The 72,089-nt window shown below is 43.4% G+C and overlaps 1 protein-coding gene across 3 annotated transcripts; it reads right to left on the bottom strand.

The window, feature by feature from the left end:
* Nucleotides 1-18,855: 18,855 nt before the first annotated feature.
* sf3b3 (splicing factor 3b, subunit 3) lies at nucleotides 18,856-71,829 on the bottom strand. 3 transcript variants are annotated; one of them, XM_078543929.1, is made up of 27 exons: nucleotides 71,719-71,829; nucleotides 68,302-68,439; nucleotides 64,984-65,139; nucleotides 61,902-62,072; nucleotides 61,195-61,367; nucleotides 57,289-57,430; nucleotides 55,497-55,609; nucleotides 54,204-54,341; nucleotides 49,423-49,526; nucleotides 48,165-48,330; nucleotides 47,765-47,860; nucleotides 47,021-47,093; nucleotides 41,991-42,142; nucleotides 39,029-39,184; nucleotides 38,321-38,476; nucleotides 36,124-36,267; nucleotides 34,767-34,889; nucleotides 33,797-33,951; nucleotides 31,731-31,905; nucleotides 31,166-31,371; nucleotides 28,792-28,948; nucleotides 26,939-27,064; nucleotides 26,153-26,365; nucleotides 24,478-24,576; nucleotides 22,712-22,855; nucleotides 21,738-21,842; nucleotides 18,856-19,365 (listed from the first exon to the last, which is right to left on the bottom strand). In XM_078543929.1, exons 2-27 carry the CDS (start codon nucleotides 68,369-68,371, stop codon nucleotides 19,225-19,227), a joined length of 3,654 nt encoding a protein of 1,217 aa, XP_078400055.1. In that variant the 5' UTR covers nucleotides 68,372-68,439; nucleotides 71,719-71,829; the 3' UTR covers nucleotides 18,856-19,224. The 3 variants fall into 3 exon arrangements, with proteins under 3 accessions (XP_078400055.1, XP_078400054.1, XP_078400056.1); XM_078543928.1 differs by having other exon boundaries at nucleotides 71,617-71,736; XM_078543930.1 differs by lacking the exon at nucleotides 71,719-71,829 and adding an exon at nucleotides 71,511-71,633.
* Between the last annotated feature and the right edge of the window lie 260 nt (nucleotides 71,830-72,089).

Below are 72,089 nucleotides of genomic sequence, written 5' to 3'. Positions count from 1 at the left end.
GCTTATTTCAAACAGGGATTTTTAATCCACTGGCTGGAAATTTGGGCTTGAACTTTTAAGAACAGACAATTTAAAACAACAGGTAAAAGAGGATGACTCGAAATCACATCCAAAAAAATGGCTGCCCCAATTTGCACCACTATGCATTCCACATTCCGCTTCATTGGAATGGAAGCGCTGGGTCTGCAAAGACCCCATCAGAGACAATAAACCCCTGAGGAATGTGAAAGACCCTATCTCCTATGCCATTAACAAGGCATTAAGCCAAGCACCTGAGATTCAACTGTTGGAGATGGGACATTAAATCTAGTCACTTGGGCCATGAGACTATGGCTAAGGTAACTTTACAGACATGAACTAATCAAACTACCTTTTGGAATACACAAACAACAGCCTTATTTGGATTCACCCCTCCGACAGAGTAGAGAGCAAATCACATGACCAGCATGTGGACCACACATTGTGTGGTTAAAAAAGACACAATTGGCGGAGTTGATGCTGAGATAAGAACATAAAAACATAAGAAATAGGAGCAGGAGTAGGCCATTTGGCCCCTCAAGCCTGCCCCGCTATTCAATAAGATCATGGCTGATCTGCCCCAGACCTCAACTCCTCTTTCATGCCAGCTCCTCATAGCCCTCAACTTAACGATTTATCAAAAATCTGTCTACCTCCTCTATAAATACTTTCAATGATCTAGCCTCCACAACTCTCTAGAGAATTCCAGACACTCATTACCCTCTGAGAGAAGAAATTCCTTTGCATCTCAGTTTTAAATGAACATCCCCTTATTCTGTAACTATGTCCCATGGTTCGAGATTCCCCCACTAGTGGAAACACATCATCTACCCTGTCAAGCCCCCTCAGCATCTTGTACGTTTCAATAAGATCACCCCTCATTCTTCTAAACTCTGATGAATAAAGGCCTAACCTGTTTAGCCGTTCTTGATAAGTCAACCCCTTCATCCCAGGAATGAGCCTAATGAATCTCTTTTGAACTGCCTCCAATGCCAGTATATCCTTTCTTAAATACGGGGACAAAACTGCACACAGTACTCCAGGTGCGGCCTCACCAACACCCTGTACAGCTGTAACAAGACTTCCCTATTTTTTAACTCCAACCCCCTAGCAATACAGGCCAAAATTCCATTTGCCTTCCTAATTACTTGCTGCACCTGCATGTTAACTTATTGTGTTTCATGCACAAGAACACCCAGATCCCTCTGTGCTGCATCTTTTTGTAATCTCTCTCCATTTAAATAATAGTCTGCCTTTTGATTTTTCCTACCAAAGTGCATGACTTCACACTTTCCTACATTAAACTCCATCTGCCAAGTTTTTGCCCACTCACTCAACCTGTCTATATCCCCTTGTAGATTCCCTATATCCTCATCACAACTTGTCCTCCCACCTATTTTTGTATTGTCAGCAAATCTGGATACATTATACTTTGCCCCCTCCTCCAAGTCATTAATATAGATTGTAAATAATGGAGGCCCTAGGATTGATCCTTGTGGCACTCCACTAGTTACGTCTTTCCAACCTAAAAAAGACCCATTAATCCCGACTCTCTGTCTTCTGTGTGTTAACCAATCCTCAATCCATGCTAATACATTACTCCCAATAGCGTGAGCTCCTATCTTGTGCAATAACCTTTTATGTGGCATCTTATTGAATGCCTTCTGGAAATCCAAATACACTATATCTACCAGTTCCCCTCTATCAACTCTGCTTGTTATATTCTCAAAGAACTCTAGCAAATTTGTCAAACATGATTTCCCTTTCACAAAACCCTGTTGACTCTGTTTGATTGCGTTAAACTTTTCTAAATGTCCTGCTATTTCTTCCTTAATAATGGACTCCAGCATTTTCCCAATGACAGATGTTAAGCTGACTGGCCTATAGTTTCCTGCTTTTTATCTCCCTCCCTTCTTGAACAGGGGTGTCACATTAGCAGTTTTCCAATCCGCTGGGACCATCCCAGAATCCAGTGAGTTCTGGAATATTTTGACCAATCCCTCCACTATCTCTGCAGCCGCTTCCTTTAAAACCCTTGGATGCAGGCCATCAGGTCCTGGCAATCTGTCTGCCTTTAGTCCCATTAGTTTGTCAAATACTTTGTCCTTCGTGATAGAGGATGTTACAAGATCTTTCCTCCCATTAGCTCCTTGCTTATCTGATATCTTTGGGATGTTTATAGCTTCCTCCACCATGAAGACTGATGCAAAATACCAGTTTAAATTATCTGCCATTTCCCTGTTCCCCATTATCAATTCTCCAGTCGCATCCTCCAAGGGTCCCACGCTCACTTTAGACACTCTCTTTCTTTTTAAATACCCGTAGAACCTCTTGCTGTTCGTTTTTATATTTCTTGCCAATTTACTTTCATAATCATAATCTTTCTATCAGCTTTTTAGTCATCCGCTGCTGGTTCCTAAAAAATTCCCAATCCCCTGGCCTACCACTAGTTTTCACCGCTTTGTATGCCTTAGATTTTGATTGGATACTCTACTGACCAGCTTTGTTAACCACGGGTGGTTCATCCTTCTCATCGAGTCCTTCTTTTTCACCGGGATAAATTTTTGCTGAGCATTATAAAATAACTGCTTAAATGTCTGCCACTTCTCATCCACCGACCTTCCACTTCGTCTATTTTCCCAGCCCACTTTAGACAACTCTTTTTACATACCTCTGTAATTGCACTTATTTAAGTTGAAGACACTGATTTGAGACCCGAGTTGCTCACCCTCAAACTGAATTTGAAACTCTACCATGTTGTGATCGCTACCCCCTAGAGGATCCTTAACTACGATATGTCGCATTAATCTCACCTCATTACACATTAATAGATCTAAAATAACCTGTTCCTGGGTAGGTTCTGCAATGTATTGCTCTAAGAAATAATCCCTGATGCACCCTGCAAATTCATTTTCCATATTACCCCTGCCAATCTGATTTGTCCAGTCAATGTGCAGATTAAAATCACCCATGACAATTGTAGCACCCTTCCTACATGCCTCCATTATTTCCTGATTTATACTTTGTCCTACAGGGACACAACCCTTCGGGGGCCTATAGAGGACTCCCACCTGTGACTTCTTCCCCTTGCTATTCCTTATTTTCACCCAAACTGATTCCACATCATGATCTATTGCACCTATATCACTACTCACCACTGCACTGATACCTTCCTTCATTAACAAAGCTACCCCACCTCCTTTTCCTTTTTGCCTATTTTTCCGGAACGTCGAATACCCTTGAACATTGAGTTCCCAGTCTTGGTCACCCTGCAACCACGTCTCTGCAATAGCTATCAAGTCATATTCATTTATTTATATTTGTGCTGTCAACTCATCTTTCTTGTTACAAATGCTGTGTGCATTCAGATAAAGAGCCTTAAACTTTGACTTTTTACCATTATTACTCATTCTGGTTCTGATTTCTGTTGCATTCTTTTGCTTATATTTTCTGCCCCTTCCTGACACACTTTGATTATCATTCGCCTCTTCACTACGCTGCACCTTTGCTCTGTAGTTTCTTTTTGATTTTTTAAACTTCCATTCAATTGAACCCTCCCCCCACTAATTAGTTTAAAGTCCTATCTACAATCCTCGTTATACAATTCGCCAGGACACTGGTCCCAGCATGGTTCAAATGAACCCTGTCCCAACGGAACAGCTCTCTCTTTCCCCAGTACTGGTGCTAGTGCCCCATGAATCAGAACCCATTTCTCTACACCAATCTTTGAGCCACACATTTACCTCTCTAACCTTATTCACCCTACGCCAGTATACACGTGGCTCAGGTAGTAATCCAGAGATCATTACCTTTGTGGTTCTGCTTTGTAATTTAGCCCTGAGCTGTTCATAGTCCCTCAGCAGAATCTCTTTCCTAGTCCTAGTTAAGTTGTCGGTACCTATGTGGACCACAACAACTGGATCTTCCCCTCCTATTCCAAGTTCTTCTCCAGTCCAGAAGAGATGTCAGCCTATGGGGCTCTCTGTCTTTGCTGCAGAGAACAGTATCTATACCCGTAACTATGCTATCCCCTATTACTACTACATTTGTCTTTTCTCCCACCACTTGAATGGCACTCTGTGCCATGATGCTGTGGCCAGTTCACTCATCCTCCCTGCAGTCTGTGCCTTTGTCCACACCAGGGGCAAGAACCTCGTGCCGATTGGGCAAGGTCTCTGGCTGAGGATCCTCAAAAGCTAAATTTTGGATCCCCATACCTGCCTCATTCGCAGTCACGTCCTCCTGTCCCTGACCACGGTTCAAATTTGATGTAATTAATCTAAGGGGTGTGACTGTCTCCTGAAACACAGCGTCCAGGTAACTCTCCCCCTCCCCAATGTGTCACAGTGGCCGCAGATCAGACTCCAGCTCATCAATTCTGAGCCAAAGTTCCTCGAGCAGCCAACACTTGCTTCAGATGTGTTCACCGTGAATCGCATAGGCATCCACCAGATCCCACATACTACAGCTGCAACACATTGCCTGTCCAGTCATCTCTATTCCATTTAATTAATTAATTTGGATGTTAAATATTTTAAAAGTGAATTTCTTAACTGTACTCTTCAGCTGTCATAACGTCTCCTGATTTAAACCACTTGGCCAATCAAAAGAGACAAGGAAGAGATACCCACCAATCACCTACCTGCTTTCCTTTGTCGTCACACTTCAGCTCTGACACATAGAAACATCTATGTTTCAGCTCCTCTCGCACTCTCGTCTTGGTGCTGGTGATTGCCTGTCCCAGGGTCCTCCTCTCGCACTCTCCTCTAGGTGCTGGTGATTTTTTTTTTTTTATTGTAAAAATATACTTTATTCATAAAAATTCTTCAATCACATTCAAAACCATTTCAAAAACAACATTACAAGGGTACAATCCAGGTTAAACTTTTACAAAATGTATCACCAGGTGCATCAGTACAAACAATATTACAATCATTTACAGCCTTTCATTTTGATCTGTACAGCCCGAGGGGCTCTAAACAGTTCCCAGTCTCTCGGTGCGCTGTGGTAGAAAGGTCTTAGACAGCGACCCTTCCCCATTGCGCCTTTGCGGCAGCTGCCCCAAGCTTTAGTGCGTCCCTCAGCACGTAGTCCTGGACTTTGGATTGTGCCAGTCCGCAACAATCGGTCGGGGACAACTCTTTGTGCTGGAAGACCAACAAGTTTCGGGCAGACCAAAGCGCGTCTTTCACCGAGTTGATGATCCTCCAGCTGCAGTCGATGTTTGTCTCGGTGTGTGTCCCTGGGAACAGCCCGTAGAGCACAGAGTCCTGTGTCACAGAACTGCTCGGGATGAACCTCGACAGCAACCACTGCATCTCTCTCCAGACTTTCTTTGCAAAGGCACAATTCACAAGGAGGTGAACAACGGTCTCTTCCCCACCACAGCCACCTCGAGGGCATCGTGCAGAGGGGGTGAGACTCCTGGCGTGTAGGAAGGATCTGACGGGGAGGGCCTTTCTCACCACCAGCCAAGCTACGTCTTGGTGCTTGTTGGAAAGTTCTGGCGATGAGGCATTCTGCCAAATGACTTTGACAGTCTGCTCGGGGAACCATCCCACAGGGTCCACCCTCTCCTTATCCCTCAGGGCCTCTAGGACGTTACGTGCTGACCACTGCCTGATGGACTTGTGGTCAAAGGTGTTTTTCTGCATAAATTTTTCCACCAGGGACAGGTGGTACGGCACGGTCCAACTACTTGGAGCGTTCCGCGGCAGCGTGGCCAGACCCATCCTTCGCAACACCGGGGACAGGTAGAACCTCAGCACGTAGTGACACTTGGTGTTTGCGTACTGAGGGTCTACGCACCGCTTGATGCAGCCGCACACAAAGGTGGCCATCAGTATGAGGGCGATGTTGGGCACGTTTTTTCCCCCTTTATCTAGAGGCTTGTACATCGCGTCCCTGCAGACACGATCCATTTTCGACCTCCAGATAAAGCGGAAGATGGCTCGAGTGATCGCCATCGCGCAGGAGTGTGGAATGGGCCAGACCTGCGCCACGTACAGCAACAGCGAGAGTACCTCACACCTGATGACCAGGTTCTTACCCGCAATGGAGAGGGAGCGTCGCTCCCACATGCCCAGTTTCCTTTTCACCATAGCCACTCGCTCCTTCCAGTTTCTAACGCATGCCCCGGTCCCTCCGAACCATATCCCCAGCACCTTCAGGCCGTCAGCCCTGACAGTGAAGGGGACAAAGGATCGGTCAGCCCAGTTCCCAAAGAACATGGCCTCGCTCTTCCCACGATTTACCTTGGCTCCCGAGGCCAGTTCGAAATGGTCGCAGACGTGCATCAGTCTGCGCACCGACAGCGGATCCGAGCAGAAGACGGCGACGTCGTCCATGTACAGGGAGGCTTTTACCTGAGTGCCTCCACTGCCTGGGATCGTCACTCCTCTTATGCCCGGATCCTTCCTGATGGACTCCGCAAAGGGTTCTATGCAACACACGAAAAGGACAGGCGAGAGAGGACAGCCCTGCCTGACTCCAGATTTAATCGGAAAGCTATCTGTTTCCCACCCGTTGATTGAGACTGCGCTACTGATGTTAGTGTAGAGCAGTTGGATCCAATTTCGAATTCCCTCCCCAAAGCCCATTTTGGAGAGCACATCCCCCATGTAGGTGTGCGATATTCTGTCAAAGGCCTTCTCCTGATCCAAGCTGATGAGGCAGGTATCCACACCCCTGTCCTGTACATAGGCAATCGTATCCCTGAGCAGCGCCAGGCTGTCAGAGATCTTCCTGCCTGGCACAGAGCAGGTCTGGTCAGGGTGAATCACCAATTCCAGAGCGGATTTGACCCGATTGGCGATGACCTTGGACAGAATCTTATAGTCCATATTCAACAGTGAAATGGGTCGCCAATTTCTAATTTCCTCCCTTTCCCCCTTGTGCTTATAGATGAGGGTGATGATGCCTTTCCTCATGGATTCTGACATACTACCGGCCAGGAGCATACTCTCGTACACCCCTAGCAGGTCTGGGCCGATCAAGTCCCACAGAGCCGAATACAACTCCGCCGGCAAGCCGTCGCTTCCGGGAGTTTTACTCTTCTCGAAGGACTCGAGGGCCTTAGTCAGTTCGTCAGGAGTTAGCGGTTTGTCTAGGCTCTCCCGCGTACTGTGGTCTAAGACCTCCGTGATAGAGGACAGGAAGGACTGGGAGGCCGTGCTGTCCGTGGGCTTCACGTCATACAGTCCGGCATAAAAGGATTTGCTGATCCTCAGAATGTCGGACCGTGATGACTTTACTGAGCCGTCTTCTTCCTTCAGGCTGCTGATCACAGAGCGCTCTCTGTGTACCTTTTGGAAGAAGAAACGTGAGCACGTCTCATCCTGCTCCACGGAGCGGACTCTGGAACGGAAGATGATCTTGGAGGCCTCCGAGGCAAAGTGCGAGGCTTGCTGGCCCTTCACGTCTTGGAGCTCCTCCTTGACATCGACCCCCATCGACTGCAGCCGGAGCAGATTCTGCATCTTTTCCTGGAGTCGGGACATTTCCCTCTGTTCCTTTCTAGCTTTCTGGGTGCCTTTGCGGATGAAAAACCTCTTGATGCTTCCCTTGATCACTTCCCACCAGTGTGTCAGGGACTCAAAGAGGGGTTTCACGGTTCTCCAACCTTTGTAATCCCTCTTGAGCTCCTCAATGTTCTCTGGGGTCAGCAGTTGCACATTTAGCTTCCATGCCCCCCTGCCCACCCTCAGGTCTTCCTCCAAGTGGCAGTCCGCCAGTAGGAGGCAGTGGTCAGAGAAGAACACCGGCTTGACGTCGGTGGATCTGACTGTGAATGCACGGGACACAAACAGGAAGTCTATCCTGGAACGAATGGACCCGTCTGGCCGCGACCAGGTGTATCTACGCTGCGCTCCGTCTGCAGGGTTGCTGAAGACGTCGTGCAGCTTGGCATCCTTAACTGTTTCCATCAGGGATCTGGACGTAGCGTCCAATCTGCTTCCGGCCCTGCCGGATCGTCCAGCCGCATCGATGATGCAGTTGAAGTCCCCGCCCAGAATGACCGGCCTGGAGGTCGCCAGCAGCAGTGGGAGCTGCTGAAAAACCTCCAGCCGCTCAGCCCCTTGTGCCGGGCCATACACGTTAATTAGCCGGAGTGGAGCGTTCTTGTACATTACGTCTGCTACGAGGAGTCGCCCGCCCACCACCTCCTTGACCTCGGAGACGGTGAAGTTGCCTCCCCGCAGCAGAATACCCAGGCCGGAGGAACGAGAGTCGTTTCCGCCCGACCAGATCGATGGCCCGTGGGACCACCATCGTGACCATTGCCTGTAGGAGCTGAGGTGCGGTATCGCACACTCCTGCAGAAACAACAGGTCAGCTTTGACCTTGGCTAGGTAGTCCAAGGTCGCAACACATCGCGTAGTAGATTTAATGCTACGCACATTTATGGATACAATCTTTAAACCCATTTTAAAGCATTTATTCTCCTACCAAACCCACTGTCTCTGAGAGTCCCAGACCTTTAGTCTGCTCCTTCATACCCGTAGTGAGCTCAAATTCCTTCACTTTGGATGGGCTGAGGTAGATCTCCTTGGCCGTGTTCTGCTCCAGTGGCATCTGGAGGTTCACGTAGCGAGTGGGTTTTGAGATGACCTTTGCTGGAGAAGCTTCTCCAAAACTCACCCCCTCTGGGGGGTTGCTGTTCCCGGCTTCCTGGGGCTGGGGTGCGATGATTGCCTCACTGCTCCCAGATTCCAGGGGCTGTGGTGCACTGGCCTCCTCAGGTTGCAGGCAAAGTTGGGGTGTGCTGGGCTCCTTGTAGGTGCTGGTGATTTTTTTTTTTTTTTTTTGTAAAAATATACTTTATTTATAAAAATCTTCAATCACATTCAAAACCATTTCAAAAACAACATTACAAGGGTACAATCCAGGTTAAACTTTTACAAAATGTATCACCAGGTGCATCAGTACAAACAATATTACAGTCATTTACAGCCTTTCATTTTGATCTGTACAGCCCGAGGGGCTCTAAACAGTTCCCAGTCTCTCGGTGCGCTGTGGTAGAAAGGTCTTAGACAGCGACCCTTCCCCATTGCGCCTTTGCGGCAGCTGCCCCAAGCTTTAGTGCGTCCCTCAGCACGTAGTCCTGGACTTTGGATTGTGCCAGTCCGCAACAATCGGTCGGGGACAAATCTTTGTGCTGGAAGACCAACAAGTTTCGGGCAGACCAAAGCGCGTCTTTCACCGAGTTGATGATCCTCCAGCTGCAGTTGATGTTTGTCTCGGTGTGTGTCCCTGGGAACAGCCCGTAGAGCACAGAGTCCTGTGTCACAGAACTGCTCGGGATGAACCTCGACAGCAACCACTGCATCTCTCTCCAGACTTTCTTTGCAAAGGCACAATCCACAAGGAGGTGAACAACGGTCTCTTCCCCACCACAGCCACCTCGAGGGCATCGTGCAGAGGGGGTGAGACTCCTGGCGTGTAGGAAGGATCTGACGGGGAGGGCCTTTCTCACCACCAGCCAAGCTACGTCTTGGTGCTTGTTGGAAAGTTCTGGCGATGAGGCATTCTGCCAAATGACTTTGACAGTCTGCTCGGGGAACCATCCCACAGGGTCCACCCTCTCCTTATCCCTCAGGGCCTCTAGGACGTTACGTGCTGACCACTGCCTGATGGACTTGTGGTCAAAGGTGTTTTTCTGCATAAATTTTTCCACCAGGGACAGGTGGTACGGCACGGTCCAACTACTTGGAGCGTTCCGCGGCAGCGTGGCCAGACCCATCCTTCGCAACACCGGGGACAGGTAGAACCTCAGCACGTAGTGACACTTGGTGTTTGCGTACTGAGGGTCTACGCACCGCTTGATGCAGCCGCACACAAAGGTGGCCATCAGTATGAGGGCGATGTTGGGCACGTTTTTTCCCCCTTTATCTAGAGGCTTGTACATCGCGTCCCTGCAGACACGATCCATTTTCGACCTCCAGATAAAGCGGAAGATGGCTCGAGTGATCGCCATCGCGCAGGAGTGTGGAATGGGCCAGACCTGCGCCACGTACAGCAACAGCGAGAGTACCTCACACCTGATGACCAGGTTCTTACCCGCAATGGAGAGGGAGCGTCGCTCCCACATGCCCAGTTTCCTTTTCACCATAGCCACTCGCTCCTTCCAGTTTCTAACGCATGCCCCGGTCCCTCCGAACCATATCCCCAGCACCTTCAGGCCGTCAGCCCTGACAGTGAAGGGGACAAAGGATCGGTCAGCCCAGTTCCCAAAGAACATGGCCTCGCTCTTCCCACGATTTACCTTGGCTCCCGAGGCCAGTTCGAACTGGTCGCAGACGTGCATCAGTCTGCGCACCGACAGCGGATCCGAGCAGAAGACGGCGACGTCGTCCATGTACAGGGAGGCTTTTACCTGAGTGCCTCCACTGCCTGGGATCGTCACTCCTCTTATGCCCGGATCCTTCCTGATGGACTCGGCAAAGGGTTCTATGCAGCACACAAAAAGGACAGGCGAGAGAGGGCAGCCCTGCCTGACTCCAGATTTAATCGGAAAGCTATCTGTTTCCCACCCATTGATTGAGACTGCGCTACTGATGTTAGTGTAGAGCAGTTGGATCCAATTTCGAATTCCCTCCCCAAAGCCCATTTTGGAGAGCACATCCCCCATGTAGGTGTGCGATATTCTGTCAAAGGCCTTCTCCTGATCCAAGCTGATGAGGCAGGTATCCACACCCCTGTCCTGTACATAGGCAATCGTATCCCTGAGCAGCGCCAGGCTGTCAGAGATCTTCCTGCCTGGCACAGAGCAGGTCTGGTCAGGGTGAATCACCAATTCCAGAGCGGATTTGACCCGGTTGGCGATGACCTTGGACAGAATCTTATAGTCCATATTCAACAGTGAAATGGGTCGCCAATTTCTAATTTCCTCCCTTTCCCCCTAGTGCTTGTAGATGAGGGTGATGATGCCTTTCCTCATGGATTCTGACATGCTCCTTGTAGGTGCTGGTGATTGCCTGTCCCAAGGTCCTCCTCTCACACACTCCTCAAGGTGCTGCTGACTGCCTGTCCCAGGGTCCTCCTCTCGCACTCTCCTCTAGGTGCTGCTGACTGCCTGTCCCAGGGTTCTCCTCTCGCACTCTCCCCTAGGTGCTGCTGACTGCTTGTCGCAGGGTCCTCCTCTCACACTCTCCTCTGCTGATGAACCGAGAACAAGCAGCTGAAGCTCTTAATCCTTGCTCTCTCTCCATCCCTCTTGGTAAACTGTGAGCCCTGTTTGCTGATCGAGACCAACCAGAGGTTTACCTACTGCGTAGAGACCTTTTTAAATAGAAACTCTGCTCAACATCACTGTCTCCAGAGGACCAACCAAATTCAATTGCCTCAATCGAAACATCAGGGCCACCAAAGGAGTATATGACCAACAAGGGTCACCAAGCCACCAGTCCTCTTACTTATGGACTCTGATCAACCTATCCTTCCTCACGCTGTAATCTGTATGTGTGGATGGGCCCTCTGAGAGAGTGAGTGACTGAGTGAGTTTGTGTGTCAGAGAGAGAAAGTTGGTGCGTATTGTATTATTTTACCCAGATCAGTGTAAGTACAGTAAAACAAACCTCTTTCTTTGTCAAACCCAAGAAAACTTATCTGATTGGTTATGATCACAGTGCATAAGCAAGGAAACAATTACAGGATTACCAAGTCCATTCTTTTAAATTAAAAAAACTCTTGTTACGATCAAACAAGGAGTGGATAAAGAGGGGAGCCATTCAACCCCTCCTCATCTGGTCGTATCAAAGTGGTGACCAGAACTGGACACAATACTCAATTTGGGGCCTAGCCAGAGCTTTATAAAGGTTAGAGTAACTTCCATGCTTTTGTACTCAATGCCTCTACTTTTTAAATCCAAGATCCTATATGCTTTCCTAACCACTCTCAATATATCCTGCCACCTTCAAAGATTGATGCACATGCACCCTAGGTCCCTCTGTCCCTGCACATGCTTTAGAATTGTGCATTAAGTCTAGATTCCTCGTGACCCTTCAACATGATGGACTCATCATGAGTCCTCATGAGCCTTCAACAGAACTGAGTAATATTAGGAGAGGGGTGAAATATAAGCTGGTTTAAGGTGGTGGGGGAGGGGGGGGGGGGCCTGGGGGGAGAGAAGTTGTGGGGGGATTATAGGGACATGCAAGCAGTGATAGGAGCAGATAATCAAAAGATGTCACAGACAAAGGAACAAAGAGGTGTTGAAGGTGGTGATATTATCTAAGAGAATGTGCTAATTAAGAATGGATGGCAGGATACTCAAGGTACAGCTCTAGTGGGGGTGGGGTGGAAAGACTGACAGGGCATTACAGGTATAGATTTAAAAATACTGGAAATAGGTGGGAAAAGAAAAATCTATATAAATTATTGGAAAAAACAAAAGGGAAGGGGAAGAAACGGAAAGGGGGTGGGGATGGAGGAGGGAGTTCAAGATCTAAAGTTGTTGAATTCAATATTCAGTCCGGAAGGCTGTAAAGTGCCTAGTCGGAAGATGAGGTGCTGTTCCTCCAGTTTGCGTTGGGCTTCACTGGAACAATGCAGCAAGCCAAGGACAGACATGTGGGCAAGAGAGCAGGGTGGAGTGTTAAAATGGCAAGCGACAGGGAGGTTTGGGTCTTTCTTGCGGACAGACCGCAGGTGTTCTGCAAAGTGGTCGCCCAGTTTACGTTTGGTCTCTCCAATGTAGAGGAGACCGCATTGGGAGCAACGAATGCAGTAGATTAAGTTAGGGGAAATGCAAGTGAAATGCTGCTTCACTTGAAAGGAGTGTTTGGGCCCTTGGAACGGTGAGGAGAGAGGAAGTGAAGGGGCAGGTGTTGCATCTTCTGCGTGGGCATGGGGAGGTGCCATAGGTGGGGGTTGAGGAGTAGGGAGTGATGGAGGAGTGGACCAGGGTGTCCCGGAGGGAACGATCCCTATGGAATGCCGCCAGGGGGGTGAAGGGAAGATGTGTTTGGTGGTGGCATCATGCTGGAGTTGGCGGAAATGGCGGAGGATGATCCTTTGAATGCGGAGGCTGGTGGGGTGATAATTGAGGACAAGGGGGTCCCTATCATGTTTCTGGGAGGGAGGAGAAGGCGTGAGGGCGGATGCGCAGGAGATGGGCAGAACACGGTTGAGGGCCCTGTCAACGACCGCGGGTGGAAAACCTCGGTTAAGGAAGAAGGAGGACATGTCAGAGGAACTGTTTTTGAAGGTAGCATCATCAGAACAGATGGGACGGAGGCGAAGGAACTGAGAGAATGGGATGGAGTCCTTACAGGAAGCGGGGTGTGAGGAGCTGTAGTTGAGGTAGCTGTGGGAGTCGGTAGGCTTGTAATGGATATTGGTGGACAGTCTATCACAAGAAATTTAGACAGAGAGGTCAAGGAAGGGAAGGGAAGTGTCAGAGATGGACCATGTGAAAATGATGGAGGGGTGGAGGTTGGAAGCAAAATTAATAAATTTTCCCAGGTCCCGACGAGAGCATGAAGCAGCACCGAAGTAATCATCGATGTAACGGAGAAAGAATTGTGGGAGGGGGCGGAGTAGGACTGGAACAAGGAATGTTCCACATACCCCATAAAGAGACAGGCATAGCTGGGGCCCATGCGGGTACCCATAGCCACACCTTTTATTTGGAGGAAGTGAGAGGAGTTAAAGGAGAAATTGTTCAGTGTGAGAACAAGTTCAGCCAGACGGAGGAGAGTAGTGGTGGATGGGGATTGTTCGGGCCTCTGTTCAAGGAAGAAGCTAAGGGCCCTCAGACCATCCTGGTGGGGGATGGAGGTGTAGAGGGATTGGACGTCCATGGTGAAGAGGAAGCGGTTGGGGCCAGAGAACTGGAAATTGTTGATGTGACGTGAAGTGTCAGAGGAATCACGGATATAGGTGGGAAGGGACTGGACAAGGGGAGAGAGAAGGGAGTCAAGATAACGAGAAATGAGTTCCGTGGGGCAGGAACAGGCTGATACGATCAGTCTGCCGGGACAGTTCTGTTTGTGGATTTTGGGTAGGAGGTAGAAGCGGGCCGTCCGAGGTTGGGCAACCATCAGGTTGGAAGCTGTGGGAGGAAGATCTCCAGAGGAGATGAGGTCAGTGAGAGTCCTGGAACCGTCTACCATGATTCTCTGCTGCCCTTAAGTCAAATTTTTCATCAAATTGGACAATGACCCTCCTATTTTATAAACCTCGTTTGTTAACCAACCTTTTTATGTGGTTCCTTGTCAAACTCTTTCTTAAAATCCATACAGACAACGTTCACTGCATTCCCTTCATCAACCTTCTCTGTTTCTTCATCAAAAAGTTCAATTAGTCAAGCACAATCTGCCTTTTTCAAATCCGTGCTGGCTCTCCTTATTTAACTCCAACCTCTCCAAGTGCCTATGGATAATTTCCCTGATTATGGATTTCAAACCTTACCCATCACTGATGTTAACCTGACTGGCGTTTCACTGCTAGGACTGTCCTTGAACCCTTTCTTTGGGTGTCACATTTCCCACTCTCCAATCCTTTGGCACTTTCCTCATATCTATTTTTAGTTTGAAATATACATTCTCCACCCACACTTCCTTTAGCAACTTGGGTACAAGACATCCAGACCAGCTGAATTATCTTTCCCAAGCATAGCCAGCCTTTCCAGTGCTTCCTTTCAATTTTCACACTATGCACTGTCTGAACTATTTCTGCTTCTAGCAATATTTTTTGTCAGATTCCTCTTCCTTTGTAAACATTGATACAAAGAATTCATTAAGCATCCTAGCCTTGCCATGCACCGCTAAGCATACATTAACCTCTTTGTCTCTAACACGGCCCACTCCAGCTGTTACTATTTACATGCTGGTAGATGTTTGGGTTCCTTTTTACGTTGACTGCCATTCTATTCTCTTGTACCCTTTGCCAGTCTAATTTACTTCTTCACGTCCCCTCTCAACCTATTTTATTTGGTTCTCACTTGAAGAATTCACCTGACATGAATCATTCACACTCCTCCTTTGTTTCATTATAATCTCCATTTCCCTTGCCTCTCATCTTTGTTGGAATGTACCCAGCCTGTACTTGAAGCATCTCTTCCTTAAAGATCACCCATTGTTTTGTCACTGTCAGTTTTTTTAATTCATTTACAGGATGTGGACTTCACTGGCTGGGCCAGCATTTATTACCCATCCCTAGTTGCCCTTGAGAAGGTGGTGGCAAGCTGCCTTCTTGAACTGTTGCAGTTCATTTGGTGTAGATAAACCCACAGTGCTGTTAGGGAGTTCCAGGATTTTGACCCAGCAACAGCGAAGGAACAGCAATATATTTCCAAGTCAGGATGGTCAGTAACTTGGAGGGGAACTTCCAGGTGGTGGTGTTCCCATCTATCTGCTGTCCTAGTCCTTCTAGATGGTAATGGTCGTGGGTTTGGAAGGTGCTGTCGTAGGAGCTTTGGTGAATTTCTGCAATGTATCTCGTAGATGGTAAACACTGCTGCTACTGTGCGTCCCAGTAGTGAATGTTTGTGGGTGTGTTGCCAATCAAGTGGGCTGCTTTGTCGTGGATGGTGTCAAGCTTCTTGATTGTTGTGGGAGCTGCACCCATCCAGGCAAGTGGGGAGTATTCCATCACACTCCTGACTTGTGCCTTGTAGATGGCAGACAGTCTCTGGTTCCACTTTACCCTGGCTAGATCCCTTCTCATCACATTGAAATTAGCCCTCTTCCAATTTAGAAGGTCTATATTAGACTATCCCATGCTCTTCTCCATTACAAATCTAAACCTTATGATTTGAGGATCAAAGGTTACAGGAAGGCAGGAGAATGGGGTTGAGAAACTTATCAGCCATGATTGAATGGCGGAGAAGACTCGATGGGCCAAATGGCCTAATTTCTGCTCCTATGTCTTATGATACGATGATCACTCTTACCCAAATGTTCCCCCAAAAACACTTGGCCTATCTCATTTCCCAGCACCACTGTCTCCTTTCTAGTTGAGCTGAGATCAAAGAAGTTCTCCTGAACACATCAGAAATTCTTCCCCCTCCTTATCCTTTACTCCACCATTATCCCAAGAGATATTCAGGTGATTAAAATTCTTCAGCATTACCACCTTACACTTTTGCACATCTGATTTCCCTACAGATTTGCTCCTCCCTCTCTCTTACTATTTGGAGGCCAATAGAATACCCCAGAAGCGTGATCTTCCCTTTTTCGCTTCTCAAGTCTAACCAAATGGACACTGCCCTTGCCCCCTCAAGGACATCCCCTCTTTATATCACTGCGATGTTTTCCTTAATCAGTACTGCCATTCCACCTCCCCTTTTCCCTTCTAACTTTTCTGAACATTTTATATCTTTGTATATTAAGTGCCAGTCCTCACCATTTTTAAGCCAAGTTTGTTTTTGCCACAATATCATATTCCCACAATATTTGTGCTTGTAGCTCAGCAACCTTATTCACCACTTTGAGAGTTATGTATATGTATTGTGATCCTGTCTTTGCATTTCTCGTAGTCCTTCTGTCTGCTCCCAATATGGCACTACTTCCTTCTCTAGTACTGTCCAACACTCATTTTATGTACCTTACTCCTTTTTCTACTTCTATCCATTGCCCTGCCAATTTAGTTTAAGGCCTCCCCAACTACACCAGTGAACCTCCTTGAGAAGACTTTGGTCCCAGTCATGTTAAGGTGCAACCTGTCCCTTTTGAATAGGTGCCTTATGTTCCTTCGGCCCCAAGAATCTGAAGCCCTTCCTTCTGCACCATGCTTCAAGTCAAACATTGATCCCATCTTCCTATTTCTACTCTAGCTAGTTTGTGGCATTGGGAGTAATCCAAAGATTACTAATGTCAAGGTCCTACATTCTAATTTCCTCCTTAGCTCCTGAAAATCTCACCATAGGACTTCAGTGCCCTATGTCGTTGGTGTCAATCCCACCCCCACCCCCCTACACCCACAGCAGAATAACCTGCACCCTCTGTTATGTACATTACCTGGCACCAGGGAAGCAATACACCATGTGGGATTCTCACTGGTTACAAAATTGTCTGTCTGCCCCCCCCCCCCTAACTGTGAAATCTCCTATAACAACTGCATTTCTATGCTTTGCTGTTTCTTCCTGGCCCACTGCCCATTGGCATTGTGATCTGAGCTACACTCCTTTAGGGTATCATCATTCCCAGCAGTCTCTAATAGAGTTCCTGTTTGAGAGTGGTACACATTCCAAAGACTCCTATACTATCTGCCTCTTCCTACTCTTCTGGATGGCCACCACCTACAACCCTGTGAGGTGGCCACGGTCTAGGGAACACATCTTTCCTGATGTTGCGCAGTGACTCCACCTGCCCCACAGGCTCGAAAATCCTGAGCTGAGCTGGAGATATTTCCTACACGTGGTCACCCAAGACACCTCTGCACAATGGGAAAATGTACTCTTTCCAAGGTAAGGTATCAAGGCAACTGCCTTGAAGACCTTGGCACCACAGGAGTTATGTCAGATACAATCTCCCTGCTGCTTGCTTTTGCTTCAAGTATTGAAAGGTATTAATGAACCAAAGTGACAAATAAACAGATTAAAAATATGCACTCCCCTGAACAGAATATACAGGAAAAAATATACTCAAAAGAATGAGGAAACTCAATCACAGAGTTAACGTTTCAAGTCCTTATGACTCTTCTTCAGATCTGAAGAGTCATAAGGACTCGAAACATTAACTTTTTTTTCTCTCCACAGATGCTGTTAGAGCTGATGAGTTTTTCCAGCATTTTCCGTTTTTGTTTCAGATTTCCAGCATCTGCAGTATTTGCTTTTAGGAATCTGAATAATTTATTATCTAGCTTTCTTCCTCATTCATTCAATATCTGAATGTAAACTGGAAACATAGAAGCATCAACACCTCCACTATCAGGAACCATCAGATCTAGACTAATAAGGTCTGCATAGGAATCCATCATTCAATCTGGAAAGTCCCAAGTTTTATTTCGAATTAATGGTCAGTGCAGTAGAGAAGGGGTGAGGAGGCAAAAAAGTGAGCATTCCGCTGGAAAAGTGCTTGTGTGTGCACACAGTGAAGCTTAATGATTTACCTAATGATTGATTAGGCAGCCAATACTCAGAGCCCAGATTCACTAACGAATCAGTGGCTGACTGAGTACATTTATGGAAGAGCTGTAAACACCTGTAAACCCCAAGTGAGGATGGGAATAAAAACCGAAGGTCAGCAGGGATATAATTCCACTAGCCCATGTAACTAGATGCAGCCTAATGTATTTAATAAACAAATAAGCCAACCACCATCCAGACTGAGTCTTCTCAAAGTAAGGAATTTAAAATCACATAAAAGCATGACATTAAATGGATGACATGTTCCTGACCTAAAGTGTGTTAAGCTTCTAGGTGCCTTACATGAACCTGAGTGCCATCTTCACCCAATGTGGAACATGTTGCAAAGATCATAAAAGAGCCATACCTGACAGTTTGTGTCTGTTATCTGATCCCAGCTTCCAGGGCAGCCCTTGTGCTACAGTCAGCCTTGAGACTTGGTGGGCTAGAATAGGTGAGGTGGAGGGAAACAACCAGGGTTGCCTCTTATTGCTATTCAGTGAGATTGTGTGGGCACTGAACTTGGACTTGATGATATAACATGATCAAACACGATTCTTCAAATGAAGGAGAGGCTGACAAAATGTTCGGCATCCTGAAACTCTTCCTCCTCTCATTGTACCCTCCCGGAAGTACCACGAGGGGCCTCCAGCTGTGCCAACATGTGACTGACATGTCATCTGCCTTTTCAGCAGTTGTGCAGACCAGGGATCTGTTTAGTTAGAAACTGATTTGCAGCTTGGAAGCGGGACAAAGCAAACAACAGATTTATTAAAACAAGGACTTTTATTCTGCTGTACTCACAACAAAAGCACCAAGGTCTGTTTTTTTTAAAATGGGTGCTATTCACACAGCAGTGTCTCTCAAAAGCGCTTGCAAAACCATTCTATGCATGCCCCAACCCTCCCTCCCAACAAAACCTTTAAACATTTTAATGTACAAAACTATATTTACAAGAGAAAGTTCCAATCCTTTCAAACAATGAAAGGAGCTTTGACTGAGTGAACAGTGGGCGTGTCAGTGTGACCACACTCCGCTACAGGCACGTTCTGGCACAGTACAACACCAGTAGTGCAGGTAAAAGTGAACGCGGCATTGATTCCCAAATATGGGGCAGGGGCGTTGTTTGCACGTTCCTAGAATGCGTAACGGGTTCGGATATCTTCCAGTTTTTTGGACACTTCAGCTGGTGTTCTGTCAAGCTCCTCTGCCACGCTTTTCTGTTTGATGGGATCCATCGAGTTGAACTGTTCACACAAGTCACCATCAATTACGTTCTAGAAGAGAAGTAAACACATTAGCTGCACTATCTTTACTTCTGTAAGCTAAGGCCATGGACTTGGAATAAAACACAGAACATGAGCTGAAGTTTTGTTGCGAACCTCAAGAACTAATCAATCAATTTGAGCCAGTAGTACTACACTAGGGGAACATGGAAGAGGGACAAGATCATTCCTAAGCCAAACATCTCTTTTCCCACCAGTTCCACACCCCTCCTTCCAACTTAAAACTGCTACAAAAAAAATCTGTAGACACTTGGAAGACTTAGCTAGACAAAAAACAGATTTTTGTTTTTCCCCAGGCAAGAGCCTCATTATAAAAAAGTGCTTATTCTCTTGTGGTCAACTAGTTTTATCCATGTGATTGGGACGGGAGAAGTGAGGAAGGGGAGAATCAGCCACGGGCATCCTTAACAGTCATCATCATAAACTATTTATATTGCAACTGTGCCAATACATCTGCCACAATGCTAGTTTCAATCATTTCTATCTAATATTTTTGGCTAGATATAATCAGTCACAAACCATTTGCATTTGAAAAGGGTACGTTTTCTTTCACTCCCTGAAGTTGGACATCCCAGTAATTACAAAATGCCCTATGGACAAATCCTTCACAAGGGACTGCAGCTCCTCTGGGTATTAATACTAACTTTTAAACCTTTGAAAATACATTTTGTACCGCATTCAGGCATAATTTTCCAGCTTTATTGCTCTGTGAATGAATTTCATACTGTCTATCATCTATATTGAATATGACTATATTCATATGAAGAAGACAAAAGCATTTTCCTGGGTTTTTGTCAAGCTGCATGTAGCCAAAAGTCACAGACTGGACAGTCCCAGACATGGCCACCTAGTCCACACTGAGCTGGTTGACTGCAGGAAGGAAGCGGCAGAGCTACTGCGTTTGGCTGCACTGCCCCTATGCAGACTAGGGCTGGGAGGGAGAGGTCAGCTCGGACACCCAGTGTTCCCAGCTGGAAAGTCTACACCAGGTGAGGTCTGGATCAAGCTCAGTGACTATGGATGTATAGGCAAATAGCCTGCCCAACACACAAGGGTAGAATTTCCAAAGAGGGGTTCTCAGTAACCAGCAGAAATCTAGTGAACAACAAAAATAGTGATTTCTACTGTTTCTCCAAGTTTCTGTCCATGAAAATATCCACATGCAACCATGCAGGATACTTGTGAAGTGGAGTCAGCTCATATTTTGGAAAAGAGGTGAGGGGGGAGGAAAAAACAAACCAACAAAACAATTTTTCAAAAAATGCACAATCTAAAATAATTAAATGTAATTATATTGACACAAATGAGAAGTCCATAAAGGGTCCATAAATGCATAATAGATCAACAGAATGAAAAGGTGCTAAAATTTTGTGGAAGTTTTTAATGGGAGGAAAAACTCTGAACACAACACTAAGGGTATCCCGTGGTGATAGAGATACAGGAATGTGTTATTTCCTCATACTCATCCCCTATTTTGATCAATTTTTGTGTACACACAGGTATTAATCTACACTGTCTTTGTAGCATTGAACTGGAGAGGTTTCAGTATATTTAACAGTAGGACTTTTATATGCATGCAAACACAGAAGTGCACTTCTAGACTGTAATCACAAATTTATGATGATGTGCTTTTAGGCTTACAGTAGAGCCACATGTGGCCTGACAATTTAGCTGACAAAATGTTGGCAACTAAGTTTCATTTGTGCTTCTATTTTCATCACTGGTTCGTCCCGTTCAGATTTTGTATGGACTTGCAGGTTTGCAAGGAGCTGTTTTTGGCATTCATTGATGGATAAATAATAAAATCTGAAATAAAAGCAGAAAATGCTGGTAAAACTCAGGTCTGGTAGCACCAGTGGAGAAAGAAACAGACTACCTTTTTGAGTCCAAACATCCATACGACTCTTCTTCAGAACTAAAATTTTGTTAACTCTGTTTCTCTCTCCACAGATGCAGCCAGGCCAGCTGAGCTTTACCAGCATTTTGTTTTTATTTCAGATTTCCAGCATCTGCAGTATTTTGCTTTTATAATAAAATCAGAATATCAGGTTATCAGTGATTTGAAATCTGTGTAAATGAATGGGAACATGCGTTTAAAATTTTAGTTGAGGTCCCTTGGCTCCATAATGTGCATCTATGCAACTTAACAAAAAGTCTGGACACTGCCTTAATTACAGATCTGAATCTGATGCTTTATAGCCATGTATCAGACACTCAGTTACCCACCTTAATTTAGAACTTCCAGAACCTTTATCGCTGAACATATGTAGTTAGTGCAGAAGGAGGCAGTTATATTTTTAGTGTGCAGTAATTCAGTTTTTAAAGCGAGTACCAGCGGTGAGGGCAGCTGAAAGGGCGCCTACCTTCACAGGGAAGTAGTAACAGCGAAAACTAAGGTGGTCGCGCCCACAAAGCGGAGGATGTTCTGATCTCATGTGCATCTCCAGGTGTTGGAAGAAATCATGATCCTGTGGAAAACAAAACAGATCGATCACCAGTTAGAAACAAAAAGAATTAAACATGTCTTATGAGCACAAGATCTACATTAACAAAAGTCCTCCCTTAACGTCAAGGTGGGGTTTTACCATCACTCAGGATTTGTGGAAGAAAATGTATGGCTACCAAAAAGAAATGGGAAACATGAGTCGACTCACTAAGTTCGCCAGTATGGGCACAAGATTGTACCCAAGCCCAGTCCTCAGGAAACCATTCTAAATGGATTTAGTGACATGTTGAATTGGACAGCATTTATTTTAACCTGCTGTCTGTTACTTGGGCTGCCAACATAGAGCTGCAGTCTTCACAGCAAAAGCTCACTCAGTAAATTGAATCACTAGATACACTGAAATAAAGCAACTTGGGAATCCAATATATCTAAACAAACTAAATCAAAAAATTAGCTAATAGTGCAATTTATAAGTGGTTACATATGGGAACACTGAGCTTTCTTCAGTGGTTTATTTAGTAACAGCATTGTGGAACTGAGCCATACACGCCAGTAATGTGCCAGGTTTGAATCGAGTAAGCTGGTCTCACCCAGCACAGCAGCTGACTACTACATCCATTGATCATAAATCCCTTAGGGGAGGTGGGGGGAAACAGCCAGAGTCATTGCTACTGATCGCCATTAAGCAAACTCTGTTGATAGGTGATGCGATGCATGGCCAGATAGGTCGGTGATAATTACTTAGGCTCGTAGGCAATTCTGCATGGAACTGTACCCCAGTAACAGTTCTCATCCTCAAGAAAGGAAAAAATTGAGATCTCAACAGCAAACAGGCATCTCAGCAACTAAACTCCAAAGGAAAGCTAATAATGATAAGAATATCAGACCCACCTCATGTGATGTGAATGGGACCAGGATCCCGATGCCTCCAGACAGTGTGGTGTACACAAGCGATTCTGAACCACCAGGAATTAATGTGGTCTTCTGCAGCGAAAGGACTGATTCTCCCACGTGATAATTAACAATGATCTCAGCCTGACCAAAGAACACACAATCACAATTACACAAAGATTGTCTCCTCTTACTCGGCCCCTGATCTCACATTGATGATTCACAAGTAACCAACCCCATACTGAGTCCAGCATAAACACTTATTTCTATGATTTCCCCAGACTGGCAGCTTCCAGTTTCTTGTGGTTTTCAGAAGCTCCGAATAAAATAATGGGAGCGTTGCCTGATTTCTAGCGGTGCCATGAAGGATACTGGTGGATCACACTGTGCCCACTTAGGAGTTTGAAAAATGTTTAGCAGCTCAAATGTAGGTGCTGTCCTTCTGAATTTGGGCTATGAGAATATCTGAACCCTAGGGTGAAGCCAATGGTTACAGGCCTGTCACAGGTGCTGACAGGGCTAATTTGAGGCAATGAATTAACATTATGCAAAAAGATTGGTACAACATTGAAGTGTGCTGGCTTAAGTGATTTGTCTATGGAATCCAAAATAACACAGAAGCTAATGCCAACATTATCAACATATCACCCTCGATGGAGAGTGGCAACAGGAGGAAGTGGCAAGCAGAGAATTACAGCAGCCAAACATTGCAAAATTGAAGTACAAGTTACACCTGCATGGAGACTTGGGGCAGAATTTTCTGCCTGTCGGGTGGGCCTGACCCAATCGCTGGCAGGTGCAGAGCCGATCGCTGCCAGAAAAGCAGGCTGCACCACCATTTTACGTGGGCGGGCCAATTAAGGCCCTCTTAAGGCTATGCGCTGCCTGTGCGAGCAGGGGGAGGGGGGGGATCCCCTGAAATCAAGAGTGCGCTCTTTCACGCATTTCCCTAAGGCTAAGTGCAGCCTCAGGGAGATTGCCTGGACTTTGAAAAATATTAAAAATGGAAAAGAAAATTACCTTACATGTCCCCTCATGTGACAATGCATGTCCCAACTCTACCCATGGTTCCTAGCACACTTTCTGCAATGTGCATTTCCATTTAGAGGTGGCCTGGTCTAGCCTCAGGACATTGACAGTGCCTTTCATATTTCAGCAAGAGCTATTCAGAAGCATGGCTATCTCAGCTAACATGCAGTGTGGCATGGGAGTTGTTACAATAAACATGTTGGCCCTTTTACCCATCTCCTGCTATGGGAAAAGTCACCTTACTCCATTAGACACCAGCTCACATCTCATTTCGATATGGTGCAGAGTGGCCCTGATACAGGACACTGGTTGGGTGTCTACCCCAGGACTAAGGTTGAGTAACCTTATCACTGTAAATATGAATGCATACAGATACTTTTTGCTAACTAAAAGCCAGAATGAGGATAAGTCTCATGGCTATAAGTATTCTACCACGTCAATTTACTGCATGTAATATCAGTCTGAACTATAAGTCCCTTCATCATAGTAGCATGGTCACAGAAACAGTAACTGGCTTCTCCTCCTGAATCTGTGCGTTCATCACATTAAGAGGGGCTACCTTTTCGGGGAATGGAAAACTATTTCGCTCTACTCAGATCTCTCAAAATAAGTCACTGAGGCTTCTTCCCAGTTTTGGCACCAGCTGTCCAGTACTGTTTCCTGAGCTATATTGCCAATGTTGTCCTGTAGGTCAATGCCCAGAAATCATTTTTCTACTTTGAAAAACACTCCCTTACCTTCTGGGAAGCTCCATTAAGCAGACCTCTATCCCATAATGCTTTGTTCCCAGTGGGATCCTCATCAACATCGTCACTTGTGTTTGGAGGTAATCTCACCTGCAACAGTCAAAAGTTGATTCTTAATAATTGGTTCCTGTATACTACCATGGCTGCCTCTCAAAAAGGCACAACTAGGAACATTGACCGAAGCACTTCATTGCTTGGCAGATGTCCTTAATCTAAGCAACCGTGGCAAATTGTCAATTGCAAAAAAACTAGTGAAATAGTGACAGTTACTATATGTCACAATGACATTTACTTGCAACTAGTTTATCAAGTAGTTTGAAATGATATTAGCAGTTCTGATTGTATAAATAGGGGTCTGATCATTTATAATACAGTTCCCGCCACTTAAGACGCCCACATTTAAAATGAGCAATTATCTATTATCCATTTTCATTAACATCAATTAAGTTGCTGGTTTTGGAATCTTAAGCAGTCTGGTTATTTCAGGCAGAAATAGGTCTCATTCACAGTAAATCTGCGTACGTTTTCCAGACCCGACAAGAGGTTTTATATTCTTAATCTCTCAATTACTTCTCCAGCTGATAAAAGAGTTAAAATGGAATTTGGAGGGATAGGCAGAAAACAGATTCCACACGTGTTGAGATCATCACTTACAAAGCAAGACAGCAATAACATTTAACAATAGGGGCTAGCTAACAGACATTATTTAAACACAGTTATTCTCTCCAGGCACTAAATGTTAACAAAACCAAAGCAATTGGCCTAGATCTTTGATAGTCCGCATACCTCCATTTCTGGCCTCTTGTACATCCTCAATTTTAATCGCTCTAACATTGACAGCATTGCTTTCACCTGCTGAGGCCATAAGCTCTGGAAATTCCCCCAAAACCTCTCTTTTCTCCTTAAGACGCTCATTAAAACCCACTTCTCTGCCCATATGTTTCCATACGTGGTTCAGTAGGTAAGGCTGAAGCACCTTGGGACATTTCAATACATTAACAATGCTTTATAAATACAGACAGCTGTCATTGTTGTTGTTATTGAACCCAGCAGCTGGTGGAATTTAAATTCAATTAATTAATAAATATGGAATTAAAAAGCTAGTCTTAGAAATGGGGTGACCATAAAACTACTGGATTGTCATAAAAAACTTACCTGGTTCACTCATGTCCTTTAGGGAAGGAAATTTGCCACCCTTACCCAGTCTGGCCAGACCCACAGCAACATGGTTGACTCTTAACTGGATGGACCATTTAGAATCAACTAAGGCATACCCTATCCAGCTGACCCTGCAGAGTCTTGCTTACTAGCACATGAAGACTTATGCTAAAACTGGGAGAGCTGTCCCACAGACAAGTCAAACAACTAGTCTGCATAGCCACACTCACAAATCATAACTTACAGCCAATGACCCAGACTCCGTCCTTGGGCATGGGCAATAGATGCTGGGCTCGCCAGTGAGGCACACATCCCAAGAAAAAATTTTTTAAAAAATTCTTCTCAACCAGCTCATTCCATTACCGTGGTTCCATCCTCAATCAGGGGAATCAAATGACACCACCTTTAGACCACACTGTGCCCAAAAACAGCAAGCACACAACTGAGAGTCACATCTCAGCTGGCTGCAAAAATTGTAGGGGTAGGCAAAGTCCTGTATATTACCTACCACACTAATGTTGCCAAATTTATCAGCACCGGCCATGGTTTCATAGTCCAACAGACAAGCCGTGGTGATCCAACGGGGCAACGTGTCATCAGCGAAGATGATAAGTTGGTTCTCATTTCGTTTATAACGAATCCAAAAGAAGCTTTCCTGGACATCTGAGACAATGACTCTGTGTCCAATGGTGTGGATCGCCACGATGAAATTTGGAATGTGCTGAAGAAAGTAAACCATAGGAAGTTACAACAAATATTCATTTCATAATAAGATCCTTTATGTAATCCCGATTTAATATCCTAGTGTTTGCCACCTACCATCCCTCTTTCATCGAAACACAGATGATGTGGGTTGCATTGCAATTGGCATAACACCACACCTTGTGAAACAGCGTTTGAGGGGTCTCTGATTCCTCTGTCTCTCTTACTTCCACCTGCCCCCCCCCAACATTTTTGACAATGGAGCGAGAGTGGTGAAGTTCCTAGCATTCGATCAGCATCCCTCCCTAAAGTACCAAATAATTGGAAGTATCAGAAACATACAAGGAGATTTTATTTGGGAGGTGGCAGGAACATTACAGAAGAGATTCAAACTCTGATAGTGTCAGGAAAATTTTACTATGCAAGTTTTTCAGTCTCTCAAATAAGTGCCTGTTTTATGGGAATATCCATTTAAAGAGATTTCATTGTACTTTTTAAAACCACACCTCTATTTTGTTGCTTTCTTTTCCTTCCACTCTTTCCCTGTACAGCCGTTCCCTAGGCTGCCTTTAGAAAGCATTGACAACTCTACCTTATTTTCACATTTCCTCAATAGTTTCTTCTTCCCGAGGTCATAGATGCGCAGGAGTTTTCCCAGTCCGACCAAAACACGGCCCTGGAAAGGGGCAATGGCTGTTGGAACATCTTCAATGGATGTCTGTTAGTGGTGGTGGTGGGTGGGTGGGGGAACACAAACAGAACAATCTCATTTATAGTAGTTAATGAATTACTCAAGTTGTTTAAAATGCCAAATGTTAAATTCTACAAATCTACATGTTTTGTCTTGGAATGATACCACAATTGCAATTAAGATTCACATAGTCAAGCATATTCGATGTTTGATGCCAGTGCCAAACTATAATAAATTGATTGATGAGCATTGGTGCAGTGTATTTAATCCACAGGCTCCCCCCACCTCATCAGTATAAGTCTGTTACAAGTTTCGGCTCTGTCTTAGATATTCTCTCCAATACAACACCATTAGTCACTCCTGTAACTTCTAAGTTTTTTGCAATTAGGGCTTTGCCCATACTGCCCAATATCTAACTTTGTCACATAACCTAAGGGTGTGATCTGAACCAGCTATTCACACCTTTCAGCTGTAGCCCCATGTCTGCTTCTCCAATCTTTCTGAAGGCAGGTTAAGAAAATATTTGGTAAAAGATCAGACAGTATTAATCTGCTTTATTTCACAAAGTGAAGATATAGAGCAAGATTTATGGTCAGGTTCACTGATATCAGTTCAACTTATCTACACCGTAACACATGTTTGCCAGCATCAGTAAGTCATCTTGCCTAACTTGAACTAAGTAACTTCTATCTACCCCTCCTGCATTCCAACCTTCTCAGCTAGGTAAAATCTTAGCGGACACCTTTCTAATTAAAAATCTGACCGGTGCGGTACGTTTCTGTCTCTGTTTTCCTGAGTTCACAATGAGGGAAAGACCCTGGACCAAGACCTTCCAGCACAATACATATATGAGATATTCATCACTTATCTAAACCAGATAACTAATTGGGAAAGACACTTCAATGCCTAGCAAATCCCCCACGTTTAATGACCTTTTTGTTTCAATCCCTTTTAAGTCTGTGAACTTACTTTTTCTTTAAAAACCCAGCATTTAAATGCAGCCCTTTCCCAAACTCTCTCTGTGGAAAACAGTCAAGTTATTGAGATTTTGAACTATGTCTAACTGACTCTACTGGCTTGCTACCAAGATCCCTCCCCATCAATAAACGATCTGCCTGCTGCACCGATTGCTCATTTTATTTAACAGGAGTGTCAGTAGTTTTGGGTTTAGAAATAAACCATGCAATTATCATTAAAAGCAGTTTTTATTCAGCCCAGTTAAACTCACTGCAAAGTATGATAGGATCCAAGGCAGATCTAATGGGAAGTGGTGTAGCTCACCATTTGATAAAGCTTAAATATGACCACAAGACCACAAGTGTCCAGGGCTGACTGTTAATCCATGTCATTAATTGATCTCAGGCAATGTAGCAGTGGACGGTGTTACAATTGTCTTCAGTGCTCTAACAAAGGAAGGGACAAGCCTGGATTCCTGCTCCTCATCATTAGCCAGTAGCTGAAGGTGCACATGCAGAGTGTGCAGGTGAGGCAGGATTAGCTCCAGGTGTGAGACCCTGCTATACATATTAGGCTCGCCCATTTGGAATGACCACTGGGGTGAGCTACTGGGTGGAGAAAGGCAGAGGGACGTAAATTAGACAACCTCCACAAAAATTAAATACACCAACAGCTCTTTCGAGCTGTGTTAGGATTACTGTATAAGCACACAGGAAACCTGGGGTCATAAAACAGCAAAAAATAAAACGGGTCAACAATCCAAAACCTGCTACCTCCCATCGATACCATTGTCTCACCTTGTGCACGAATTCCAGCTTCTCTCCATTGTTGATTAGCTTGTAGGTGTAAATGTATCCACCTCCAACTGAACGAGGATTGAGGATCAAGTCCTTGCCAACTCCTACCAGCACGTACCAATCATCACCACCGTTGCCAAATTTGCAAACAGCAATACTGGGAACACAATACGCCCACGTTAGTACAACCTAACGGCTTCAACAAATACCCAACACATGAACAGTTCAACTCAATGTGCAAGTATAACGAAGAAATAATTATGAAAGCACATCAGTCACAATCTATGATTATAGCCAAAATCTTCAAACATCGCATTTTATTGTAAAAGGTGTTTCTTGTTATTGATGCTACACTCTCTTCCTCAGAAGCTAACTATTGTCAAAAAGGCTTTTATAAGTGATCCAAAAGGCTCATATTTAAGAGATACCTTCTCAGTAATATTAAACTTGTGACCTACTGACACCCAAAGAGCCAAGATTTATATTAGGACAAGTTGGATTTTCACATAGATCACAGCTTCCATCTATAAGTACAGATGCACAGACGGTGCTACAGACGAATACTAAGCCAATAGGCTGTGTTCCCTTTTGGAAGAACTCTGGTTAAGCGCGTACATATCTGGAAAAACTGCCATCGGTCATGTTACCTAAAGCATGTGCCGTTTATCACTACAACTGTCGTGCTAAACCCTTTTGTTCTTCATTATTGGAATGTGGGTATTCCAATGTGGGCTGGCAAGGAAAACATTTATTGTCCATCCCTTGAGAACAGTTAAGAGTCAAGCCAGTTAGCTTACCATCTGTCACAAAGACAATGTTAGAAACTATTATCAAAGGCGTTAGGGCACTTGGAAAAATTCGGGGTAATCCGAGTGGACATAATTTTGTGGAAGGGAAATCATGTTTAACCAATTTATTGGAGTTCTTTGAAGTAGCCACATGCTATGGATAAAGGGGAACTGGTGAATGTACTGTGTTTAGATTTCTAGAAGGCATTCGAAAAGGTACCACAAAGGTTATTGTAAAAAATAAAAGCTCATGGTATAGGGGGTAACATATTGGCATGGCCAGATGGTAGACATAAATGGGTCTTTTTCTGGTTGGCAAGATGTAACAAGTGCTGTGACACAGGGATCAGTGCTGGGGCCTCAACTTCTGCAATTTATGTAAGTGACTTGGTTGAAAAATGGTTGTTAAATTTGCTGATGATGCAAAGATAGGTAGGATAGTAAGATGTGCAGAGGACACAAGGAGGTTACAAAGGGACATACATAGGTTAAGTGAGTGGGCAAAGACCTGACAAATGGAGTATAATGTGCGAAAATGTGAATTTGCCCATTTTGGCAGGAAAAATAAAAAAGCATGCTATCTAAATAGTGAGAGATTGCAGAGCTCCAAGATGCATGAATCACAAAAGGCTAGTACGCAGGTACAGCAAGTAATTAGGAAAGCTAATAGAATGTCAATATTGATTGCAAGGGGAATTGAATACAAGAGTAGGAAGGTTATGCTTTAGTTATACAGAGCATTGGTGAGACCATATCTGGAATACTGTGTACAGTGTTGGTTTCCTTATTTAAGGAAGGATGTAATTGCGTTGGAAGTGATTCGGTTTACTAGACTAATATCGGGATTGGACGGGTTCTATTCCCTTTTGGTGTCTTACGAGGAAAGGTTGGACAGACTCGGCTTGTATCCACTGGAGTTTAGAAGAATAAGAAGCAACTTGATTGAAACATATAAGATCCTGAGGGGTCTTGACAGGGTCAATGTTGAGAGGATGTTTCCTTTTGTGGGAGAATCTGGAACAAGGGGCCACTGATTAAAAGTAAGGGGTCACCCATTTAAGACAGAGGTGAGGAGCAATTTTTTCTCTCAGAGGGTTGAATGTCTTTGGAACTCTCTTCCTCAAAAGGAGGTGGAAGCAGAGTCTTTGTATATTTTTAAGGCAGAGCTAGAGAGATTCTTGACAAACAAGGGGGTGAAAGGTTACCAGGGGTAGGCAGGAATGTGGGAGTTGAGGTTACAATCAGATTAGCCATGATCTTATTGAATGGCGGAGCAGGCTCAAAGGGCTGAGTGGCCCACTCCTGTTCTTACTTCGTATGATCGTATATTGCTGTGGCAGGTAAGGATGGCAGATTTCCATCCATTAAGGACATAAACAAACTAGATGGGTTTTTATGACAATCGATGATAGTTTCATGTTACCATTACTGAGACTAGCTTTCAATTACAGATTTTGTTTTAATTGAATTTAAATTCCACCAGCTGCCATGCTGGGATTTGAACCTGAATCCCCACAGCATTAGCCTGGGCCACGGATTATTAGCCCAGTGACAGTACTACCAAGCCACCATCTCCCCTATTATACCTGAATGCGGCTTCATTCTGTTCCAACTGGATCTGATCATACACGTTGCCCTGAATGGGGTTCATAACTCGAACAACAGATGCCCATTGCCCACTCCCTGCCTTAGGGGATCCAAAAATGGATTCAGGCAAGTTCTCGTTCAAGAAGGCAGCTGCCATCTCTGCTGCCAATTCTCGCTCGTCCTCTCCAGCTGCTTCCACCATTTCCTTAATGACAGATAAAACGGTAGCATTAACATCCTGATGACGTGTTAATATTCCTAATCGATCTTACTCTAAAATGCGCACATCCAGCATTTTCTGTTCTTAAACACGCAAGTGTCAACATATAAGAACAGAGTTCTTCACACTCCAATTCTCTAATTTAAAACGACTGCATTGTTGCAAAGGGTCAACAAGTCAGATATATACTAAGAAGCAAATTTCCTGTTGACATTCAGTAATGTATTTTAGAATCAGGTTATGTCTTTCAGCACATATTGTGCAACAAGAGCTACTATGTCTATTCCCTTTTTGTGTTATACGGCGCTAAGCTGTGTAGTTGTAATCAACAATTGGCAAGTTACCTCGGCCATTTGCTGTTTACGCTGGGCTTTGGTGGCCTCTGTGTAGGCATTGTGATCGGTCTCAATGGCAATGATGTTGTTGCTCTCTGGGTGAATGACAAATTTCCTTGGGGTATATTGCAGAGAGAAGGAAACTTGGTTGAACACTGCTCCCAGCTTCTCGAGAGCCAAGATTCTGGAAAGAAATCAAAAGAAAAAAAATAAACCTACAGCACATAACTCTGCTTCTCCGTCACTACACTCACGCAATCATACATCAACTTAAAAGCATTGAGCCATGATAATCTGATTTATGGAGTCACCCTAAATACATGAGAATGAAACCTGTTTTTAGGAATCTGATGTTTACACTATTCTCTAGAAGAATGAACAGATAAATAAACCGCTTCCCAATCTTGCCAATTGTAGGAGCTATGCAAGAGTTAAATGAGACGCCCTTTATATTTATAGAAAAGGAATGGGGCCGTCAGAAATACAACACAGGAGAAGTATATTTTGTGTCTTACAAATTTGATTTGAATGGATATGGGAAATTCAGTACATGTTGTCTACCTGGACTTTCGGAAAACCTTTGATAAGGCTTTTCACACTAGCACACTATTAGATGCACACTCTACAACCAGATGTAGCTTAGCCGTAGCCTACTGGGCCTGCCCAAAACTTACACCTCAAAGGACGTGCAGAATGTGGAATTAAAATATTGAAGAGCTTTGAAACCAGCTTGAGAACAGTAATGAGCCAACTTTTAATCAGAAACATTGCAGTAATCACAAGATATCAGGTGAAACACGGATTGAATGTATCATCATTTTAAAAGTGGGTCACTTTTTATTCTTTGCTGACACGACAATTATCAAAGTTAAATTCCACTTGCCATTCCCCTTGCACATCTAAATCTCTCTGCATTTGATTGCACTCCTCTACTGTCCCAACCCATGCATAGATTTTGGTATCATCTGGAAACTTACTCAGCATACTCTCAATGCCATTATCTTGGTCATTAATAAAGAATGAACAAGAGCAGACCAAGGAACGATCACTGGGGTCACAACTAGCAGCATGCTTGAAGGTTGATCCATATTTGTAACTGCAACTATATGGCCATGAGATTGAAGCCAATTCCTAATGCAACTTATTAAATTGCTGATACAAAGATTCCATCTTGTCAAGTAACCTAAGGTATGTCAGTGCAACATAAAACAGCTTCTCTGGGATTTATTCATGACCATACCTTCATGATCAGAGCATCCATGCTTAGCATGGCAGTTTTTCTTTAAGTTATAGAATTTAAATTATATAAAATATATGTCAGGGATCTCATTCTGCCATCTGGTCATCAATAGTTGTCTCAAACATCTTAGTTGAAAATAGTTCAGATTCTTCATGTGGCATAATATACGGTCCCAAGTTTCACAGCCATAAAGCAGTATCAACAGTTCGGGGGCCTGTACACTTGGAGCTTGGTCTGCAGTCTGATGCCTCTCTTGTCCCAGAGGCACTGTGAAGTTTGCTAAAAGATGGTCTGGTTTTGTCGATTCTCCAAGATACTTCTGCATCAATCAATATAAACTTCTCTAGACAGGGTGCTGCCCAGGTACATGAATCTGCTCATAGCCTTAAGAGTGCTCATCAAAAGTGATTATTAATGGATTGCAATCTTTGTCTGGGGCTGGTTAGAAGAGTTACCACCATCTTTATTAGGGCTATTAGTCATGACAGGTTTCAGGGAAGCTGTTGCAAGATGGTTTGTGATTAATTGCATATCGAGAGTGAGCCATAAGACTACAATCAGCGACAAATACAAATTCCTCCAGTACCTTTGCTTGGGCTTGCACTCTTAAGGCTGAAGTGCTGCCTCTCAGTCTTGAATCTGATTTTGGATCTTATTTTGAAATTACTGAAAGCCATGAAAAGTGACAAACAAAACACTGAAGAGTGATGCTCTTGTCCTTGCTTGACGGTAAGGGGGAAGGAGATGGAATTGTCTCCATATTCTATCATTCAAGCCACCATGGAATTGTTCCACCATTTCATTGTTCAGGTCGGATTTCTTTTGTGAAACTTACCTCAGTGTGTTGGTGGAGATTGCCACAATACCCTCAGGACACTGCTCAGATGCAAAGCCAGATGCATACTCTAGAGTTTCATAGGACAAAGGTGTCAGGTGAAAGCGAGATTGGTATGAGTAGCTCAGCCATGACCTGCTGGACATGGCCAAAACCTACATGGGGTTAAAGAAAACAAATATAGAATCAAAATAGCCAATACCAATGAGAGAAAGCACTGCTCAAGGTCAGTAACAAGCCAACTTTAAATCAGAAACATTGCAGTAATCATAAGTTATCAGGTGAAACACGGACTGAATGTATCATCATTTTAAAATTCACTTTCGAAGATTGGACAATCATAACTTCACTGGATGCCAAACTGCAACATCCCTAGAAATTTTGTAACATTACAGGGCTGTTTCCACACTTTTCTCTTTACCAAGAATCCAAGATCACACAAAAAAGTGCTCCTGGGACCCTAATTTGGTAAAACTACTTTTAAATATCCAGTCCAGAAGCACAAAGGCAAATCCAGATAGCTGAAGGTACATGCTGTGTACTGAAATTACTTTTCACAGATACACAGGACAGCTAACAAATGGTTTCAGCTCTGAGCATTTTTAAAACACTGGGATAGGATGAAATCCTTCAAAGAAAGACATAAAATAAGAAAAGTGACTGGGAAGGAAACAGTGAACAATTGATCAAACTTTGAGGAAAGTTTAATGCAAAGCAAAATCGTGGAGAAGAAATGCTAATGTAATTGACAGAATTAACCCTGACATGTTCCTGCCCCCATCAAACATTTCCCTCCAGGCTGCAAGATTCGCTATTAGATTTTTGACAATTTTTTGCTTAATATTACAGCCCATGATCAGCTTGAACTCTTTGCCTCTGCACACTACCAAAAGTGACACTCACAATTTCATGTCATTATAGTCCAACCCATCAGTCTGTGAAGGTCGGGGATCTAATTGAGCACACTCACCGCTTCTTGCCCTTGCATTCTGACCCTGAAAAGCTTGACGGGTCGTGATCCGAGATACCTGGTCCTAGTATCAGACAAATCTCCAGTGACTGGGTCCAACACCGTCCTTAATAATACTCCGTTCTAAGACAACCATAGAAAATTCTTAGAATACACAACACCAGGAAACTATCTCAGCTCGGAACAAGGCACAAAGAAATGCAGCAGCACATCCAGAATTCACATTTATACCTAGAGACTTGCGGTCGGTGCCACTTGCATAAATAAAGCAGCCCCTAGACCCGGACGGCAACGCTGAGTTGGAGTGAATCCTGACACAATGTGGTACAGTCAGGGCCCTCACACAGCAAAGCCCTGATTTCAGCTGTGCTTCTTGGGCATGGCAATGACACAAAGGTGTGGAGCAGATGCCAGGGACTTAATCCACAGTGAGCAGAAAAGGAGGAACCAAAGAGTTAACAAGTCATTCATGTGCATCTCCAAGCAGTAGGTTACGGATCGTTTTAAGAGAATTGAGAAGCAATTAGCCTACCCGTCCTCTTTAGTGCGTTCACTGCTCATCTGGTGCTGCTCCATAATCCAATCAAGGAGCTCCAGCACCCCCTAAGCCGTAAGATCGAGTGGGTTATTATATCATTTGAACCCTTAGATTATAGCCTTGCATAGAATTAATAGCATATAACAAGTCATTTGGCACGACTGGTCTAAACCTGTGTTTATCCACTACAGAGTCCCCTCTCACTCTATTTACTTAAATGTACCCTCTCAACATATCCTTCAATTCTTTTATCCCCCATTCACTTAACTAACATCCCCTTAAATAAGTAACTATTCACCTCAATTACCCGGTGTAATACAAGTTCCACATTCTTACCACTCTGATTAAAGATGTTTCTCCTCAATTCCTTATTAGATTTATTCGTACTTTTTATATTTACAGTCTTAGTTTTGGATTCCCCCCACAAGTGGAAACATCTTCTCTACACCTAACTTATCAAACTCTTTCATATTTTTAAAAGCCTCCATCAATCACCATCCAGTCTTCGCATTTCTAGAAAGAGTCATAAAATCCGTGGCCTTTAAATGGTGGAGGAAAATTGGTTTCATAGTTTGGGCATCATCTTTTACTAGTAGCAGGGATCACCACTGACCGGCTGCAAGATTTCTCATGTAACTGCAGCACAATGGGGTCCCTCAGTGAATGATTAGCTCTGGCAAATATCATCACACATTTAGGGTCTAACAGAACCCAGAATTATAGCGCAAAGCCTATTCCTAGGGGTTATCAAACCAAGAATGTTACACAACTCATACGCAGTAACATTCCCTAACACAGATAGCTGTTGAGTTTACTCACCTGTAAACCAATGTTTAAGTACAAGAAGCCAATGGAACCCTTCTCTCCCAGTTCATCCTGTTTTTCTGCACCCCCCATCTCAACTATACAGAGAGATTCAGGCTGTGCGGGAAGAGCTTGCATACTGAGAGGCTGCAGGCAGTCCTGAGAACGACAAAGACGACAAGGTTAATATAGCTCCCTAAATAGGATAATTGGTGTAGTATCTGCAACGTGGACCAGGAAAGCCCCACATTCAGTCTTTGGTTTGTGTAGTCAGCAGTGTTAAATATTCCTATAACTTTAGCAAGATTTTGAACATTACAGACTGACTCCTCATCCAAATGTTTTAACATCCATTAGAGGTAGAGTGCAAAGTTAGTCTAGTGGGGTTACTAATGTTCCCACTAATTTTCCTTTGTTGTGCACGGCCTGTTTGTTGCATTGCTGATTGTCCCTTTAAGGTTATTGCATTCTTGTGAATATGCGCAATCTTAATGGGAAAATTGGTTGTGTGCAGCTTGTCTGTTGCACTGCACAGCTAGAACAAACACTGGTTAGTGCGGTCAGTGAGAGAGGGGAGCTGAGGGCCAACAGATCTTCATCACATCATTGTGCATGAGGACAGAACTAAGACAATAAAATGTACACTTAGCTTGGTGAAAAAGAGGGCATAAGATCAATTCAAAATATTGCCCGACAAATCTATTTTCTTTCCTATTTTCAGAAATCACGAAGGAAGATCAAGGCTGACAACACAAATCAGAAAGTAGCAATTAGAAGATACCAATCTTAGGTTATAAAGCCACTGGGCTGTACAAAGGAATGACTGAGGTGGTACCATTTAGCATTGCAGCCCAGAGAAACAAAGTTAGCAAGGGAGCCTGCAATGATGAGCCTTAATTTTGAAGCAGTGTGGATGCAAAGAGAAAAGTGAATTTTGGAGTAACAAGGAAGGAGTCTTGACCATAGTAGTAGCCAATAAAATAGAGGAAGACTGGACAAAAATTAAAATGCAGAGGACTGAAGGCTAGAGATGAAAGGGGGAAAAAAAAGACAAATTTTTCTTGTGCAAGTAGTATTATAAAAGCTTCCCCAAATACGAGAGCATTATTTCTGCCCCGAGTATGTGCGGGTTTTAGTTGGAAGGCGGTGAGTGGAAAAGACATATTCAGCAAGGAGAAGGGAAACTTCGTCAATAAGGTAGATTTAGGGGATGTGTCACATGAAGTTAGAGATAGTGGGATCAAATAATGTTGATAAATAAGAGACACAATATTGGAACCAAACACAAAAGGTCGGGGCTATTCAGTGAAAAGATTAATCTGAAAAAGCAAGTTAGGATTCTGAATGCTCACCAGTTCTTCTGTGCACCATTTCACTAAAAGGGAGTAATTAAGTTAACAGCTCTTCAGAGGAAGAACAACCTTAGTAGTGTAGTTTGTCTCCATATTTCTATCATTTTGGTATTTAGTGGTAGGGATGCGATCGTACAACAAGCTCCAAGCAGAATCTCCTCTCACCTCCCAAAGGTGCTGACTCTTGTGGGGTTATTATTCAACTAACAGACTAAAAGAAATCCCCACTTCATATTCTGACTGAAGTGTTCCAGCCCTAAATTAGAAGGGCTCCCATTCAGCTTCCTGGAAGGCTCCCCACCCGCCAAACAAGGGAGTGGAGGGCTTATTTATATTGTCAAACCTGCCTTATGATCTAGGTTTCACAGGCTACACTAAATACGAGACTCAACTGATTACCAGTTTTATGTGCTTCTATGGCCAAACCATGGACAGGCTTGCAAGAAGCACTTTCTAAATCTCCAACCTCTACCGCTTAACATATCAAGGGCTTCAGACACATGGGAACACCACCACTTGCAAGTTCCCCAAGTCACACAACATCCTGACTTGGAAACACATTGCCATTTCTTCACTGTAACTGTGTCAAAATCCCAGACCTCCCCTCCCAAACAGCATTGTGGGTGTACCTACACCATGCAGACTGCAGCGATTTAAGTAGGTGATTCACCACCACCTTCTCAAAAGAAACTAGGGGTGGGGAATATATGCTGGCTTTGCCAGCAATGTCCACATCCCATGACCAAAAAAAAGTTTTATAGAATTATTTTAAAAGGAAAGGGGGTTAGTAACAGTGCAGTAAGAACTACTACCCATTACATCTAACCAGCTTTACCAAAAAGCAAATGGGTAAAACTTACCGAAGGGTCCAGAGAAATAATTCTGACCGTGTTGTCTATGAGACCAACAGCCAGAAATCGAGAACGCTGCTCCCCTGGAGGTACATTTGCTAAACTCATGCAGACCACATCAGTTGACATCTCTTTCCGCTCCGTGTACTCATTCAGTTGTCCAGACTACAAATAAAATTTTGCAAACATAACACATGAAAAACATACATAACAAGAACAAGCTTATGATTGTAACATTAACTAACCACTAAAATAATCATTTTAGATACAATTTAATTCAAAAATATGAACGTTTAAATTCTGCTCACCCACCTTCCCCTCCATTCTCTTTTGTCCCCCCATTCTAGAACTTACCTCACTGCCTGATATAACCTAATCAATGCCTTCTAAACATTCAATCTTTTTCTAATCTGCTTTCCTCTTCCTCTTGACTCCCAGTAGCCACTTTGAAGTGAGAAAAATTTTCAAAAATGGGTCTTGAATCTAAAGCTATACCTTGTTTCAGAATGTAGGGATAAGCACTGCTACTGCTGGGGAGTCTCTGACACCTCCTGGTTGCTGGCTTTTAGAAAGCACCGTTGACAGCCGAGGAGCAGGCCACAAATTTCGAAAGGGACAACTTTTAAATAAAATGAGATGCCCACCCAGATGCTTGCCATTTTATATCAAGAGCAGGAATTTCTAACTCTTTATCTGATGTATTAATGCCTTACTCACTGGATCCATCTCAAAGTAGACCAGTTCCCCGCCTGTCAGAGCGATCACCACCTGCCGCTGGTTCACAGCACATTTCACAATCGTCTTTTTACCAGGGGTCTTCCACTCGTTGACTCTCTTATCAGCACGGATGTGACGGATCCCATCAGGGTACACCTAAAAATCACAAAGGGAGCTCGGTTTTCCTTGGGCTACCTTATGATGCACGCGTTCAGACCCACCTTACATTGACTCTTAAATGCAATCCAAAAACCCCAACTTATAAAAGGCTTACATTGCACCAAAGCACAATATCCTTTAAAGAATGCATTAAGAAAAATATTCTCAAGTCTTCTGCCTCTTATTTTGGATGATCAATCACAGCAAGAGATCTGATGACTGCAGTCTGGTTTATCATAAAATTACAGCACTCAGTGGAAGCTAATTACTCTAATTCAACTTTAATTTGTATAATTCTTTTCAAATATTTCTCATTTCCTTAAATATTAGAGTTCCTGCTTCAATGGGCAGAATTTTGCCCTTGGTGGGCGTGCGGGCCCCACCGCATTTTGAGTGGGCGGGCCAATTACGGCCCGCCCAGGGGGTTACCCGACGGAAAGTGCTATGTGCTTCCTGTGCGGGGCGGGTGGGATCCCCAGCTGTCAAAGAGCGCCCTGTTCCCTGAGACTAAGTGCTGTCTCAGGGAGATTAGTGACAGTCTAAAAAACTTAAAAAATAGAAAAATAAAAATATTATTAACATGTCCCCCTCATGTGGCAATGTCACACAAGATCGGACATGTTAATAAATATAACATTACATTTATTGAAGTTTTTAAAAAGGAACATGAAACCTCATCCCGCCAGTGGATGAGGTTTCATGTATTATTAGAAGCCAGCTGGGGCTCCTGGCCTGCCCGCCAGCCTTAAGGTTGGACGGGCAGGTCCTTTAATTACTTTAAGTACCCGGTCAATGGCCTCAATTGGCCATTGACAGGTCGGCGGGTGGACAGCTGATTTCGCTGTCCTTCTGCCTTCCTGAAAATTTAAAGGGGCTGGGATGACGTCGGTGGTTCCTCCCAACGTCATTTTCTCGTTGGCGAGCGGGCCCCGCCCCCAAATCGCCAACAGGAAAATTCTGGCCAATAGCTATGTTTTAATATATATATATATATATATATAGATAATTTAAAAAAATGTAATATCCCTATTGTTCCTCCAGTGATAATCCAGGTCTAATCTGGTTAAGAATTTGTCAATCGGTGAGAAGCATCTTTCACTATTTTTACACTAAAAACTTCTGGCCAAGTTCAGCTCCATATTCCCTTCAGAGGACAGGGGTTTCTTCAACAAAGCTTTTGCTGAGATTAAAAACTTACTAAGGATAACAAAGACAAAAAACAATAATGGTTGGGAAGAGGAAGAGTGATTGGAAAAGAAAGATAATGCTCCAAAGAAAAATCTATTATGTTATTTTAACTATTAAACAGCTGTTCAACCGAATGCCTTTTGGACCGTATGGGAAAGCAAAATCAACTCCACATTTAAAATGCGCCTTTTCTTCCTAAAGAAACTCCTCTTCAATAAATCAAGTAATGTTTTTGCATGCATTGGAACAGCAAGCCATTTGGATGCTTGAACTGGCACCACCAGACAATTAGATTATCGCTGGTCCGTATTTTAATTCCATCATTCTGACTTGGTTCCGTAACTTTTAATACCCTGACCTACCAACAATCTGCCAATCTCAGTTTTAAGTTTTCAACTGACTTAGTCTCAACAGGTTTGTTTTAGCAGGGGATGGGGAAATTCCAGACTTCCATTACCCTTTAGGCAAAGAACTGACGCCTGGTATCACCTCTGAGCTACCTAGCTCTAAGTTTAAGGTTATACTCTGTTATTCTGCACTCCCTCCCACCATAAACTTATCTCAAGTGTACAACACTTTAAATACATCACTTTTTAATCTTCTATACTCAAAAATATACAATTCTAGTCTACAGAACCTGCCCTTGCAAATTAACCCTTTCTGCCAAAGCATTATTCTGAGAGTTTGTCACTGCATCCTCCCTCCAAGACCAATCTATCCTTTGAAGTGTAGTGGCCAGAACTGAATACAGTACTCTAAACAAGGTCTAACATAGCTTCAGATAACTGTATGACCCCTTTGCATTCCAGACTGCCGAGATAAAGACAAATATTTTATTAGTCTTTTTAATTATTCAACTGATACTGTAGCAGTGTTTCAATTAACACAGGGGAAATCAGGTGTTTCAGCAAAATACCAAAACAGGACTGTGAAACTATCACTCCACCCAAATGTAAATTTCCCATTTTCACTAAGATTTTAGTGCACACACTACTGAGATGCAACATTTTTATACTTAAGGACTGCAGCGTTAAAGAAAACCAGTTGTACAACTATATAGATTCCGTTCTGTCACCCTGAGGTATTTTGAGTCATCAAAAACTGGGGGAAGTAGTAGTGGTTGGTGGATCAGTGCTGGTGGAAGGCAGAGGAACAATTTGAGATGACCAATTAAACATATCTCGCCTAAAGCTTCGCCTAAAACTTCTACACTAAAACAAAACAAATACTCCTCCTGGTGCTATTTTCAAAAAAATAATGGCCCAAAATCTATAAATTGCATACTACATATTCTTCAGGTGACAAGCTGCTAACTGCACTGAAATAAAGGCAGATAGGTATGCAAAACTTAAAATATTGCAATTCAGCTCAGCTATTTTATGGGAACCAAGTAAATGAAGCCATGCCAGTGCACCAATCACAGCTAGTTACAACACTTATGAAGGTGCATCTTACCTATAGGTCTTACTGTAAACTGGTGAAAAATTACATTTAAAGGACTTATTTTAACAATGCAAGCATTATAGGCAGGAGCAGAAAATTAAAGGAGCAATGGGAACTCAAATATAGCTGAATGTGGTACTTCATCAAACCAAATCAAATTCTATACCCCTACCTGGACCAGTGCATCCTCACCAAGCAAGGAGCAGGAGAGGGTGGGGGTGGTACCCAGAAATCCAGAGTCCGTCACTTCCTCTACGGTCTCACCAATAGACAGTACCAGCGTGGCATTCACGAAAGACACAATGATGTATGCATCATACTCATCTAAACACACACAAAAGAAAGGTGCAAAATACACTTGCAGGTTAACATTCAACACTATGAAAAAGTGTATTACCGGCAAATTCAATTATGAGATTAAAAAGATTTAAGAGTCATTTACGACACTGGTCATTCAGCCCATCAAGTCCATGCGAACTCTGTACAGCAATCCAGTCAGTCTCATTTCCCCATTCTATCTCCATAGCCGTACAAGTTTATTTTCCAAGCGTGCTCATCCAACTTCCTTTTGAAATCATTCATCATCTCCACTTGCACCAACCTTGTAGGCAGCAAGATCAAAATCCACTCGCTGTGTAAACAAGTTATTTCTCACATTTCTTTGCATTTCTTACCTAAAACTTTAAATCTGTGCCCCCGGTCTTTGTACCATCAGCTAATGGGAACAGCTTTTCTTTGTCTACTTCATCTAAACCTGTCATAACCTTGCACAATTCTATCAAATCTCCACTCAATCTTGCCCAACTTAACCTTGCAGCTAAAATCTCTCAACCCTAGTACCATTCTGCTAAGTCTCCTCTGCACCCTCTCAAGGGCCTTCACATTCTTCTGGAAGTATGGTGACCAGAACTGGATACGGTGTTCTAGTTGTGACCCAACCAGAGCTTCAAAAAGGTTCAGCCTAACCTCCCTGCTTTTGTACTCCATTCCTCTATTTAAGAAGTCCAAGTTCCCATATGTTTTGCTAACTACTGACCTTTAAAAGTCTATGCACATGAACCCACACGTCTCTCTGTCCCTTACACACTTTAGAACTGTGCCATTAACTCGTTATTGCCTCTCCGCATCACTTCACACTTCTCTGTATAAAATTCCATCTGTCACTTGCCTGGCCATTCTGCTAGCCTATGACCTGTTGCAATCAATTGGTATAATCTTCACTGTTTGCTAAACCTACAAGTTAGTTATCATAAGCAAACTTTGAAATTTTACTCTATCCCAAAATCCAAGCCATTTATAAAGCAGTGGTCCTCCCACTGACCCTTGGGGAACACCTATGTCTACCATCCTCCAGTCTTAAAAACAACCATTTACCACAACTTGCTGTTTTTATCCTTAAGCCAATTTTTAAAAATTCAAGTTGACGCTGACCCTCCTATTCCATGAGCCCCAATTTTGTAAACCAGCTTTTTGTGTGGTACTTTGTCAAGAAATTTTCTTACAATCCATATAGACAATATCCATATATTCCCTTCATCAACCTTCTCGTTACTCCCATCAAAACATTCAATTGGATTAGTCAAACAATCTTACTTTTACAAATCCATGCTAGCTCTCCTTAATTGCCTCAAACCTCTCCTGTTGATTTTATTTTTTTCCCTGTTTATTGTTTCTAAAACCTTACCTAGCACAGATGTTAAACTGACTGGCTAGAGTTGCTAAGAATGTCCTTACATCCTTTCCTGAACAAAGGTGTCACATTTGCCACTCTCCAAACCTCAGGCACCTGTGTCTCGGGAACATTGGGAGATTACAGCAAGCTCTTCAGCTATCGTCACCTCCGGTTCCCTTAACAACCTACGATGCAAGCCCTCGAAAACAGTTGAGTTATCTACTCTAAGCATAGCCAGTCTTTCTAGTACATCCCACCCATACATTTTCACCCCATTTAATCTTTAAATGCATCTACTTTTCATCTAATTAAGGACATTTTAAACTGCAATTCATTACTGTATTATGTGCGTTTTATTTTTGTTGCCCAAATATATACTCCCGCCTCACCTCAAAATATCAGATCCAGATTAAAACTACTTATGACACTCATACTTTCACTGAATGGAATTAAACTGCCCCTTTCAGTATTCAGTCCTATTTTGTTTTTCTCTGCTAAGAGATGATGGGGGTTGGTGGGGTGGGGGGAACAATGTGATTAAAAGAAACATTTGCGTTTTTCCCAGCAAAAAGTGCCATAGTAAAGAAAAGCCTAAACAATGCTTGTAAAGTGAAACAGTCAGATAGGGAGCTATTTTCACCAGAATACAACCAGTATTTAAATGTGGGGCCATTAACTGAAGGCCAAAGCAAAGGGACACAAGTAACCAGAACAGGGACCACAGTGACTTGAGACTAGCAGGCAAAACGGCTAATATTAAAAGGTTTCCGAATCAGGACCTGGAAACATTTTTGTGGGGAACTCCCAGTGGCTGTTCACTGTGAGGACAGGAAGGTTACATCTTAGAACAGTAACAAGTATGTTGCTAAACTGTTTTATAACAAACCCTACCTGAGCATCAGCAAGATAAAACTAATTTAACCTCACCTCAATAATCTGGGGCTTCCTAAACTAATCCTGTGCTAGATTTGGGGATTCCTTGTACTTTCCTGGCTAATTCTACAAACCCTGCAATCTACATTTCCACTATTCCACTTCATAAAGGCGAACGGTGAGTCTCATAAGTAATCCGTACTCTGTTGTATGAACCAAACTCTGACATAACAAATGCTGTAATAACTAATTGTATCACTGCTTAACAAAATTCCCCAAATAAGCCCCAATATCTGAAATAGTCAAATTTCCCACACCAAATCAGAACAAATATTGCTTAGTATATACAGATGTTAAAACATAAGCATCCCCTTAACTCCCTCACCGTCAAATTTAGTGTTGTCACTAGGATTTCAGGTACAATTAAGGCCAAAAGGAATGTCTATGTCAATTTGAACTGTGTAGTACAATAATAAATCCTGCTCTTCCAGACTTGAATTACGTCTAGTGAGGGAATTTTGAGCAGCATATTAAGGTTGAAGTTGTGGTGGTTCCAAGAAGCAGTTGCAACTTGAAATGATAAGAACTCTCAGAAGAACGAAACATTGCAACATTAGAGGGCATTTTCTGTGTATTGATATAAATGAACTACATAAGCCTAATGACAACACTGATACTATTCATTGCTGATCCTTGTAAAATTCTATTGTTAGGGTGGAAGGGGGATGTCACAATTATCCAGTCAACATCGTTTAGTGTAGAATATCTGCATCGGCAGTACTTTGCTTCACGAAATCACTGGTTAGGACCGTTCTTTACAATGTCTGTCCTAAACCAGTATCCAAGAGGCCCTATCAGCGGGTACGCACCTAGAGTGAGTAGCACCTTCCCCGGCCACCTGTGGGAGAGAAACAGAGGCTTGGTATTGGTAGAGATTAAGCCACCACATACCAGCCTTGGTTAGTACTGCTCTTCAGACTCAAAAGAGGACAACCAGGGTACAAACTGCAACAACAAAAAGATCACCTGGGCTAGGCAAAATCAATATCAATAAAGCAACTATGATTCTAAAATTATGGGAAACTCAATGATCAAACTGGTGCATGTAAACACACTGCGGTGATGCAATGGAGACTGTAATGCCACCACTTTCTCAAGAGCAATCAGGGATGAGCTACAAATTATGGCTTATAATGGGCATCTTCAAGTCCAATTTGAAAAAGGAATATATTCTCATTAACAAGTCAGCACTTCAGCCTTTCTATTACTTTAGCATCTACCAGCATTAAGATTGCTGTAGGAATTCCAAACATAATGCCTCCCAATTAAATCTCAGAATATTTTTGCCATACGCATAAATTTCCTATCTGTTTTCTAGATATTCCTGGGTTGTGATTTTGAACCAGTGATTATCATGCATTCCAATTTGTAAATGTAATCAAGGCCACTATGAACTACTGGGTTTTATCATTTACAGGATGTGCCCAGCCCGAGATCATTATTGCAGTTTTCACATCTGTACATCTTTCACAAATTACAAGAAATACAATGGCAGAAATCATAGCATGCCTTCCCATATTAACTCCAATTTATGCTCCATTACCTAACCTCAGCCTAGCTAACTGAAGAGAATAATCAAGAGAAATACACTGGGCTAGAATGGGAAAGTCATCCGATGGTTCACTCATGTTCGCCATCTAGTGGCAGTAGCTGGAACGTGCAAGTGCACAGATTTTGGATGAAGATAGGATCATGTTCAACTGCAATACCTCCCAGTCGCACAGACTGTTGATATCTATCTAGGCCGGCGCATGAATAATGGCCATGTAGGCAAGATAGTTGAGGATTGACAGCGTCTGTGGAACTGAACCATATGCTACTATGAGCCAACACCACTTGGAAAGGGAAGAGAAAAACAGGATTAAAAACACTAAAATTAGAATCAATGTGAGACTTTGAAAGTAAACATGAGTGTATATAAATGAACTAAACTGTATTCATTATCTCCTTTGAAAGTGTGTGGCTTTCATGTGAAAAATAATCACAACTTTAAATAAACTGTGTTTCACTGTCAGATGAATGTGACTCAGTTTAATCCATCCATTACTTTCAACAATGCTTTTGACATCTATGGATTTGATCTATTCTGTAGTTTAGAAGTGTTTAACTCTTCAGTCATTACTGAATTTTGGAACCAGGACAAAGCTGGCAAAATATGTATTTACAGGAATGTAACGAAAGTAAAAGAATGGCAAATACAGGAAACCGGAAAGATTTTATAAATCAGTGAACATTTTGGGAGAGGATCCTTCACACAACAAAACCCCCCTTTTCCAGCTGTATCTTTATGTTTGTTTTATATACATTTTATTTCAGGGTTGTTGCACAGGATTGTTTTATGAAAAAAGGACTGCAGAAAAATTGTTTAAAATTAAATCTGTAACACCAAAGGGTTGTAACTCCCAATGTGTTAAACAGAGTGCATGTTCAACTATGCAATGAGAGATATTTGAGAGATAAGAATTATTGCTTTCTTCAAAGAATATTATTTTTGGAGAATCAGTTGCCAGCACCACAAATTTGCTGGACACGGTTAGGTGAACATTACTGTACTATGGCCAAACAAGTTTCTGCTCCACACATTATTCAGGTCATACCTTCCACGTGTCTTCTTACAGTCCATACGGCATTAGGGTTACCGGGCAGCTCTGAGACAGCCATTTCTGATACCTGTCAAAGAATGAGGGGGGAAACTGAGCACATGCCCTCTACATTATTTTATAAAAATAATTGCCTATTTTAAAGGACGGTTCAAACACCTTGCATCAGTACAGGGAGGTCCTATCCAACACTGAGGGGGAATGAAGGATGTGGCTAGGGAACAGAGGATATACAGAAGATAATGGTTTCAGTCTTCCTAATATTTAACTGGAGGAAGCTTCAGCTTTCCTAACATAAGCAGTGTGATAAGTCATAGGTAATGGAGAGCTCATGGACTGCTGAATCAGAGAATTAAAAACTTTCCCCAAATACTTTTCGGAGAAGAGACATGATTCACATCATTTAATCAGCAGTACAAACTGTGCTCAACCAAGCTTGATCCTTTCCTGACCAGGCACAGCGGGGGTCACTGAACTGCCATCAGGAATTAAAACCTTGACCAATTTCTCTCCACTGTCCCCTCCCTCAAGTCCCGAAACACTAAAGCTAGCTTCCCAACTGAGATAAGCTAACTAAACAGCGCAGATGAAACCTGGGACCTTCTAGTCAGTGTGGCTCAATTACAGGCTGCTTCTACCAAATTAGGACTCAGGGAATCTCACCGTGGCTAATTAAAAATACAGTCACTGGCGCCTTGGCGACACAGCCTGGTACAACCCAAAATTCCATGGATGTCATACCTCAAGACCATGCCTCAGGACTCTCAATGATGACCGCGGCCCTCTCCCACAGGCAACATATAGTTGAGGCGTGTCTTCATTGGCCAGATCAGCAATCTGCAGTTAAAAACATAAGCAATAGCTAAACATCGGTGGCAAACATAACTGCCATGACAACCCACGGATGGCTGAATCAGAGAAATAAAACTTTCCTCAAATACTTTTCGGAGAAGAGACATGATTCACATCATTTAATCAGCACCTTACACAGTGGTCATTAATTGTGTCAAAATAAAGCACGCAGCCAAAACCTGCAAGCCTACACAATCCAGGCGATCTGATAGCTGGTGAAACAAATAAGAGTCCAGCTCCATTTAAGAGCACCTGCAAAATAAAGGATTTTGGATGAATTATTTTATACCTGGCATGTCAAAATTGGTGAAAGGCTGTCCAGCTCATCCACTAGGACCAAGTTCTTGAGAGGTCGTGGCTGAAAGAAAAAGGTATCTCCTTCTTCCAAGGGCATGGCTGAGGAGAACTCTGGCTCATCGTCATCATCTCCTAGATGTGCAATCTGATAAAGGTAACTGAAACATGAAAGAGACAGCACTTACTGATCTGCATAACAAAAGCTTTCTGAATACTATTCATTTTTTTTAAATCACACCAACAATTCTTGTTTGAACTGAATTTGAAATTTCAGAATCCCTTCATGGAAATTGTGCAGAACCTGTGGATGTTAGGTCAGTTGAAATTTTAAAGACTGACAGGTAAATTATTGTTGGGTAAGGATAACAAAAGATATGGAGTAAAGACAGGCAAATGGAATTAAGTATGGGTGAGTCATATGATATGACTGAATGGTGGAACAGGAACAAAGGGCTGAATAACCTACTTCTAATCTTGTGATACACAAAGGAAGACATACTCATGAACTATAATAATACTGGTGCTCCACCAAAGTAGTTGGCAGAAATGCTCCATGAGGAAAAAAAAAATCATGCAGCAAGTTAGTGACCGCCAATGCACAGCCTGAAAGGATGGTGGAAGCAGATTCAATAACAACTTTTAAAAGGAAATTATACAACTACCTGATGGGGAAAAATCTGCAAAACTATGGTGAAAGAGCAGGGGTGAGAGACTAACCGGCTAGCTCTTTCAAAGGCAACACAGGCATAATGGATCGAATAATGCCTGCCACCCCCCCCACCCCCACCCCCACCTTCTATGCTGTATCATTCAATGCCACAAATATACTGATTGGCCACAATGCTAGTTCCTTTACCACTGGCACCAAAACTGATTCCCATAGGCCATGTGCTGCCTAAGGCCCAGAAATTTCAGAAACAAAGCTCAGGCAACCTGTTCTACTTTAGACGCTATGCTAATTGATGGGAAGCTGGGTTAAACTTTTGTGAGTGAGCCCCAAGGCACTATAATATGCATCATATGCATCTATGAGACCCAATTGATTTATAACACTTTTGGATGCTCTTCAATGGATTCAAACACTTAGCCACTTTCATTAACAGAGCTAAACTGTGATATGCCTTTAAGCAACAAATTATTCATCACCTTGGTCATGACTAGAGAGGGAGAGATATAGAAAATATAAATAAAACAGCTATTTAATTGTTGCAATATCCACTGTGACTAACAGTAAAACACTCCACACTCACTGATTGCCAAACTCTGATGCAACAAAGAGGAACCCAGTCTTCAGGACACACATGGCAGTTGACACAGGAACAGTGTCAAAATACTTCAGCCTGATTTCAGTCACCTATCAATATACAAAGAGCATGGCTTTAGAAAATAGGACATAAATTTGATCAGAGGAAAGGGAGGTAAGGAGGGAGGTGTGGGCAGAGAGACAATGATACATATGACAGAGACCAGAAACAAAAGGAACCAGCGTCAGTTTTTTTAATGCACCCTGTCTAGCATAGCGCAAAGCATTAATATTCTCTCTAGACATCAGCAGTGTTTCAAGTCTTTACACAATTGGGCTTTATAGAATAATTTGTCACGGAAACAAGCTTCCGGCAAGAAAACAGAAACAAAGCAGTAAAATCAACAATATTAAAAGTGTGCATCATTCCTTTAGGGAAAGTTGAAATGCATTGTCAAAGGTTTACTCATTCTTGTATTTTACAAAGAATGAGAAAACATTAATTCTTCTTTCCAAAAGAAATTCCCATTTGCTGCAACAGGTGCTTGTATGATCCCGTGTCTTCTAACTAAGAGTTGAGCGACAAATTTACTTTCATCTTTGATTAACTGGCATCACAGTGAACCATTCCAGGCCTGGATACTGTTCTTAGCACACTATAATAGGTCAGTACACACCCAAGCCCTCAATTAAAAAAAATATATATATATATTTGTGTTTTTAAAAATGAAAAAAAAAATGGCAGTTTAGTTGCATACTACATTAACGTGCGTCTCTGGTTGATGCAATGTGTCAAGTGTGTTAGTGTAGTGGGTGGTGCGTAATGGCCAGCCTGCTTGGAACCCCTTGTTTTCAGTTGTCACCACAGGCTGGCAACATATAGCCTCTTCATTAGCAAAGCCTATGTAGTGCCTCCCTGTGGCAACATATGCAAACTGGGTACCTCACGGACACAGACTGAACTACAGGGGAGCCAGAGGAAGCCTAGCCCCCACCAGGCCCATGGCAACAGAACCACCGGCGTGTGGCTACACTCTGGGTGCCCACAAACCAGACCCCCAGCAAATAGCACCACTGCCTTGTGGGGGTCTCTGGAGAGAAGGCAGCTAAGGGAGTAAACCATGACAGAAAATCCGGGTGGAGTCCTGTAGACAGTGACCTTTCATCTGTTGGGCAGCTTCCCAGCAACTCCTGCAGCAGAGCTGATACCAAACAGTACTGGTCTCATCCTTTCCTTTGGACAATATTAGCAATGCCGAAAGTGGGGTCCTGATGCTTGGGCAACTCGGTCTCCACACTATTTGCCCAGGTCTGCACCCTGGAGAGAACACTCCAGCTTTGTGGTTTACGTTGGCAAAACACAGGAAGAAACAGTTATTGATTTAAGCTCTTGCTTGACTGGCATGGAGCACGAGCCCCAGGGGTTACTTCCAATGGTGGGAGAGATCATCACCTGTCATTGGGTCACTACTGCCCACTTCAAGCTGGGCAGCCCCCAGTCCGTTAGTTGCTGTTCCATCACGGCCTACTTGCTTTAATGGGTGCTTGGAGCTTACTGAGTCACCCCTCGACAGGCGGGTTGCTAATCTATGCACCAGACAAGATGAATTCAACAAAGAAGGCACCAGACTTTCACGTTTAGCAAGCTGGAAGGTAAGGACCATGTGTTCTGGCCCACAAACTTCTGCAGGTTGATGACGCACAGAAGACAGCTGTGATCGACAAAGAATTTACAAGGCTTAATGTGGACATTGCTGGCAGGGGAATACTCAAAAGGCAACATGTGAGCATGGAGTGGGTTTCGCAATAAAAATCACTCTACTCACAATGATTGAAACCCCCCCCCCCCCCCCCGCCACAGAAGGCTGAGAGGGGCTTCTTAATCTTCGCTTGTCAACAAGTACAGACCTGTTTAACCTCATGCGCATCTATGTTCAACACTCACCTCCACCCTAGATGTCAAGGATCAATTTTATGAGGCCATCAGCAGAATTTCCAGCACTGAGGAACTCTACCTTCTAGGGGACTTCAACGCAAGGGTGGGTACCGGTTCCATAGCTTGGCCAAAGTACATCGGGCACCAGGGAATCAGCAAAATTAAGGAAAATGGGCAGAGGTTGCTGGAACTATGCTGTCACCATGGACTCTGTATGGTGAACAGCTACTTCCAAACCAAGGTTGGACTCAAGGTGTCCTGGAGACATCTGAAAGCACGCCACTGGCAACAGCTAGATCTTATCATCACCAGGCATACCACCCTCAGCAGTGTTGTCATTACTCGTAGCTATCACAGCGCTGACTATGACACTGACCACTCCCTGGCGTGTAGCAAGGTCAGGCATTCAGCCAAGGAAACTCCAAGAAGAAAGGTCGCCCTCAGGTCAACACTGGCTGTACCGCTGACCTAGAAAGGACCCAGAAGTTCCATCAACATCCTCAATCAGACTCTTTGGGAAAACATCACCTGAGGCCAGAGGACGGTGTTAAAGCGGGATCATCTGCACAACACTATCCATAACTCTGCACTCACTGCATACAGGAAAAGAGATCCAGAGGAATGTTGACTGGTTTGAAGTTTATTGGACTGAAATAGAGCCAGTTACTGCAACCAAGAGGAGAGCCCTCATGAACTACAAACAACTCCCTAACAAACAAAATCCAGATGCTCTCAGAGCTGCCGGAATCAAGTCCCAGCAGACCGCCCGGAACTACACCAATCAATACTGGTTGAAACTCTGCAATGGCATACAATCTGCTGCTGAATCCAGGGATGCTAGATGCATGTATGAAGGGATCAAGAAAGAAACAGGCCCAGCAACAACCAAATCAGCCCCCTTGAAGGCAAAGACAGGCATGGTTATCACTGAACATAGCATAGAGAAGGTGGATGCAGTACTATCTCAAACTCTACACAGCAGATAACATTGTCACTAAAGAAGCTCTCAGCGCCATTCCAAACTTTGCAATCCAGCTCCTCCATGACAAGATAGTAGAGCTCAGCAAGGCCACTGACCATCTTGCCAGTGGTAAAACTCCAGGAAACAATGACATTCCAGCTGAAATCATCAAAATTGGAAAACCAGCACTGCTGTAGCATCTCCATGCACTTTTGTCTATCTCCTGGAAGAAAAGGTTTCAGCGTGATGCAAAAATAGTCACCTTGCATAAAAACAATGGGGATCACAGTGACTGGAACAATTACCGAGGCATCTCCTTGTTAAGTATTGTGGGGACGGTCTAGGCTTGCGTTGCTCTAACCAGATTGCAGACCCTGGCACCACACTTCTGCCTAGTCTCAGTGCAGTTTCAGAGTTAACAGATCAATAATTGACATGATTTTCTTATTTCGGCAGTTACAGGAAACCGCGCAGACCACTCTACATTGCTTTAATTTACCTCACCAAAGCTTCTGACCTTGTCAGCAGACACGGGCTCTTGAAACCGCTGCGGAAAATGGCTATCCGCCTGGACATCATTTCTTCTTTCCGCAAGAACATGCACAGTTACAATGTCATAATCAGTTACAATGGAGCAATATCAAAGGTTGTTGAGATCAGCAGCAGGATAAAGCAGGGCTGCATCCTGGCAACAACTCTCTTTGGCATAATTTGCTCCATGCTGCTATTACACACTTTTGGCAACTCAAACCAGGCAGTCAACCTGCATGCCAGAGTTAACAGCAAGAAGTTCAACTTGGCAAGGCTGTGCACCAAGACCAAAGGGTGTCATGTCCTAGTTCGTGAGTTGCTGTTTGCCAATGAAGCTGTGCTGGCATCGCATACTGAAGCTCACTTGCAACAGCTTGTAGATCGGTTCTCCCAGGCCTGCAAGGAGTTTGGATTCATAATCAGTGTCAAGAATATCAAAGTTATGGGCCAGGACGTTGAGACTTGACCTTCCATCAACATTGACAACTGCACTCTGGAGGTCGTTGACAGGTTCAAACAACCTTCTATCAGCAATCATCAGCAACATGTCCCTTGATGTCAAAATTGGCACCAGGATGGACCAACAGCAAACTAACCGAAAATACAAAGCTCTGTGTGTACCAGGCTTGCTCTATGCACCCTTCTTTATGGTATGAGACATGCACAGCTTATGCAAGCCAAAAAAAGCAGAACAGCTTCTACCTCTGCTGTCTCGGACAAATACTGGGGCGTTTCCTGGCAAGACAGAGTGCCTAATACAGAAGTACACCAGTGTGCAGGGACCCCAGCACATTCGCCTTCGAATCAGTGGTGACCCTGCTGGCTGGGTCATGTGAGCCGAATGGATGATGGCCGCATCTCCAAAGGCATGCTCTACAGCGAACTTGCTATCAGCACGAGACCAACAGGTCACCTACATCTGCAATACAGGGGTGCCTATAAGTGGGGTCAGGATCGATGCATGGAAGTTCTTGATGCTGACTGGAGTGCCTGGAGACAAGCAGTCAGGAAGGGTGTGGAAAAAGCACAGGGCAAAAGAAATGAGCAGATGGTAGAAAAGAGAGCCTGCCAGAAGGAAAAAACATCAATTGACCTCAAGCCAACGCTATTCATCTGTGCAAGCTGCGGAAGGGGCTGCCACTACAGCCACAACAGATGATGTTCAATCCAGAAGTGACATATACTCTTAACAATCTACAAGAACTGAGATGGGAGGATGCCAATAATAAATATTAATGTGCAACTTGAAACCATTGATATCTAAAACATAAAGGTTTGCAGAGTTTATTTTGTCTACATGAATTTTACTTATGATCCTTGAATCACCAAATTGGAATTTCTAATCTGAGGGTCTGTTTACCATGTCCTCGTCTGTTTCCAGTGTAATTTTGAAGATATCTCCTTGTTCAGTCTGTGCCAGAAAGAAGAACATGGATTTTGTTTTATGTGTGGCAGAGCAGACAAAGATCATTCCTCGCTCGGGATCATCCAGGTCATTCTGGAAGAGAAAACAGCCATCATTAAAGTGCCATATGTAATATGTTTCTACTGAATTTCATTATAGGTTAACCTTCATAAAATATAACAGTTTAGTCTCATTTGCCTGTCCCCCCCGCACCGGTTGCCTATCCTGTCTCTCAAATCACTGACTCATGCTGGACAGCAGTTTCACAGGTTAGAACAACCCTCTAGTACCTCACCAAAGTGACCATTTTTCAGCTGAGAGCAGTGTTAGGTTAGTCCAAGGGGGCAAACAGAGCCAAAACCAAACCATGTCCACATGCACGCACTTCTTTCAGGAACCAATGTATAGTGATCAGATGCAGCATCGATAAGTTTACCCCTCCTTAACTCAGAGAATTGGAAGTTAAATGAAACACAACCTCAGCACAGGCTGAAGATTGAACCTGGCAACTTCATGGACTATATGAAAGGATACTTAGCCAGCAGGACATTACAGGAGGAGCTAAAAGTACTGAAAAACATACATATACATGACATTTAGCCACTCCCTCCCTCAACAGGAACATGACTGACCAAACACAATATAATCAATTCAAGTATTCCCAAGAAGTTACAATCATCCTGAAACAGTGTTCAAAGTTGATTAAAGTTGTCAGTTTAGCTCACCCAAGCCAGGAGATTCTAGATTCAAACCCTACCGAAGGAGCACATAATGTAGCCTGACATTTCAATACAGTACAGCAATGTTACACCTACTGACCTTTGGACAAGACAGGAAACATTTATCCATTGAAGCAGGTGTGAAAGAACATGAAGGGCAGCAAGTTCTTCTGCTGCCCTGGCAACAGTCCTCCTTGATCCAATGTCGCCAATAAACAAATCATCTGTTCATTAACACCTCACCTACAGTTTGTGGAACTTTGCTGTGCACAAATGAACTGCTGCGCTTCATGAGGACACAAGTTTTGACACTTTAAAAGTAACTCACTGACTGTGAAATGCTTTGGGGCATCATGAGGATATGAGAAATGGGATAATTAAATGCAAATTATTTCTATAGTATCCTCAGCTAGTTTTTAGTATTCGAATTAGATACAAGCAAAAGAAATGTCTTTGTACTTTAACCATGAATGCTATTTTCCTGCCAATCTGCATAGACAAGAATGCATGAAGTTAACAAACGTCTTACCCTCCTCCTGGGAATGGGGCATCGGATGTCCGGCTGGTCCCCAAAATTTTTATAAGTGATATAGTTTTCAGAACAGATTAGTACACCACTCGGTCCATCAGAGCCTCCTGGAACTGGAGTAGAGAAATATTTCAATTTAGATGTTCCAAAGCGAGAACATTTTTGAAGTTTCAAAGTAGGCAGAGAGTAAGGAAGCTTTTTTTAAGTTGCACCACTAATTGAAATAAAGGAAGAAATTTAAGAGGAATAGCTAAGAAATTAATGCAGAAACTCTTAAAAACACACAGCAGTCCTGCCAGTATCCAAAAGAATTAGTTAATGCTACAAGTAGAGGCTGTGTGCCAGAATTTGGACATTTTCCTGAAACATTGCCTTTTTTAAATCCCCTTATGCCAGCGGGCCTATGCTTTTCCAACATTTTCTATTCTTAAATCACAAAGCTCAATGTAACTTTGAGCTGAGCTATTTTGCCTGTGCACTTCAAAATAACCAGTGAGCGCTGAACACGTGAAGACCTGGCTGTGAAGCGCAGCTAAGTCCAGAAGCAAGAAACAGCTGAACTCACAATCGCTTATGAGGATAGTCTGGGAGTAGCAACCCATTCATTCAATTTCTGAATTTCAATTCCTAAATATTTATACATTCCATGATGTTGCTCAGTGAGGGACAGAGTCTGCCTTTCTGTTAGACCCAATATAAATGGCCCATCACATTCAGTAGAGCTAGATTGGGTTTCTCCCCCTCTCACTGTCAAGATGCTCAAACAGACTTTCCTCCCTCCCCACATCCACCCTCCCAAGCCTCACCTTCAACTAAGTCTTGCTAAACATAACAACCTACCTTCGCTCAAGCCATTAATAATTATGAATCAGCCCAAAGACCCTGCCCGATATGAATATCAGGCTCGCCGCTGCTCAAATGAACAAATTCTTCTACAAAATCATTAGAATTATAGAAACCAGGGAGTTACAAAGCTCAGTGTGGTAGACAAAAATTATTAAGCCCATTTTCCAATGTTTTATCCTTTATCTTGTTGGAGTCCTTTTAGGAAAGTGCCAAGCGCAGCAAGGCACAAAACGAGGGATACAGGAGACAGTGTTGAAGTCACTCTGATCCATTTTCTCAGCGAGTTAATAGTCCGCCTGCTCTCAGTCAGGCAATGTGCAATATGACTCGAGGTGCATACAATTGTTCTCCCCACACACCCCCACCACTATAGTTTCCTTATCCGTTTAGATATCAGCCTCCCAATTTAGGTAGAGGATACTAGAGCTGTTAATGAAATTCCTTCCTATTTCCAGGACAGTGTCAATATCAAGTCCACTCCACTTTGGTATAGTGTAGATTTAGACACAGGGCAAAGCTTCCCAAACTCTGAAAAATATTTGTCAACCATGACCTCATATTGACACCCCGTACCACACAACTGTAACATTTTTCATTTCCTGCAAAAGTGGCCTTTGTTAAAATTAACAAATTAATGCCAAATTAGAAGTTTTTTTTATTGCCCAGGATAAACAGAAAGAGTTAAAATTGCCAGGATGGCAACCAGAGAAGTCTTTTATCCCACCAGCTGGGGTAAATTTAAACGCCGAGATGAAAGATCAGTGACTGACCAACTGTCCCAGCCAGTCACCCTACATTAACTCTAATTTCATCATGCCAATGCAAACTAGCATGTACAAACACAAATGACAACATACACCTATTAAACAGCAGTTTGCTTTGACCAACCAAATGCGAGTTAGTTGCACATTCCAGTCGAAATCCACCAGCAGCACTCGCAGCATACCTGTAATTAGGAAGTTGCCATGTTCCTCCAGAGGTTCACTGTACTTTCTTACAACATGATTCAGGCCCAAGTCCAACTCGTAGAATGTCAATGTCTGTTGAGTGTTAGCAGCTGCCTCACCAGTAGGATCGCTGTCTGCCTCCTACAAATACAGAGGGAAACTTTCAAGCAAGGAATGCAGGCTCTTAATAATTTAACTCACCCACTTTTAATTCTCAGAATTTTATCACTCAAGATACAAAGAATGATTTCTTATTATGCAGCCATTAACCTGCTGAATTTTGAATTTGGAATCCAGCCACTGAGATAAGATGTACTTCCCTCCTCCATTCGACGCACACACCACCATCCATTTCTGAATGTACAAACTTGACAAGCCAAAGTCATTGCACATGTACCCAATCACACTGACACTCTCCATCCCATGCTGGTTAACGGATAGCCACCAAGAATGGGCAAATCAAATTCGGGATCTTCCTCATCAGTACAGTAATGTAATATGCTAGGTGGTGTTTTTAGCAATTAGATTAACAGGGACGTTCCCAAAGCACCTGGTTCCAATGCTCCCTTAAAACCACAGAAGTTTACAGCATAGATAAGAACCCAGTTGCACCATCGGACTTTTGCTGGCTCTTTCTTCAGTGCAGGACAACCCCTCCGCTGGCCAGGCACTCTATACTCAGTGTTGGTATCACAATGACAGGCAAGCAGAAAACCCAATTTGTGATCCTGTGCTTATAACTGAATCATTAAGATGATGGCACAATGATATAAGGGCCAGAGGGGAAGTCCATTCCTTTTAATTGTAGCAGTTTTTTTCCCCTAAGTCCTTGAACATGTTGTCACCTCCCAAACCCATGTTCATCTTCCCACAATTCCATATTTGAGTCCCTTCAATCAGATTTCCGGGTAGCCACAGTACTGAAACAGCTATTAGCAAAGTCACAAATGACAGTCTTTATGACTGTGACCATGGTGAACTTCCTCAGCCTTCTCAACTTGCCTACAGCCTTTGACAGAGGTGACCACACCATCCTCCTCCAGCAGCTCTCCTCCATCATGCAGTTGGGTGGGACTGTCCTTGCTTGGTTCCCCATTCTTATCAAGTTGTCAGAGAATCAGCAGCAATGGCTTCTCTTCCCACTCCATTACCAACAGAGTCACCAAAGATTTATTCTTGGCCCTTTCCAATTTCTCAGCTACTCATAGCCCATAGGTGACAGCAGTTTTTAGAAACAATAATCTGGGACAAAACTAACAGTCATTTGGATAAATGTGGACTGAAGTCCTAACGGCACAAAGGGGGTCATTCAGCCCATCGGGTCCATGTCAGCTCTCTGTAGAGCAATCCAATCAGTCCCATTCCCCCGCTTCATCCTTATAACCTTGCAGGTTTATTTCCATTAATTGACCATTCAATTTCCTTTTGAAACTATTCATCACTTCCATCAACCTCATAAGCAGCAAGTTGTTTAACTGGGAGCCCGCGTAGGTCAGCAAGCACAAGGCTGAGGGTGAATGGGACTTGGTGTGAAGCAAGATGAGCTGCAGAGTTTTGGATGATTTCAAGTTTATGGAGGGCAGAATGTGGGAGACCAGACAGAACTATGCTGGAATAGTCAAGACTAGAGGTAACAAAGGAATGAATGAGGATTTCAGCAGCAGATGACATAAAGCAAGGGTGAGGTCAGACGAAGTTCTGGAGGTTGAAACAGGCGTTACTAGTGATGGCACACGTGACTGGAAGCTAATCTTGGGGTTAACTATGACACTAAGGTAGCAAACAGCCTGCTTCAGCCTCTGATAGTTGCCGGGAAGAGTGATGGAGTCAGTACCTAGGGAACGGAGTTTGTAGCAGGGACTGCAGACATTGGCTTTGATCTTCAATGTTTAATTGGGGGAATTTTCTGCCCACCCAGTACTGAATGCCAGACAAGCAACCTGATATTTTAAAAGTATTATATAAATGTAAATTGTTGTTTATTTTTATAATGTTATTTCAGAGGGGTTAAAGAGTGTCTTGAGAAATACAAAAGAATACATAGTCTTAAAGTTACATTGCAGTGGTTAATCAAAGCATAGCGATTTATTTCCATGTAATAATGAACTGTTAATCCTCCTGCACTGGCATTAACTCCTTGAGCACACAGTAGCCAGTGCCTTAGAAAACTTTTTCTTCAGTTTTGCTTTAAATTTTAAAAAAATAATCTGAGGGGGCAAATTCAAGGCTGTAAGATCTTATCTAAACTCATTTTGACTGTGCTCCATTCTTTTTGGCTGTGCTCCATCATAATTAACATGCATAACAGGTAACAGAGGCCAGGATTCTTCCTCACTACACCATGCTGAGAGTGCTCCACTGCTGGATATTGTCTGATGCAGTAAACTCTAGCCAAAAAAATGCACCTAAAAGCATAATATACTCAGCACAAACACATAACCCATCAACAAGAACTAGTATTTACACAGTGAAATAAAAGCAAAATACTGTTGCTGAAGATCTGAAATAAAAACAAAATGCTGGAAAAATTCAGCAGGTCTGGCAGCATCTGTGCAGACAGAAACAGAATGAATATTTCGAGTCCAATATCACTCTTCTTCAGAAGCCTCTGATGTAAAGAAACATGTCAAGTACATTACAGAAGCATAATCAGACAAAAATTGCCAAAATAAGGCGACATTAATGGGGTAATTAAAAGTTTGGGCAGAGAAAGGGGGGGTTATAAAGATAAAGAAGGAAGCTGATACATTTAAGGAGAGAACTCCAAAGTGTAGAGACTACATAACTGAAGGCACAGCGACAAATGGGTGAGCAAAGTGGTCAAAGCTGGAAAACGCTGAGTTCTCAAAGGGCAGGGCGTTACAGGGATGGGGAAAAGCAAGACTTCAAAGGGATTCAAACAGGAGATGGAAATTTCAAATCTGAGGCGTTCAGAGGTCTAGAGCCAATGTAACTCAGCCAGCACAAGAAGTGATGGGTGAGCAAGGCAGGTGAGGCAGAGGATACAGGCTTTGTATGAACTCAAGTTTATGAAGACTGGAAGATAGGAGGCTGGCCAGCAGAACATTGGAATAATTGAGTCTGAAGGTAACAGAAGAATGAATGAGGGTTTTAGCCACAGGTGGGCTAAGGCAGGGAATGGAGACAGAAAGTGGCACAAAAAGTACAAGTAGGCAGTCTTGGTGATGGAGAGGATAATGAGGTTGCTAATTCAGTTTGCAGGTCATAGAGGCCACAGATTGACAACAATCTGATTCAGACTGAGTCAGTAGTCAAGGAGGGGAATGGAGTCGTATGTCTGAGCAACAGAGTTGGAGACATGACCAAAGACAATGGCTTCGGTATTCTAAATGTTTAATTGGAGGAAATTTATGATCAAAACATACAAGCAATGTGAAAAGTCTTAGGCAATGAGAAGCTCAGGGACTGCTGGATCAGAGAATTAGAGCTTCCCCAAATATTTTTCGGAGAAGAGACATGATTCACATCATTTAATCAGCAGTACACAATGCTCACCCAAGCCTGATCCTTTCCTCACTAGTCACTATTACACAGGACACAGGAGGGGTCACTGAACTACTATCAAGAGTGGAGGCCTTGATTCAACCGTTGGAATTGTAGGATTTGCCACCTGGCTTAGATTAAAAACTTCAAACAATAGCTTCTGGAGTAAAAATACCTAGTTTAATATTGGATCAAACTATAGATCTCAGGTTCAACTCAAGTCTGTTTCAGATGGGTAATCTCAACCAGCTCCTATAATTTGCCACAATGCCTCAGACTCCTGATCCATAGAACTCCAAACAATTTAATTAGCTGGCACTAATGTCTCTATTTATGATTCATTTTAGAATGTTGCACTAATTGTATCCAACTACATCAATGCTCCAAAGCTAGGTAAATACCTCATAGTCCATCTCAAGACAAGCAAACATAGGATTCTCAAAGCCCACGTCCACACCAACTACATGATACACCAGTGTGTTTGCTTTGTGCGCTTCCAGCGGTGAGGAGATGGTGAGACGAGCAGCAGCATCTCTGTTCAGAATATAAACCAGCTTTTGCTTCTCGATGGCACCTGATAACAAACAAATTATTTAAGTCACAGAACCACAGGGCACAACAATTTTTTTTATTCATTCACACGATGTGGGCTTCGCTGGCTGGGCCAGCATTTATTGACCATCCCTAGTCGCCCTTGAGAAGGTGGTGGTGAGCTGCCTTCTTGAACTGCTGCAGTCCATGTGGTGTAGGTACACCCACAGTGCTGTTAGGGAGTTTCTGTATTTTGAGCCAGCAATTTGCTCCTTATACAGATAGAGAGCATCCCAAAGGCATGGTAGATAACTGCATACCTGGAATAGTGCTAAGCTACACATACTAGCAAATGCAGATATCTGTTCTATGACATTATTACTGGTGCCCTCACTGTTCCCAAAGTTATGGGGAGCCGGGTGGCAAGAAGAAATTATCCAGGATTCCAGAGCCCGAGTGGAGCAACAGCAGGGTAAAAAGGAGTTAAAATACACATCAGCCATGAACTAACTGAATGGTGGAACAGCATCTAGTCAGTGAATGGCCTGTTCCTGTCCTCACGTACATTACCACTCACCTATCATAACAGCACGGCCTTTTGGGTCAACCGCCAGGTACTGCCCAGGTACAATACGGCGGCACCCACTCTTCCCAAAGGTTTCCTGGTGGACTTTATCAAAAATATTCTTGGATGGTTGATATTCCAGGATAACGATCCTACCAGAGTCACTACCCACTACGATGTAATCTGTGGACAATAGAAAATGAGGTCATTGGAAATTGCTTGCAATATTTTTACCAAATAAACTGAAATTATCAATCCAAAGACAACTGCAGTTATAGGAACAATGCAGTTAACAAGAGGTTTGATCCATGAATTAAATACTGCAGTCATGTACTGGCAATGCTACAGGGTGAGAAAACCAGAGGGCTGAACTACTAAACAAGGTTTCAAAATCCCATCACAGCAGTTTCAGAATTTGAATTCAATTTTAATAATATAGAAATAAAAAACTGTTAGTAGTAAACGTGACCATGAAGCTTTCAGATTTGCGAATGGAAAATAGTTTCCCAGTGGTGTTCCACAGGGCCATGTTGGGGCTCTTGCTGTTTGTTGCATATATTAATGATTTAGACTTAAATGTGGAAGGCATGATTGGGAAATTTGCAGATGACACAAAAATTGGCCGTGTACTTCATAGCAAAGAGGATAGCTGTCGACTCCAGAATTATATAAATGGTTTGGCTGAGTGGGCGGAGAAGTGACAAATGGAATTCAATGCGGAAAAGTGTGAGGTAATGGGAGGTAAAAAGGAATGAAACTGGAAGGATCACCTGGCATCGACCCAGGCACCGGAAACGACAATGGCAAACTCAGCTCTGTCGACCCTGCAAAGTCCTCCTTACTAACATCTGGGGGCTAGTGCCAAAATTGGGAAAGCTGTCCCAGAGTAGTCAAGAAACAGCCTGACACAGTCATCCTCACGAAATCATATCTTACAGAATGTGCCAGACACTACCATCCCTGGGTATGTCCTGTCTCATTGGCAGGGCAGTCCCAGCAAAGGTGGTGGCACAGTGGTGTGCAGTTGGGAGGGATTGCCCTGGGAGACCTCAACATCGAATCTGGACCCCATGAAGTCTCAAGGCATTAGGTCAAACTTGGGAAAGGAAACCTCCTGCTGATTACCCTCCCTCAGCTAAAGAATCAGTGCTTCTCTATGTTGAACACCACTTGGAGGAAGCACTGAGGGTGGCAAGGGCCATTACCATCAACCCAGGGGATCAACCCTGGTTCAACGAAGAGTGCAGGGGGGTAACCTGCACGGCTACGGACCAGATGCTGGAAAGTGGGATTAAAATGAGCAGCTAGTTTCTTTTTTCTCTTTTTGGCCGACGCAGACACAATGGGCTGAATGGCCTATTTCTGCACCGTAATATTTCTATGGATCACTAATGTACTTCAGGAGAGGAAACCGGTCATTATTAGCCGGTCTGCTTTATTTGTGACTCAAGTCTCATACCAACATGGTGGACTATTAACTGTCCTTTGAAATGACTCTGGACACCACCACCTTCCCAAAGGCAACAAGGGATGAGCAATAAATGCTGGTCTTGCCAGTGATGTATACATCCCAAGAAAGAATAAAAGTGAGCCACTTCCTGTGAAATCACAATGACAAATACACAATTCTAAGCTTCCCCCATCTCAACCTACCCTGCCCACTGGAAAAGTCACAACAAACACACAAACCCCACAGGCCATATTGAACCAGAGATTCAAATCCAATTTAATTTTATTCCTCCAATTAACTGTTCCAGCAACTGACTGACTTTATCAAGCTTTCGTACATTCCATTACAGTGCTTTGAAACTGAGTGCAGGGGCCAGAGGTTGTGACAAGCAGGGCATTCAAAATGGCTGCTGGAATACTAAAAGCAACATAAATAAGGGCAAGTTTAAATATTAATGCCACCACCTAGAGAGAAAGACTCTAACCAGATTATGTACTTTTTGTGGAATAAGACCATAAGACATAGGAGCAGAAATTAGGCCATTCGGCCCATCGAGTCTGCTCCGCCATTCAATCACGGCTGATAAGTTTCTCAACCCCATTCTCCCGCCTTCTCCCAGTAACCTTTGATCCCCTTGCCAATCAAGAACCAATATTCTAAAAGACTTTGGACTGTAACACTTATAATTACAAAGGGCAGGATGTTCCTCACCCGCCCGCCGCCGGGATCTTCCGGTCCCGCTGCAAGTCAATGGACTTCTGGCCGGGGTGCCGCCTCACCCGCGGTGGGGCCGGAAAATCCCGGCCAAAACGTTACATTAAAGATTTTTCTAGTTGGCACATTAGGCAATTAAAAATTTGTCTATAAATTAATAGACCCAAATAATTCTGACTGGCGTCCAGCCTAGTTAGAAAGCACCCACAATTTGTTTGCTTCAAATTCCATCACCCGACTCTCCCGTGTTAAACAATCTGAGAGCACTGATCAAGTTTTCAAACATTTGCATGGATTCTCGCAAAGCTAACCTATCTCAGCATCCTTTTGTGCTAATCGGTAAAGAGCAATTGGAAATCCAGCCTCACCGACAGTTGCGTTTGTTTGATTAATTGTAAATGCACAAAGCTGCAATTAAATAACTGATTGTGGTGCACCAAAACCAGCCATTAGTGGACATGCCCCTGGGGACAAAACTCTAATCCACTACACAATGATGAGTAAAGTCACTGACCAGTACAATCCTAAAGATATACATGACCAGCAGGGGTCTGATTCCACCCCCTAAAGCAGAGCAAAATTAACTGATCTCAACCATAACACTCACTGGGGCACTGCATCAGACCTCTACCAACTTAAATTAGAAATATCAATTTTAAAACCCAGTGTTCTTGTGCTTGATTATGCAGGAAAAATGTATGTATATAGAGTCTTGGATATGATCAGCACCAGCTGTGATGCCCTTCATGGTTAAATAGCCTTCTGCCATTTACTGTCCAGGCTTGCACAAGAATGGCCACTTGAGGGCTACATAAGCTCATGGAACCCTAGGGTTACTTTGACAACAGGGAAGAAAATGGAAGCAGATGGGGGAATTTTAATTTGCTGAAATAACTAACATAGGTAAGTCCACATTTCTAAAGTTCTTACCTTTGGTACCTCCAGTTAACCGGAAGGCCATTAGAGATCGAATTATCCCGAAGGCCTCCACTGTCAGCAGTGTATGTACCTTCCCAGTATTTGCATCTGGGCGGAGCAACTCCAAGATCTTTCCCCTGGAAACAACAATCTCCTGCATTTTGGTGCCTATAATAAATGCACAAGTGTCAACGAGGACGGCATTTCAAACCACACTGATATTTCCCACTCCATAAAGCTGCCATTGAAAGTTACGGAGGATTTGACTCGCACTGGCTTTGCAAATAATCCACTGGGATAAGGAGTGCCCTAAATGGCAAACGATTGATGGTGCTGGAACCCAAGTTTATTTTGTATAAATCACAAGTGGTTTAAAAAGTACAGAAGCAAAGATATTATCCTTCACTGGTTAAGCCTCAGCTAGAATAATATTCCCAAATCTGGGCATCATGCTTTAGGAAGTTTTAGAGGAGGTTTACTAGAATGGTACCAGGAATGTGGGACTTCAGTACTGTGGAGAGGCTTGAGAGGCTGCAAGTGCTATAGCAAATGTCACCCCTCTATTTAAGAAGGGAGGGAGAGAGAAAACAGGGAACTACAGACCTGTTAGCCTTAGATCAGTAGTAGGGAAAATGCTAGAATCTATTATAAAGGAAGAGATAAATAGACACTTGGATAATCATGATCTGATTGGGCATAGCCAGCTTGGATCTGCGAATGGGAAATCATGTTTGATGAACGTGTTGGGAGTTTTTTGAGGAGGTTACTAACAAAATTGATAACGCAAAGTCAATGAACTTAGTATACTTGGATTTTCAGGAGGTTTTTGATAAAGTCCCCCACAGCAGGTTGATTAGCAAAATAAAAGCACATGGGATAGGAGGTAACATACTGGCATGGATTAAGGATTGGCTAACAGGCAGAAAACAGAGTGTAGGAATAAACAGGTCATTCTCACGTTGGCAGGCTGTGACTAGTGGGGTACCACAAGGATCAGTACTTGGACCCCAGCTGTTCACAATGTACATCAATGATTTGGATGTGGGGACCAAATGTAATATTTCCAAGTTCACAGATGATACAAAGTTATGCAGGAATGTGTGCTGTGAGGAAGATGTAAAGCAGCTAACAGAGGATTTGGACAAACTTAGTGAGTGGACAAGAACATGACAGATGGAATATAATGTCAAAAAATGTGAGGTTATCCACTTTGGTAGAAAGAACAGATGTGCAGAGTATATTCTAAATGGTAAGAGATTAGAAAGTGTAGATGTGCAGAGGGACATGGGTGACCTTGTTCATAAGTCACTGAAAGATAACATGCAGGTGCAGCAGGCAATTGGGAAAGCTAATGGAATGTTAGCCTTTATCGCAAGAAGATTTGAGTACAGGATAAGTGAAATCTTGCTTCAAGTGTATAGAAGCTTGGTTAGACCACACCTGGAGTACTGTGTGCAGTTTTGGTCCCCTTATCTCAGAAAGGATATTACTGCATAGAGGGAGTGCAATGGAGGTTCACCAGGCTTGTTCTGTGGATGGTGGGACTGTCTTATGAAGAGAGAGAATGGGGAAACTGGGCCTGTATTCTCTATAGTTTCAAAGAGTGAGAGGCGATCTCATTGAAACCTACAAAATGCTTAAAAGAATAGACAGGGTAGGTGCAGGTAAGATGTTTCCCCTGGTTGGGGAGTCCAGAACCAGGGGACACAATTCCAAAATAAGGAGGAAGCCACTTAGGACCAAGATGAGGAGAAATTTCTTTACTCAAGAGGGTTGTGAATCTTTGGAATTCTCTACCTCAGAGGGCCATGGAAGCTCAGTCATTGAGTACCTTTAAGGTAGAGATTGATAGATTTCTGATTAACAATGATGTAAAGGGTTATGGGGATAGTGTGGATAAAAGGCACTGAAGTGTTCAATCAGCCATGATCGAACTGAATGGTGGAGCAGACCTGATGGGCTGAATGGCCTCCTGCTCCTATGCTCTCTTTATTTAATCTCCTTGTAACCTTCTCTAGAGATGCTCAAAATTGAGGGATTTCAGTAGTTTATCCCCACCTCCACCTGAACTAATGGGATGGTGAGAAATTTTTTGATATGCAGCAATTTATGATCTAGAATTTATGATTTGAAAAAAGGGTGCTGGAAGCAGATTCAATAACTTTCAAAAGAGAATTGGCTAAGGACTTGAAGAGGAAACATTTGCACGGATTTGGGGAAGAGGATAGGGTGGTGTGGAACTAATTAGATAGCTCTTTCAAAGATGTAATAGGCCAAATGGTTTTCTCTTCATGATTCTGGTGACTATGCACTGCATGATAATTTTACATTTCAAACAGCGACTTTTTTAATATATAAAAAAAAGGCTGTAGTGGTTCCAGCCCCTGTTCCCTTTAGTTGCTCTGGCCTATGTATTTCCATCATCAGAGCAGTGCCAGAGAAAGAAGTGCAATTAGTATCTTTTTTCAGCAAGTGTGGGGCAAAAAGAAAGTATTTCCCCTGACCGCTTACTTTAATTTCTAATAAAATGGATACATGCTAAATCAGATCTGACCCATATGTTTGAAGAGATATCCCCAATTATTCAGCAAGCATAAACATCAATATCTGCCAATCACGTGTTATATGAATCTGCTCAATGCACAGGCCCACAACAGCAAAAAAAAAAACACATTTTCAGAAACTTCTAATCTTATAGACGGAGTAGATGAGGCCATGTCAACATAATAGAAGTCAGTCTTGGTTCAGTGATAGCATTCCTGCTCGACTCAGAAGCTTGTGGATTCAAGATCCACTCCAGACATTTAAGTGCGTAGTCCAGGTTAGCACTTTGGTGCAGTGCTGAAGGAGTGCTGCACTGGTGAAGGTGCTGTTTTGGATGTTAAACCAAGGCCCCATCTGTCACCTCACCCCATGGCGCTATGTTCAAAGGTCAGGGGAGTTCTTCTTGGTGGCCCTAGTCAATATTTATCCCTCAACCAATATCATTAAAACAGCTACCCAGTCATTTTCACATTGCTGTTTGTGGGAACTTGCTGCGTGCAAATCAGCTGCCACACTTCCTACAACAGTGGAAGCCCAGGACCATAAGAGACCATCTTTTGTGCAAGTCCTAGTGGCCAGATTGTCTCAACTGCCTAGGCTAAGAGTGAGCTCAGGAGGTCTGCCACCACCAATTGAGCCATTTCCCTGCATGGGTCAGTGAGTGCATTGACTCCGAAGAGGATAGGAGAAAACTAGGAAGAAAAAAATCTGAATAGGCTTTAGGTTCATAAGTTAAACATTTAACAACAGAAGCTAAACGAAAGCAGCCCAATTAGAGATCCTCACCTGAAAAGTTTCCATGAATGGCATGCGATATGCCAGTTGCTCTCTGAAGGGTTAGGTTATACAAAAACATGATTGCAGTGCTTCTGTTATCACCAAGTATGAAAGGTCACATCCAACTTCCAGCTCTTTAAAAACTGGCTGCAGAGAGAAAGAAAGAAAATTGAACTGAGCAACTATATAAATGCTGGAGATCATAAAATCAACAGAGATGTAACAAAAACAGAGCCAAAAGGCAACTGGGATACTTGACTGCTGAGACCCCTCTTTTCAAAATTTGGGTCAGTTCCCACACACACACACTTCATCAGCTGGAACATATTTTTGCAACCAATAGACAGACAGCAAAATGGTTCTCCAGCTTTAATTTCCAATTATAGTGGACCCTCAAAACTGAAAGTACTTAGCTTTTAAAAATGCATGGCAATGTCATTCCTTGTCTGTGAACAATTTTCACTTGTAGAAAATTCACCCTAAAACATTCTACTAAAACAGGAAGAATCGAACTAAAGCTGTCAGCACAAAAATGATCGAATTTCTATACTCATCCTATATTTCAAACCACCTCTTTGAAGTACTTTAAGTTTGAAATGCTGTATCTATGCTGAATTGACTGGTCCCAGCCAGAGCAACAAACAAGCAAGTGTTCCTGGGTATGGAAAGGAAAATACAACAGTCTGCAAATTCCTGATTCGTATTCAAATCACTCCCACTGGAAAGGACCATTGGGATAGTGAAGAAGCAGGCTCCCTCAAAAACTCTCACATGGTAAAAGGCCAGGGAACAGAAGATGGGCATGGAACTACAGGCAGACATGATACAGCTTCAGGCAAGAACAGTAAAGTGTCAGTTGGAAGGGTTGGCTTGGGAGGGAGACCTGAACTGGTTTTACAACAAGTTAATGAACTGCCACACCGAGCGGCAAGTTTCAAGTTCTGAACATTAAAATCTCTAACCTATCAAGTTCCTCAGTTCAGAACGAATCACCAGGTGCTTCCTCTGGAAGCGAGACTGTCTGATGACCAACAGCTGGGACTTCTGAAACAGCCTTGAGTAAATTGTTCATCAGAGTTAAGTATTGGTGGCACAAAGAATAGTGTGAGACACAGTGGAACATCACATAACTGGCTCCATCAGAAAGTAAGAACAAATATGCAACAACTTCAAGCAACTGAACATATACTAAAAAAAAATTCTCATTACCAAACTAAACTCACGAAGAAACAATTACAGCTGTACAACCACCAGACAAGCTGGCAAAACTCTGCAAGCTCCAAAAAATCTCTTTATATAAATGGGGCTACAATTAATGATTGCCTGAAAGAGCATCCAGAGGTAAATGTACTGTGGCTCTCAATAGGGATTCAAAAATCCAGATGTTTAAATATAATTGCCCATCCATGGTTAATTATGAAATGCACTAATTGCACACGTGTCAAGAGGGAAGCTGGCAGCTAAAACACACCTTGTTTGGCAAATCATTTACTTGTTATGGTCACCATTTTAATATAAGTGTTCTATTTGCAAGGTAACAGCTTCATTGTTCCTAAAGTTCCTGCAGTTCAAGCACAGATTTCATTATCTAAATGTACTGTGCATAAAATCAAAAATTCTTCCTATGTTAATACTGTATTTCCCCTACTTTTACAATATGTTGTCTACAAATCCATTTCAGCCCACAACTAATCTGCAGCATAAAGGTCACAATCTATGCTGTTTATACAATGTGTGACAAGTCTTAACAGATCCATTGTTCTATTCTAACCTTCAACTGGTAATATAAATGAAATAAGAAATCCTACATCTTATATGAAGACAGTTTTGAGTAGATTATTCTTACAAGTTTACAAGAATGGGAGGTGATCTAATTGAAACATAAAATTCAAAAGTAGCCTGACAGGGCATTTCCAGGAATAACATGTTTCCTCTGACTGGGGAATCTAGAACATGGGGTCAGAGTCTCAAAAGAATGGCTCAGCCATTTAGGGCTAAGATGGGGAGAAAATTCTTCACTCAGGTTGTGAATCACTGGAATTCTCTACCCCAAAGGGTACTTGCTCAGTCATTGAGTGCATTGAAGATCGAGGTCAATAGATTTTTGGGTACTAAGGGAATATGGGAAGGTGCAGTTGAGGTAGATCCGTCATAATTTTGCTGAATGGCAGAGCAGACCCGAAGAGATATGCGTATACTAATTCCATTTTAGTTTGAATTCAAGGAGTCTGACCTTTGAGCCTAATGTCCACACTGCTACATCCAGCTCCCTTATTCCAACAGCAGATTCACTGAACCAGTTTGTTGGCAACTGTCTGGTAGCCCCAAATCCAAACTGAGACAGCTGCTGTATAAAAAGTCAAATTTGGTCCTTCTGTGTCTCAAAGGGGTAGCAGGGCCCGAGAGCCAAGAGGAAAAATTAGCAAGGATGGGAGTGTGACCATTCTTTAAGTCCATCTCCTGGAAGATCAACCAGCTTAACGGCAGAAACAGGAATGAGGTTAACAAACCCTGAACCTTCCTTCCCCCCCAACAACCAGCCCGAGCATAAGGAAGTGGAATAGATGCACGCTATGATTTAAGGAAATGATTTCAGGGCCATAGTTAAGATGTGCACGTGGCAGATTGTGGCTGATAATAGGTACCTGCCTGACAGGAGCCCCTTCCCAGCATTTCACACACCTACATCCTCCAAATTTTTTTAAAAACAGGAAGTGGTGGAAAAAGTCAGGTCTGGCAGTATCTGTGTGCAGAGAAACAGGCTTAATGTTTCGAGTCCAATATGACTCTCCTTTGGAGAAGTCATATTAGGCTCGAAACGTTAACTCTGTTTCTCTCTCCACAGGTGCTGCTAGACCTGCTGTTTTTCCAGCATTTTGTACTTTGATTTCAGGTCTCTAGTATCCGCAGTATTTTGCTTTCCTCCAGAAGTTATCATCGGGGGGGGGGGGGGGGGGGGCGGGTGCACAAGGTACGATGAACCCTGAAGGTTGATGAAGTTTTCTATCAAGCTGAGGCCGCAGTTCCACCTCATTTTTGATCCTGATTCTCAAGCGGGTTTTTCCTGCAGCTCCAACTCGCTGCCAGCTGAACCGCGCATGCGCAGGACCACGATCAATTGGCCGCCTTTTTTTAAGCGACTTTTTAAAAATACAGCCGCCAGCACGACTGGCACTGCTTTAAACCTAATTTCCCCTCCTTCAAGAGGCCTCACCGACCTCCCGCCTGAGCACAACGAGCAGGATGCTCTGTTGCCGCCGCCGCTGCCACCACCACCACCCCCGCTCTGTAGGCCCCAAAGCCTGCCCGCCATCCACGGCTCACCAACCGAGCCGCCGCAGCGCGACCGCTCAGAGCCGCATCGAGCGGCAATATTGGAATGATTGGCGCTGCCACAGCTCCCGAAGTCGGGAAAAGCCGCTGTACCCGCTGTGGGACGCAGGATGCCACCGATATCTCCTCAGATGCTCCGCTCCATCTTCCTCCGTCTCGCTGGCCCCACAGCTCCCAGGCCGCCGTCAGCCCGGGGTCCTCGCTACACGTATAGGTGGCCGGTACGGGCCTGAATTCAGGGCGCGCATGCGCGGAGCGGCCAGCGACTCCGACTGGAAAAACACTGGACATCAAACATTAAAAAATTATATTTAAGAACCAGTTTTACAAATATCAACACATTTTCAAGACAGATTACTGTGTAATATATTTTCAGGCACCCGTTTGCCCCATGCAGGTCTCTTTATTGTTTGCTGTTACATCATATATAAAAAGTTTTATATCAAACTAGCAGAGGTCCTCAA

The sequence above is a fragment of the Cetorhinus maximus genome, chromosome 6 (assembly GCF_964194155.1).
Source record: "Cetorhinus maximus chromosome 6, sCetMax3.hap1.1, whole genome shotgun sequence".
NCBI classification, from domain to species: domain Eukaryota; kingdom Metazoa; phylum Chordata; class Chondrichthyes; order Lamniformes; family Cetorhinidae; genus Cetorhinus; species Cetorhinus maximus.
Note: the sequence above shows the minus strand (reverse complement) of the source record. Positions and strands in the feature narration are given on the sequence as shown.

Coding starts and splice junctions, on each gene's coding strand:
- sf3b3 (XM_078543929.1), bottom strand. CDS start 68,371: ATGTTTTTGTATAACCTAACCCTTCAGAGAGCAACTGGCATATCGCAT. Junction 57,431..61,194: donor GTCTTGAGATGGACTATGAG/GTATTTACCTAG, acceptor CTGTATTTGTAG/GAGGCAGACAGCGATCCTAC. Junction 55,610..57,288: donor TGGCAACTTCCTAATTACAG/GTATGCTGCGAG, acceptor TCTCTACTCCAG/TTCCAGGAGGCTCTGATGGA.